At 37.9% G+C, this 72,089-nt stretch overlaps 1 long non-coding RNA gene across 1 annotated transcript; it reads left to right on the top strand.

Moving 5' to 3' along the window:
- The first annotated feature begins 37,062 nt into the window (after positions 1-37,062).
- LOC136290147 (uncharacterized) lies at positions 37,063-63,532 on the top strand. The gene is made up of 3 exons (XR_010721001.1): positions 37,063-37,251; positions 62,058-62,220; positions 62,609-63,532. It is a non-coding gene; the product is annotated as an uncharacterized lncRNA (long non-coding RNA).
- The last annotated feature ends 8,557 nt before the right edge of the window (positions 63,533-72,089 follow it).

The following is a 72,089-nucleotide window of genomic DNA, read 5'->3' as shown; positions in this document are numbered from 1 at the left end:
TTATTTCTTCCTGTTGCATTTTTTTGCACAGATACCCAGGGTCTGTGATCTACCACTGAACTACTAGCTCTGGTATGTCTGTCAAACAGCTCTGGAGTAATGGTTTATGGCTAGATAACAAGCTGTACAGCAGATTATTTAGGGTTAACAATACTGGCCTTTCATTCCTTGTACATTTAAGTTTGGTTGAGTGGCAACACAAATGAATTATCAGGTGCACTGATCTTAAGAGAGCAGACAAAAACAGGTGTAAAGAAAGACTGTAAGAGAGGAAATTACAAATGGGGATATGTAGATTAAAGAGAAGAATGATTAAAAGAGACCAGTAAATACAGTCTGTAAAATGTTAATAATTTGGATCAGTCTTAACTGTAAAGATAGGAAACTTTGTTTGTGTTGCCACGCAGAGCAGACCTGTTCTGAATTTTAAGGGAACAGCATCCAAACTTCTTCAAGGTTGACTGCTTTTGAAGTAAAACCTCAGCCACCTCAGACTCAAGCAATTGGATGCGGCTGAATGTAGGCTTCAAAAATCCTTGAGTCAGTGGACTCAAGGACCATAATTAGTATGCCTAGGTCGGTCAATAGAAGAGTAAAAAGTCATTGTCCATAGACCCAGCAGGGATAACTATTGTGGTTACTCTGGTCCCCACAGTCCCTGAGATCTAAGAGACAGGCTACCCATCCAGTTTTCTTTGGAATAGTTTGGGTAACAGGTCTCTGTTGTCCTGACATTGGTTGACATGCCTAAATATTAAATCTTCCAAATCAGCACTAGCATCCTCTCTTTCTCTGAGACAGCCTCCCTAAGGTCTGTAGGCAGTACCTCTGATAAAACCACAGAAAGACAATCTCCTTGGTCACCTGGTGACAACTAAACTTTTCACTTGCTGCGGTCATGCTTTCTGCTTCCAGAAAGCAGTGCCACCCAACAGGCTCCACTTCCCCCTTCAGCAGCACCCTTCTGTCCCTCAAAAACCCTTCACTGCTGTCACTGACTGTAAGATATACGACATCACTGAACAAAACACCACACGCAACACAGCAGTCTATGTGATCTCTAATCTCTTCTGCCTTTTCTCTGTCTAAAACTGGGACAGAAGAGTTGCAAGGACTCCTGTGTCAATATTGCAAGAAGGGTCTTGTTCGTAACGCAGAACAGTTCATGGAATAGCACTGACTTTCTAAAAAACCAGTTATTTTAAGACACTTTCTGACCATTTCCACAAGTCATTGGTCAAAATCTGTGGAAGGTTTTGTCCAGAACAAAAAGACCCATGCCTTTTTTCATGAATGGAGAGAACTGTCTTATCTTGAGAAGATTATTTGTAACACAAGTTTGGAACATTTTTCACAGCTGCTTTATTGAATAATGTTAAAAGGTGTTTAGAGGCAAACAGCTATTCTGGACCTGCATCACCCATTACCTGTGAATATGTAGAAAACTGTGCCACTGGGTTACTAGAATGGCAAATCTGTATTCATTAGAGCAGTGCAACAGAATTTCCATGTGAAAAATAATGACTAAGAGTTAAATCCTTCTAGAGTGGACTGTTGATAGCAGGAGGTTGGGCTCTGTCACTGAGCTGGTAATTTTCCCCAAACATGTGATAAGGGTTGATATCTCATCTCTGACCCTTTAGTTCAGTTTTTTGAAGATCTCAGCTAATTATAAGTTCTTTCTGCATCAGTAGATCTCATAATGTCTCATGCAGTTATAGTTTACCAGTTGTAAACTATGGAAAAGTTGCTCCACAGACTTATTCATTGTAGCCAGATAAAAGGGAGGATGGCCATAGCTGATCAATTGGAAGGTGAGAGAGGTTAATTATTTTTGCGTGTTTGCTCAATACCAATCTTTTCAGGCCTCTGGAAGGAGAGGCTGTAGAAAATTGACACAGAAAACAATTTCCCTGGTGAATTAGTTTATTTATATTCTGTGCATATGCTCTCTAATGAAGAGAGAGGGGCGAGGCTCGGGGGCACAGCTTTGTCTTTGTTGGAACAGTGTGAAGCCTTGTTGTCCATAGGAGCTCTTTACTCAGGCTGGGGAGCACCACTGGGTAGACCTGTGAGACCAGGCAAAGCACCACAACTTTTGCTAAGACACTGATGTCACCTGACAGAGAAATCCTTGGCAGAAGATGTAAGTCAAGCCAGCCTGGGGCATCACTCCTGTGTAAAGTGACACACCCATGTCTGTTCCCACTGCCCACGGCTCTACAGTTTACAAATGCAGTTGTGTGGCTCCTGGGATGAACCTGTTCATGGCTCAGTGGTAGGGCACGGGAGAGAGAAGCTCAAGACAAGTCCGTCTGTGTAGACACCCCCCACTTACCCTCCATGGGCTCAGCTTCCTCTGAGAATTTCCCTTTTTTGGTGTTTTTCTATCACCAGCATAGACTTGTGATAGAGCTGCTAGAAGAGCAGGTAAATTCAGTGCTGCGTTTTCTTTACGGAGAGTTACACAGTGATCATGGGAGCTCAATATTCTTATTTAATTAGCAGCTTTTGGCTTCCTGTTTTATATGTATAGTCTCTGTTCTGCCTTTTTGTTATCATGGCAGATTATCAATCATATTTTGGGAAAAAGTGTTAAAGCAAATTTTACAAAGTTGCATTTTACTAGCTTGCATTTTTTACATAGAAGTGTGTTTTCTTCTAGATTGCCTTCATATTCAAATCCCTCTGAAAGATATATTTCCAATAAATACACTATCTGAAAGGTAACACAGATGCCTGATGTCAGATGGGAGCTTTTGCCTGCTCCAATAAATCCTTCACTATCCAGCTGGTAATGTTAGGGATACTCGTAAGGGAGAAATGTAGAACACAGCCACATTAAGAAAATTCAGGTTTTCTACAATAGTAACTTCTAGTTTGAATTTTAGGGCTTAAATGTAGCATTATTATTGTAACACATCATGCACTTCATTTCCTGAAATTCTGTCATTTAATGAATTAAACAAAAAAGGAGTGGATTTTAAACAATTTCTATTAAAAAGAATTAGGCTAGAATTTTTCAGTTTAGAGAAATGTTAATTAGTTGCTCTGTTAATTTTAGAGTGGATGAAACAGTACTGATCAGCCCTATAGACAGTACATGGAGCCAAAATAGATATGAGGAAAGCCTGTCATCATTGTACATACATACTTGTCGCTAGACTGACATGAAAGAACCACACTCACCTGTTGAGCTTGTGAGAACGAAGAAGAGGAAAGTTTATTTGGGATTTTGACTTACATAGTCTTTGGAATTTGATCAGTGATTGGGGGATGAGGTTGACACCCCACTGGTCAACCTAGGAGTACATCAATTTGTCCTTCCCCCAGGAAGGAATGCACAGTTTTCAAAGCATCACTTTTTGTTTATGTTACAATGCGTGAGAACTCCAGTACAAAAATGTAAAACATCAGAAGGCTGAAAAATCAGGGCAACACATACTTACAGTAAGGGGAGGCAGGGGATGCTTGCAGACCTTCCCTGATCTCTATGGAGACCTGATTGAGAGCTGCCAGGCTGCTGGTTGTCTCTTGGCATGACAATGTACAGCACAAGGCTTTTTTGAACCAGCCAGGTTGGAAACCTGACACTCCAGAAGTAAGGCACTCAGCATTGTTTGGGCTAATGTGCTTGAGCAGAGGTTTGTGTAAATATGGACCGGGTACTGCATGTGGGACCCAAGCTAAAACTGGGATAACACTGACCTCTGTTCTGTGGGAACACCAGTTTGTCTGGAGATAGACTCAGTGTTTATGCCTGACACTAGTTTGAACAAAGCAGTGTAACCTCTGGTAGGGTGCCAAAGAGATAGGGGGGTGTATATCTTTCCTTTGTAACTATTTTTCTTGCATTCAGATGTTACTACAGGATGTTTCAGATTTAACAAAATGGTATTTGTCACAGGGAAGGTATTTTTTCAAATAAATAAAAATAATTATAAGAAGAAAGTTCTAATTGACTCTAACCATAAACCGTTGCATTAGAAATGAATGAAACTGTTCTGAACAAACTTATTAACAGACTTCTGTTGCCACATTGCCTTGCTTTGTTATGTATTCTTCCATTAGTCACAATTTGATCCTCCTAATCATTAGTCTTAATTAATGAGATGTGGCTGTTTCAGAATGGCAGTGAGAGGTTTTAAATATTTATAATTGGTGAACTACTACAGGATATTTTCAGCAATGCTGAAACTCTGTTTTTACAGAGACACATCATCAGAATATCCAGAATCCAGCATTTATCATAACGATAGGCTATAGTGTCTCTTTTTTATGCCAAAGCACAAAGACACATACTGTGCAGGCTTTTTACCACAGATGATGTGTATGGGAGTGGAATTTTTTCTGACTTTTAAGTCATTAAGAAGAGCAGTTTTATAACTTGATCACAGATGATAGGTGGGTTTTGAGACAGAGAAAGAAAGAAGATAAGCATGACATCTTTCTCCATTTCTCTTTTGGGCAGTTGGATATCAGATATTACTAATGTATAATAAGCAAAATTTTATGCCTCCTTTCTCTTCTTTTTGGTATGCTCCATTGTGGTTTTTCAGTTGGGTTTTCATTATCTCAAGCGATGAAAAGCAGGTAAGATAAAAATGAAGACCTTGGTGTTAATATTTCTGATGCTGTAAGCAATTTGGTTCCAATAGTAAAGGCAATGCCAAGTTCTTTGCTAATGTAGGACTCTAATCAGAACCAAGTTCTTCAGATTTTCAGTCCTTTTTTCAGAAGGCATATGAGTGGAAGTTCTCAGATTACATGTTCAACTTCAGTAATTTGCAGGTAATTCCCGAGAGCATTGTAATGTCTTACACAAAAATTGATGGAAGACAATTGATGGGGACACAAGGAAGGCTTTAACAAAGGTCAGGAAAGTGCACATGGGAAGACAGTGAGCGCCAGGCAAGACCAGTATCTGAGATTTCAGGAAGTTTCCCTCCAGAAAGTGACTTTTTTTAAGGTGACAGAGTAATTTACTTGAGAACTGAGACATTTTAGGATTTGCTAATATTGGGAGTGATTCATTTCACAATATTTTTTTCTATTCAGACTGCTTCTTACATTGATGCAGTTAAATGTTTTGATTCTTGTTAAATAACCCTACTCAGTATTAACTATCCCTTTTATTTCAAGCTACAAAAGCATAACATGGAACATGTGCCTACAGGACAATTTCCTAAGGTGGAGAACAAGACTATATTATGTACCCTTCAAAATTCAGTAGTGAAGTGATTTATGATACAAATTATATTATTTGTAGTATTCTAATAGCATGAGTCTTAGTGTTACCTTCTAGTGAGGAATGTTTTTCTTTCTTTACATGTAAAATCTTCTGCATAGATCAATTTTGTCTGATTTGGCAGACAAATAATATAATTTGTTAATTTTGTATAATCTGTTCCTTCTTTACACCTGCTGTATGTAAACTATTAACCCTAGCACTGTACAAGGGCGGATTTTTTGCATTTAATTATTACTCAGTTGCAGCCTGGAAACAGTATTAATCAAGAGAAAGTATGATATCACTCCTTCCAAATGTATGCATTTTTTGTGCTGTATTGTTGAAATTAGGATCATACTGGGATAGTGCTTCACTATTAAAGTCTTGTGTTGCATCATCTCTATTTCATAGGGTTATGAAGGAACTCACTGAAGCCAGGCAATCTTAAAGAAAACATGGTATAGATGTGCTTCATTGTGGTATAGAAAGAATTTTAGCTCTCTTATTAGCCCTCTGTCCTCATTTTCTGGTTTTCCTTTGCAGTGCTGACAGCTGACTAAACCTTCGCTGTCCCTCAGGGTGAGCCTTTTCTTTAGCTTCTCTTCTATGGATATGCGTAAGTGGATGGCATGGCCCTCTGTTGCTGGGGCTGCTTCTATGCCTGCATCCCAGTGAAAGTGGGCAAGGGACCACGTGCAGTGCAAGAGATGGGTTCTTGGGAAGGGTTGCAGGATTGTAACACTTCTGTATAAAAGAAGGTTGATGTAGTGGTTTAAAACCTAGCTTGAAAATTAAACACACTCAAGTTTCTCCCTTTCCCCGTCCCCTTCTGATAATGGAGGAACACTAGGAGACATTATGAATTGGAATAACAATTTACTGAAAATCTCAATAACCACAACAGTATTAGTAACAAAAAACGTACAAAAGATACACAGTGTTTTACCTACAAAAGAATGTTCACCACCAAGCAAATAAAAGCACCTCCCAAAGATAGTGCCCTGTGTGGTTTCCCAGATGAAGGCAATATGGCAACTGGCCCTGCACCAGGCCCATATGGTATTCCAGAAAACAGAAGCAATATGGCTAATGAGATCTTCCACAGCTTAATGCTCCCACCACCCTGTCTGAGAAAGCAAACCAACCCTCTCAGAAACTAGATCATCTGCACTGTGCCATGCTGCTGCCTCAAACCGCTCTGAGCAGCTGTTCCTGGCACTGGTGTCACTCCACTGGGGCTTGTGCTCTGCATGGCTTGGCCCTGCACTGCTGCCACTCTCTCCCTTTTTCTTTTGCTTGGGGCAGTGTCTCAGGTTCATTATCATGCAAATGCTATGTTATAGATCATATTAAAGCAAAACTAGCTTGGAGGTAAAATTAAGTGCAATGAGTGCTGTGAAAACGTCTGTATGTTTCAGAAATACATTTCTCATTTCAGTTGTCTTATGTCATGACTTCAAATACATTATAATGTACCAACTTTTGGAAGATGGGTAAATATTGCAAGAATCCATACCTCTTAGTCATGACAAGTTAGTTGCATGAGATGTATGTGAACTACAGGGCAGATTAATATGTTGATATTTTTGAGGAAATCCAAGTAATAACCAGACATAGGTGTAGCAGCAGGGATGAGGCTTTATTCTTTCCATTAGGATCAGCTGACACAAAGCGTATTTTTCCATTCATGTCTGTGCTGTACAGCTGCATAGCTTCCCCCTTCCCTGTCTCCCCCCCGTTTGGATCAGGACTCTTTCCATCCCTGTTTTTATGCTGCAGGCTGCCATGGCCTGTGCTGAGATTAAGTACATGCTGGCATCAAGTGTGAGAAATAAATGAGGATAGTGTCAGACATATTTAATTTAAGACATTAGTATTATCCATTGCTGTAATCAATCTGCTGGGTTGTTTTGTGTTATGCTGCAGCTTGTTTGCTGCTTTTATTGAGTGGCCCAGCATAACACTGGATTTGGTGCAAGTGCAGAGCCCTGCTGCATTTCTCTCACTGCACCACTAACATAAAATGATGGATGGCTTGGAGGACATTTTAAACAGCAAGGAAAAGGCGACAGCTGTTGAAGTTTAGGAGATATAAATAGGACAAGGGGGTCAAAATATAATATTCTTCCGTGAGATGGGGGAGGAGAAGAGGTACTATAAATTGAAAGTCGTCAGGGAATATTAAACACTGTGCAATTATATACGGTATATTTAAGCTGGTAGGCTGCTGTTAATGAAGAGACTATAGTGGTGGGGATGGGAAAATTTTAAAGCTATTATTATTATCTATCAAAAATGATAAAAATTAAGGAAGCAAGTATTTAATATGCTATCAGACATCAGTGACAATTGCTAGGTTCAGAAAAACTCTTGCTGATTCACAAATTAGGCCACTGAGAATTTTGGTGTCAGTGATTTGCATGAGCTTGAAGCAGATAAATTCACCAAAGTGATTTTTTGTTGTTGATTCCTACAGCTGAATCAGACAGAGAAATACACTGAAACAGGCAACTGAATGAAATTAGATCACCAAGTTATGTACAAATAGAACTATTTTGGATCCAGTAGATTTAGAATAAACTAGTCTATCAGTTACAAAACAAGCAATTTTGGTGCCTTTTTACAGTTTTGGGGCTAGGAAGTGACAATATCCTTCCACAGATTTTCATACTATAATTACAGGATATTCATACATCTGAAACATCACAGACATGCATTGCAAAGCTACTGGCTACTTTGAAGCTTAAGTGAGAGAAGAGGAATAAAAAATCCAAAACCTATCACAGTTTGTTCACACAAAACAATCAACACAGGTCTTCTTTTCTGAAAACTCTTGCTCCTAAATTATTGACATTAACCATGACCTTTCACTTGACACTCCGCTCTTCCTGGGAGCCAGGGGTTTCAGGAAGGCTCAGCTAAGTTTGATCACCTCCCACCTGGGAAAGGCTCCCTGAACTACCTCTGAAAATTTTTGCTCAGATTTAGCCCAGCGCCCCTATCTGGCTTGATTTATTCTGTCAGTGCTTAGATCAGTTTCAGATTTAAGCTGCACTTAGGAAGTTTACTAAAGAAGGTTCTAGGTGACCCATAGTTGTGGGCAAGCGCTCTCAAGAGCCAAAAGGAAGGATGTTAAATTCCACAGCTTCTTTGTTAGAGACTGGCTGGATCTCAAAGAGTCAGAAAGCATGCATTTGCAATGTTAAAAGAGGAAGGGTTTATATATTCATGGCAGATAGAAGTCCTTTTTCTAACACAGGGGACTTAGATGATTAAAGTACACAGCTCTGTGACTTCTTTTCCCAGGGCCAATAGCAAATGCCACAATAAGACTTTGTGTCACTCACAAAACACCTTTTCGGTCTGAGGTTCTTGTTCTTGTCTCTACTAATGGTCGGTATTTTTCCTCAGAGGTAGTCCCAGGAAAGCTTTCAGGGGCATAAGAGGCCTTTCTTCCTTACCAAAGGCATCAGGCCCAGCACCATTTAACCAAAGCACAGCTGTGCTTCAGTAGCCTTGTATTTTATGCTGCAGTTTGTTTCTTTTGCCTGTAATGGCTCTAAGCTGTGTGCTTGCTGCACCAGCTGCAGCTGGATGAAAGAAGTAAAAAAAGCTTAAGCTGAACCTGCTTCTTCCCAGACTTGCTTTGGGGAAGGTGTCTGTGTAGTTCCAGGACACGTGCACTCAGCAGGCGTGCATCAGAGCCCTCGTAGTCTTACCCCATTTTATTGTTGTGCAGCTACCTTGATTTCAATACTTAAATGGGTTTTATCCTGTCTCAGCCCTAGAACTTGTGTCCACCATTGAGCCCTGATGTATATGCCAGGGACCTGTGGAAGACATTGTTCTGCTGTAATGTAATTTGTGGTTTGTGAACTCATTAAGCATGCATGTGCCCCACATCAGACTGATGCTACCAAGGCACTGCCCTGCTTTGCTTATTCATCAGTGAGTTTGAGAGTTCAGAAGTCATTAAATTGACTAGAGCATTTGTAGCTCAGACTTAAACTGTAGAGGAGCAGGAATTTGTTCTTTAATGCTGAGCAAATGATTTAAAATACTTGTGCCTCATTCCACCCACCTGTGAGAATACGGACAAGGCTATTTCTCAGACCCCAAGATTTTAAGAATACATGTTCCTCACATTAGAAACTATATCAGTAGGAGCCAATAAGTATGTTAAATAGATACTGAAGAGATTGGACTAAAAAAGTGCTGGTGGACCCAAGATTCACACTGGCAGCTTAACATTCTTCTATCATAAATATCATCTTCTTTCCCTACAGGAGACAGTCCCAAGATTTACTTCTTCTCAATGGTTGACATATAAATTATATAAAGGAGTGCTTTTTGAATAAGCCAAATTACCAAATCAGCTGTACTGATCTGAGTAATGCTGACCTGAAGGGGTACATTTCTCCTATGGATTTAATGTTGAGTTATCAAACTGCATTTGCAGGGTACAGTATAACTTGGACGCATATATCTTGTTTTCTGTAGCTGCGTCATCTGTTTCACATGTATTTGTGAAAAGGGGTGGTCGCTTCATGTAAATGTATGTTCCTTCACTAGCAGTAAAAACTTCAATGGCTGAGACTGGGTGATGGAGAAGAATATATAAAGCAAAGAAGAGTCAATGAAAGGAAAAGAAAAATTCTTAAGAGTGCAAATGCAGTCATTGCAGAGTTTCTTTCATATAAAATTTCAGGTAACAATAAATGGAGGAATGCAATATATTAACGTGAATGAGTCATAAAAAGCAATCTCAGTGAGAGAAATACACTAAAAAACCTTTATAAATGTAATCAGTTACTTACCCTTTCACAAGAAAAAGAGAAACTAAGACACATGCATGAAAAGCACTGAGTTTCACCCATGATTCCAAGACAAAAGAAGGAAAAAGGAATTATTTGATTTGCTTGGTTTTTATCAAACCCCTGTTTATTTTTCTTTTTTTTTTTTTTTTTTTTTTGGTGCTTGTTTTATAGTTTAGTTGAAATACTGGGCAGCTAGAAAAAGGAAGCAGCATGTAGTACTTGAAAAATGCTTGGTAACATGCATTCCTTTGTTCTAATGCTTTGTTCTAATGCTTTCTGTCACAAAGGACTGCAAACACCTTTTATGTTTTATTACATTTTCCAAAAATTTTCAAAAAATTGCTGGAACAGCTCATTGTCCCATTGCAAGTGAGGTCAAGATCTGGATGTTTCAATAGCTCAGTTGGGAGAGCATTAGACTGAACAAAAAAGGACATGCTACATGCTTCTTTCAGCACAATAGATGCAAAACTGAGTTCTTAGCTAAATGAGTTTATTAGTGTCAATTTGGTTTTTATAACTTAGAATTTTATAATGTTATTGCATTTATATTTTTGTTAGCATTTGCTGGTTAGGCTTATGGCCTTGGTGTGCTAAGTAGCTATTTAAATATTCAAATGATCTTTTGAAAGTTACTTGGACTGCTTGCAAACTTTAGATTAAGAGAAAGAAACACTTGGGCTGGTTGTAGCCCTGTCCCAGCACAGTCATTTCTCGACATGGAAAGAATAACTAGATTACTGTTTGCAGTTTCTTTTCACAGCACTTAAGATTAAATACTGCAAAATGTCTAAGTTTTCAGTTATAAAGCTAGAGTTGCTGTTAGGTTAAAACGTTGCATGTTAATTGAAAAAGGCATACAGAAAAGTTGCTGTTTATACATTTCTATGCTGTTTTATTTTTTCCTCATGCTTTTTATGGCACATGATATTCTGAACTATTCAGTGGACATCTATACAAAGGACTTCCATTATATTAGATGTTCATACACTTGGAGCTATTTTAAAATGCTTTATGGGTTTTATTACTTCTGTTTTAACCATTATTGCTTTTTCCTGAGTATTTACTCTGCTGTCTCTCACTGGTGCCCAAGGAGACCTGTAACCAACTATTTAATATCTGTTGCGCTCTAACAAGAAAGTTGTCAGAAGTTAAATTCATGATAACTGCAGCCTGAAATTTGTCTTGTCACTATCATATGAGGGAAGACTAATGCAGATGTCTTCACTAGATTTATAGACTGTGTTAATCTCTCTCACTAGTGTTTCAAGATTTCCAGGAGTATAATACTTCCCTGATAACCAGAGAGAGGTTACTGCCTGTCACAGTTTGTAGTTAAACACACTCCATTATTGCCTGTCACACATCAAATACATTCAGTTTAATACTATAAACCAGGGAATTTAACACAGATAGATCCTGAACTCAGCTCTTCAGGCAATGAAATATAGTGTCATCTCAGCAGTGTTATGATTAAGTGTGAATTCTTGTTAAAGCCATGACTTTACCAAACATGTGTCTTTTAAATTGTCAGTATATTTTGTGGCCAGATTGTAGCTCAGTGTGCTGGTTTTACCACTGGTAGGGAAATTAAACTCCAACTAAGCCCTGTGTTAAATTCCTTCTGCCCCTTTTTGTAAGGAAGGGACAATAAATGAGATTATGAGTTGAAATAACAATTTACTAAAACCACAATAACAGCAGCAGAATCATTAAGTGTTATTCCACACTCCAAGTGATGATTTTGCTTGAAGATAAAATTTCCCTAAATCATGAAAGGTAATGCTGTGTTGGATACACAGTAAAGACTAACCAACAATTTCCATTATAATGCTTCACACTAAAAATATTTTTCAGGGAAGCAATTTAGGCAGATGGACAATTAAATGTACAAAAAAGGCCAGATTCCTATTTTGAAAAAAAAAAAAAACACGAAAAACTATTTTATATAACTCACAGTTTAAAAGAAAAAAAAAGGACATTCAACTGGTAACTAATTGAGATGGAAGCTGCAGTGTGATGTCATCTGCTTGCAAAGTTTCTGGCCCCTACAACTGCTTGCACACTTCTGAAAATATTGTGAAATATTTATGACTTAATGTCTAGATTCAGTAGTGTCTAGTTAGTCACTTGCAGAAAAGATCATCCATTGTTCAAAGAGATAACAAAGAAAGTTCATTTCATTCCTTCCTGGGACAAATCTTCCCGGTAAAAAGTCCCTTCCATTCAGTTCTCTGCATGTGAATGGGTCATGTTACAAGAGAGATGGAAGGTACCGAAATGAAAAACTTTATGGGATTTATAACATCAAACAGTATGTCCCCATCACTGTATTGCCCTTGGGACTAACATTACATCTTCTGGAAAACCTGATAATAATATTTTGGATTTCAGTTAGAAAATCCATTTACCTGCCTCAGACTTTGTGTGCTTCTATCACTCAAGTATCAGAGAGCCTCCCAGGGATTTAAGAGTAGTAATGGCAATGATCAACTGACTTTCCCCGCCTCAAGAAAAAAGTGCTGAGTTAACTGATGTTATGGTTTAACCCAAGCCAGCTACTAAGTACCATACAGCCACTAGCTTACCCCACTGCACATCCCCTCTGCCCCAGTGGGATGGGGTGGAGAATCAGAAAGAAAGTAAGGCCTGTGGGTTGAGATGAGAACAGTTTAATATTTGAAATAATTTTTTATATTTATAATAACAAAAATGATGATGATGATGATGTACTGAAAAGGGAGAGAAAAAAAGGTAGAAATAAAGAAAAAGTAATGAACAGTACAATTACTCACCATCTGCTGATGGATGCCCGGGCTGTCCCCGAGCCGAAATCTGAGCCCTAGTTTATATACTGGGCATGATGCTTTGTGGTGTGGAATATCCCTTCCTCCTGGCCATACTCCCTCCCAGCTTCTTGTGCAGCTCCTCACTGGCAGAGCACAAGACACTGAAAAGTCCCTGACTTAGAGTAGCTACTACTTAGCAACTACTAAAACATCTGTGTATTATCAACGTTATCCTCATACTTAATCCAAAACACAGCACTGTACCAGATACAAATTAACCCTATCCTAGCTGAAACCCACACATCTGATGAGTTTTTTTATTTTAATTACAGTGATGCTGAAGTAGATGCATCCTTGGACCTTTAAAGGTCATGTAGTCCCATCACACCTGCAATGAGCAGGGACACCTTCAACTAGATCAGTTGGTCAGAGCCCTGTCCAACCTGACCTTGGATGTTTTCAAGGATGGGATATCCACCACCTCCCTGGGCAACCTGTGCCAGTGTTTTACCACCCTCATTGTAAGGAATTTCTTTCTTACATTTGGTCTGATGTATACATGTAGATAAATTCAGTATACATCAGCTGTTTTGGAGTTCACACTCTTTTATTCCAGTATCATTAGAGCTATGTTCAAATTTTCAGAGTCTTCTTTTAAAGTTGATTATTGAGCTTAAACTGGCTTCGCATTCAAATCTGAGTATTATCACTTTCTGTGACTGTAAAGCATATTTGTTTTTGACTGTGAGTGGAGACAGATTCTCATTATTGTCTAGTGTCAGTCAGTAAACCAGATGGGAATCATGAAAATTTGTGAAGCTAACAGGAATTCTCTGTCCCCATACTGATTGCTCAAATCTCGAGAGCATCTTATGAACAAATGTATATTTTCTGCTGCAGGTCTCTACCATGTAATGTTTAGCATGGTGTATAACAACTATGATTACAATCTGTATTCTAGAAGCAAAAACAGAGACTGAAATAATTGTGTGAGGCCAATACCAGGTGTATCTCTGAGGAACTGAATAGATCATGTAAATAATTCTGCAATAACACATTTTTCCCATCTATGTTCCAGTCCAATGTGCACCAAAATTTATTCTGCTTTTAGACTTGTGGTTTTTTTACTAGTGGCATGTACACAAAAGTGTACATGCCACTAGTCCCTGCAGAAAAGGCTTTAAAGACCACTGCATGTTGCAGCACAGTAGCGATATATGATCTACTGGAAAGCAGCCAAGAGGAACTTGGAGGAAATGGAAATAAGTGTGCTTTACAGTAGTTCAGTGAAAGTTGTCTTCTTTGTAGGAAGATAAACCTATTCAATTATCTTGGTAGCTGTAAGAGTTTAACATGGGCCCCGGTGGTGAGATTTTGTTCCCAAGTTTGGTGCAATAGAGAAGTTCCTTTTTTTAAAAATGTTGTGCCTTTCTCCCCCTTCACCTACACTAAAGGCTGGAGCTTTTCTCCAGTTGAAACATTAACAATTTACATAGCAATAAATGTGAAAAAAACCCTGAGATTTAAATCTCAGTTGGTGCTGATTCTGTAATAAAAGCACAGAAACATTTCTAAAAGGCAATTTCTTCATTATTTGATTTCCTCTTGTGTAACTGCATTGCAGTGATGACTTTACCAATTCTTATATTCATTGTAAACTTTATCCACATATTCAATGAAAAAACATTTTCTTCTGTTGTATTTTTCTTTGTAATTGTTTTTACCTTCTTGTTATTATACATAACATTTAGTAGTAAACTATGTCCTCTTCAAATTGATGTAGATGATTGCAATGTTTCTTGTGCTTTTCCCCATACTAACACCCCTGTGTCATTTACTGTCTTTTGGATTGGCCACTTTTTATTGTTGCCTCCTCCTCTGAATTGTCTGTAGTAACTAGACTCTGACAGGGACTGCAAGTTCATGAATTGTTTTTTCAGAAGCCATGTGTGACCTACAAGATTCAGTGCTATCTGAGGATTTACATCTCTGTTGAGAACTGAATCAAGAATTTTGACTTCAGACCACTAATAACCAATTTGTTTTGATAAAGAATAGCTTGGGTGTAGTGGGTACCAGCAGAATTGCATTATACAGAAAATTTGCAATTAGACATCAATGAGACAAGTGTTGCTGCCAGAACAAATGAAGGAGAGTGGGAGGAGACATGCTCAGAGTTCCTTCTAGAAAGTACACAAAAGTACAGTGTGACCTGTTTCCATAGCTCACCACACTAAACTTGTGACAAATTGGTTTGATTAATACATTGCTTATCACATTTGATGTGGTATGCCAAGTTTTTTCACAGTTAGGTTCTCAATTTTTGATGTTGGTATAGCCAAGAATATTGTCTTACAGAGTCCATTTATTTCTTCACAGAGTCTACCACTCTAGTTATTTATAGCAAAGAAGCCTGAAAGTGAGGCACATATTATACATCAAGTGTAATCAAAGCCAAACACACACCTAAGCAATTTGACTTATTATTGTTTGATGTATTTGATCAGTCTTGTTTGGATTCTGTTCCCACTGTAAAAAGTAAAATCTCAGTGATGTCACTGTTGTGTTCATGATGGAAACTTGATGGTCCATGTAACATGGAAAAGTATACTTATAGCTCAAAACCCGCTCATTTTCCTATTTTTCAGAACATACAAATGTAAGATATATATAGTAACTGAAACATTTTTAGCCTTCTTTCCCAAAGGAAAAAAAAAAAAAAGCATATACAACTGTCTTTTCTGTATGTTCTTCTCTTCCTTCCAAGTATTTTTTCAAATTTTTGACCAAGGCTCACATTTCCAAGAAGAACTGAGATTCTGAGCATATCAAAGTTCTTAAAAATATCATTATGACTGGTTTTTAAATAGAGGAGAGAGATCTCCATTACTGAGAGAAAGGCTGACAACTTTTGTCTGGCGGCCCATGGGCAGCTTAAGGCTGATGTCAATCCACATGAGCCAATGAGCATGTGGAGAAGGTCATGAAGTCTGTGGAAGGAGGCATGGGAAAGGCTGGGGACACACAGAACCATGGGAGACTATGGATTGATGTACTCATTGCTGAGGCAGTGTTTTTTTATAGATGGTTTTTTTTCCAGTAGCCTCTTAAAATTTGGCCATATTTCTGGTTAAATGACATCTAAGGGCTACAAACTATGATGGTTGTTACCAGCTGAATTGCCTTCTGATCAAATGTATAACCTATGAGTCCTCAATGATGGCACTCTGGAGCCCAGCTGGAACATCAGGTGATCTCTTGAGCTGTGATGGGGCACACAGGATGAGGTCAGCCAGTGCCTGCCATGGCTGGAAATAGAGAGACAGCAGCTGTAGGGTAGCTGATGCAGATTAGTTTCTTGTCTGAGGATATGGTGTAGAGATACCAATTCACTGTGAGGTTAATCTTTAAATCTGGTCTCTCTGGTGTGAAGAGAATTCATAGGAAAAGGCACACTGTACAAAAGATTGGTCCTCAGTCAAGTTTGACAAACTGGCTGTAGCTTGTGCCCTGTAAGCATGGTCCACAGCTAGTTGGTTTGATAAGACTTATACAGGAGTGACAAAAATTCTCCTAAAATTCAGCTGGTGAAAAACAGAGTAATCCAATGAACAGTTGAGTCTGGGAAAAGTTCATGTTTAGATTTATTATTTTCATAAAAGAAATAACCCCAGGAAAGAAAAGAGAAAAAGAGTTGAGAACAGCTCTCTTCCAAACTGTTAAAATTTAGAAACAGGAAAAACAAACAGATAACAAGGAGAAAAATTACCCAGTTTTGTCATACTTTCATATCTCGCTTAGGAAAATTAATTAATCTTATTGAGAAGTGCCTAATTGAGCAGAACACCTTTTAAAACAAAACCTACACTTTTTTATGCCTTGGTTTGAAGATACGCCTCACAGATAAATCCCCATTCAGTTAATATCAATCACTCTGCAATGACAACTTGATGAGTGGGCACCCATCTACACAGAGCTGCAACTCAGGATGCAAGGAACAAATAATGAAAAATCTAAGTGCTGGATTTTGGCTCAACACAAATGTAGTTTGGAGTTTGCAATGGCAATGCTGAAAAAGCCTTGAAAATATCTGTGGTAATGGCTCTAAATCAAGAGCTATAGTAAATGTCAGGACCAACTTCATTAGTTTGAGGGAATGAGTACAGAAATAGTAAGAAGAAAGGCAAACTCTCTGGGAGCAGATTAGAACTGTGGGCACAATCTTAGTTCTAGTTTTTCTTCCCAAGTCTGGAGGGGAACTCTGCAGCGGCTTCTTATGTGTAACTGTAAAATATTCAACAGTGAGAGAAAACTCAGGCCACCACCTTCACTATTCCATGGATTGTCATAATCAGATTAATCTGTAAATTACATCAGTGCTCCACACAGAGCCCCAAAAAAGCTACAAACTTTTATCACTGTAAAGGAGTAATGGATTTTATGATGCAGGCTTTGTGAGGTATTCCTTGGAAGTTTCATGCTCTTGCACATTTCTGTTCTTATGGGGTAATGTGACCTATTTTATTTGGCAATGTAGGGACTGCCTAGTGTTTTAGCTCCAGGAAGGAAATAGCTTTGACACAGATTATCTGTGTCATTTTTCTTCTTGTTAGCAACATGCCTTCTGAAAATGAAATTATTTCCAAGCAAAGTTAGGAATAGACTTCCATTTGTTGAATAATATGGTAATACCCTTTGGAAACCTTGAAAAGGGAATTCAAGTTATTGGCATAATTGTTTTATTACTCAGTAGTTAATATATTAAAGCTAGTGGAAATAGGTTATTTTTTACTATTGCTAACTAAATATCACATTTTCTTCCCAGAGTCAATTCAATATTATTAAATTATTATTTTGAATGATCCAGCACTATATATATATATATATATATATATACAAACACACACACACAACCAAAAATCCTTTCCTAGAAATAGTTTTCAAATAAAAGGAATTCTAAGACTATCCTGTGTCCTTGCAGTATAAGTGAAGGGGTATCTTCTGAAACTTAGATATAGGTGTATGGGTACCTAGAAACAATATATCTAAAGGTATTGGTTTGTTGGCGTGTTCTTTTAGCAAAAAGAATGAACATAGTATTTTGAAAGAATGAACACAGTATTTTGGAAAATGTTCATGTTTGTCTTGTAGTCAAAGAATCACTAATTTAATGAAGCTCAAGGAATTTTTTTTTTCTATTTGTAATGCCATCTCTGTTATCTTTTGTATGTTGAATATGGAAAGAAATTTAGGATTCTTGCTTCACAGGTAGTGACAAAAATACTCCTGAAGGCTGATGTTAAGAGATTTCCAGTAATGAATGGCAAGTACACACAAAACCCCCTATGTGTGGTATCTGCCAGTTCAGATGGCAAAAGAGAGGTTTGGGGATTTTGCTTCTTGTGTATAAACTTCAGAGTAGTGATTAATTTTGTGCTTCAAAGGCATATTAAAATTAGCAGAGATTTTTATTTCTGCTTATATACATTGGAAAGCCAAATATCACAGTTAAACTTTCTCTGAGGTAAAAAATGAAATAAAGACTTTTCCCAAGTGAATATTAGTAGTCCCTGTTTAAATATCATAGTGCTTTGGGTGTTAAGGATGAGAATAAGCATTTTGTGGAGAGATTGCTGAAAGTCATGAAAAGTGTGAACATGAAAACTTCCCCATTTTTAAACTTTGAAGTTGTAGAATCCTGGCCTTGAAAAAAACAGAAATTAACTATAAGTGATTTGTAAATCACAGCATACAAATTGCCCGAATGAAGAACTGAGTTATGCAAATCTATAAACACCAATGTCCAATAAATAATTAAGCAGAGTTTTCACCTGTGTTCTTAGCAGTTTCTTGATTACATCATATCAGATTCATTTTCAGGGATATAACTAGAACAAAACAAGCCTATGGTGTCTCTGATTTAGTTGTTTTTCCTGGTATTAGATCTGTTTCCTCCCTGGTGCCTGATTGCTGTTAGAATAAGAAGTCATGATACATAATGAGGTATTGGAAAATAGCTCCTCTGAGCTTTGTTAAAGATACTAATATTTACTGAAATATGCTTTATGTTTTATAAGTTATGTAAAAGTATCTTAGAAAGTACCTAGCCTCTGTACCACTGCATACTGAATAAGTTTACCTTGTAGAAGTACCCATAGAATCTGATAATAAATGCATTATTGCTCTAAGCATAATTTAAAAGGAAGATCCAAAACCAGCCTCCATCTTCACCTGGGGTGATAGCTTTACTATTCAGTCCCTTTTTTCTTCAACCTCACACTGTTCATGCCACTGTTAATGTATAGGCTTTATGTCTTCTGAAAAACTAACAGCAATGCTTTAAACAGTTTAAATTTAGGAACACTTACCATATACCATAAAAGAAATCATTTGCCTTGTTATTTGAAATGAGCTATTGTACATTAGTTGAACAGCATTGTTGCTGGAGCCCTAAAAAACTTTAAAATATATCTTTCCTTGATTTTATGCCTAGCACTTAAAATATAAAATGGCACTGAAAATATACTTTTCTATAAATCAACAGAAATAGGAATGATTTTAAGGAGAGTTTATATTCTCAGGGATCCACATCCTGTCATTTCAATTGCTTCCCTGGGAAATGTATTTCCAGAAAGATGGTTTACATGCTTGACAACAAATATTTTTTTAAGAATGTGGACTAATTAGACAGTTCTTTGTCATAGATATTCAACTACTGTTCCTTACAGAGTAAAATGCTTACAGGCATATTGCCCTATTTATAGTCTGGTGATTAAATAAAAGCTTTTAAAACAAATTACAAGGGTTGGTATTGTTTAGAATACACTTTAATAATCAAGAATTAATGTTACTTTAATTTCTTAGTGAAAACATAAAATGTGTTCCCAGGCTGGGCAGTGATGGTTCTATTCATATGTATCAAATGACTGTATGCTACAGTGATCTGTGGGTGAAATCTGTCTCCCATCTTGAATACATTCCTTGTTCTTATGGAAGAATCAATGAAATCTGTAAATATCTTTGGCAATTAAAAACCCCATTAGACTGGTTTTTTTGCCATCTTTCTTTATTTTCCAGTCTATCCAGGCAGAGTTGTTATTAAATAGCATGTTTTTAAAGTTCTTTATCAATTGAACTAAATCAGAATCTGATTTGAACATGCAAATGCAAGTCATGGGGAAAAAATGTTCAGTTTGAGCCTGGATCTGAGCATATCAATTCAGTTCTTGCTTCCAGCTTGAAAAACAGCCCACTACCTGAAGTCATGCCCAATTGATCTAAGGCAAGAGAATGAAGCTTCTTCCTTTCCATCCTGTCCCTTCCCCTCCCCTTCTGCTGGATAAAGGTCTTTTTGATCCTTCATGTGCTTGCTCTTACCAACTGGCAAGAAAGATGGATTCAGATATAAGCAAAGTATGTGCTTCAATGGCTGGCTGCTGTCTTCCAGCTCTCGATCTCCACTTATGTTCTTTCTGAAGTTTAGCTGCAGGAGGAGGATGCCACACCAATTTTCTGGAGTGTCCATGATCAGAATGGATGAAATCAGGATGAGATTTTGCAGTGAGGTGCACATTAAAAAAAAAGTCCTGTCATCTTCTCTGAGGTTGCTCAAAGTGAAGATATGCAAAACTCTTTCAGGAATGAGAGTGGAGGAGTAATGCTATAGAAAGGAAGGATGATTTTGGAAAAATAGTATTTTATAGTTTCAGGACATTTGAATTATTTTAGACTTTACAAAGAAGTCTTCAAAATATGCAAGAAGAAAATATTACAGAATTACAGAATAAAAACTGTATGGTATTAATTCCAAATTTATCACCTACATCACTGTAAATCTCCTGACAGACCAAAAAGGAAATGGATATTACAAAAAATAGAAAAATACATTCTCGAATATCCAGTACTGTCTCTATAACAGCAGACAAAAATTCATTTTAGTCTAAATTAGGAATTCTGCCATCCCTAAAAAAAGCCTACTATCCCATCATTCATGAATAGAGGAAACAGTGGCCCTTCCCTTCCCTTCCCTTCCCTTCCCTTCCCTTCCCTTCCCTTCCCTTCCCTTCCCTTCCCTTCCCTTCCCTTCCCTTCCCTTCCCTTCCCTTCCCTTCCCTTCCCTTCCCTTCCCTTCCCTTCCCTTCCCTTCCCTTCCCTTCCCTTCCCTTCCCTTCCCTTCCCTTCCCTTCCCTTCCCTTCCCTTCCCTTCCCTTCCCTTCCCTTCCCTTCCCTTCCCTTCCCTTCCCTTCCCTTCCCTTCCCTTCCCTTCCCTTCCCTTCCCTTCCCTTCCCTTCCCTTCCCTTCCCTTCCCTTCCCTTCCCTTCCCTTCCCTTCCCTTCTTTCCCTTTTTTTTTCTTTCATTTTGTAATTTTTTTCCTTTTTAAAAAATTAATTTTATGATCCTTTTTTCCAAGCTTGAGAGGTGAATAAAAAATGAAATATGAATCAAGCAGAGTGTGGGACTATAACATTATTAATTTATATTAATGTTTCTTAAAGTATTTGACACTTAACACTATCTTACTTTTTTGACAGTCTACATACATTCTTGAGTATATAGAATAAGTGGCCAGATATTTGGGTTCTTGTAACATGCAATCATGCAACGGGAACTCAGAAAAGTTAATTGTTTTTCATTCACAGAATGTTCTTCATTTTAGCTCTTAATTTAGAAAATGATAAATGTATTATAATTTATATATAATGATATATATATATCATTATATATAAATCGTTATAATCGTTATAATCGTTATACATTTTACTTAGAGGAATGTAAAATGTAAAATGTATCATTTGAATCTCCACGTGTTAATTCAGTATACCCGTGGATGAGGTTCTGACATCACAGAATAAAAGCTATGCTGAACTTGAGGGCTTGTGGAACTGTTGGGGGTTAGGTTTGTTCCTTCTTTCTCTGAAGAATTTTTTCCCCATAAGTTACCAAGGAGACCAAGTGTTGGATACTTGAGCATACTTAACCGAAACAAAGAGGTGGACAAAGATGGAAGGGGGAGATAATGCAGGTAAAAGACAGAGCTTGAGGCAGCTGCAGGCGGTTCTTTTTTTTTGGAGTTCGGGGAGAGAGAGAACAGCTGTTGCTGGCTGGAAGAGTTTCACTGTGGCCAAAGAGATGCAGTCCTGGGAAATCTACTATCACTGGTTCGGCCTGAATCCTGTGTTTTCTCTGCCACTCGCGGGAGCTAGGCCGACCCTGCCTAATCTTCGGCTTCTTCGGCGCTGCTCCTCTTGCTAGAGTGTGACCCTGCACCCCCTGCGCTGCCGGGACATCCTGCCCCTGCCTGCCGGGACACTCTGCCATCCCAGCTACCAGCCCAGGACTTTTCCACCGTTTCAGCTTGGTGCTCTGAGGATCCTGCAGGGACACCGAAACCAAACTGCCCTGGGTTTTGTGAAACAAAGCCCTCAAGGTTCTTGGTACTGTTTTTGTTTGTTATTAATGTTGTAGTTGTTTGGTGTTTTTTTTTTTTTTTTGTATTTGTTTGCTTTGTATTGCATACTAGTAAAGAACTGCTATTCCTATTTCCCAAATCTTTGCCTAAGAGCCTCTGATTGTAAATTTATAATTGAAAAAGAAAAAAAAGGGGTGGGGGGGTTTACACTCTCCATTCCAAAGGAAACTCCAGTTGTTTGTTTGTTTTTTTTTTTTTTTTTAATTACCTGGCAGATACCTGTCTTCCCAAACCAAGACAGGAACATAGATATTTTCAAAGTTCAACCCGGCTTGTGTAGTGAGTGTCTGCCAGTACTTCACTAGTGGAGCTTTTAAGCAGCACTGCAGTTTTCTGCTTGTTTACTATTACCCCAGAGATCCCTTGCTTCTGTGCCTTCTACTCTTCAGCATGTTTTCTCTCTTTAATATGACCTGTAAAGTTTTCCTTTTTCTACTTTGCTTTTACCATTTTCTGTGATTTTTTTTTGTACTTTCCTTATAGAGTGGTCCTTGTTTCTCCCTAATTTCTATGTCTTGCCACATATGCCAGGAGTAGTTCAGTCAAATACTCATAGGGATCTATTTTCCTTTGAAATGTCCTTGGAAATCTTCCCCTGCAAATCCAGGAAAGCTCACTTGTGTTCTGTGTTTTAGCTGCCAGTTCCATGGAGATGTCTAAAGTACTACAGAGTATCTCTAATAGCGCTAAATGGCTCTCTTTCAGGAACTGAATTGTACTTACCAGTTCTTTCTCATCCTGCTGTGATTTCACCACTGTATTCTCCTCCTCTCCTAATCCTTCCCATTTTTTTCCATTTCCCACAGTCCCACCTTAAATTGCCTCATCCTATTCCTCAAAGAACTCCTCCTAGTGTGTCCCTCAGGACCTCATCTCAGAATTCTGCCAACAAGTCTTTGTGCTAAGAACCATCATCTCCAACTTCTTCCTTTCTCAAGCAGTCCCTCAGTAATCAACACGGCTGTGTGCTCCCATCAAACTTGTGTCTCCATGCAACTGGAGACAAATACGGGGCAGAGAAAGAAGATTAAGATTTTGTTCAAAGTACAGAGGAAGCTGAGATTTTGAAAGAAAATTAGTGTAGGGAAAGACATGAGGAGGATGCTAAGTGAAAAAGTAATCTTTAGTTACACAGACATGCCGACTTTATAATTCTCTTTTGAAGTCTGGCTGGAAGAAAGAGGATACTTCAAGGAAATTCAGACCAGCAGCCTGAAATAGCAGAGCTGCTGGGGAATAGGAAGCAGACAACCAGTTGTTTGCTTTAGGAAGGAATGGAGGAGAATTAAAGGCAATCTAGTTTAATACTGAGAACAGCAAACTAAAACCACATTGTACCCCTCTCCTCCAGGGATTAACTGCCCTTGGCTGGTAACAAAAAAGAAGCCTGTAAACGTTTTAGACCTAAATGTACGTAGCACTTCTCTACACTTCAGGAGCCCTGAGCAATCAATGAAATCTGCTAAATGCAGCTGTTGTCCATATTTAGCATACATAAGGGGGTAATTCATACAAGTAGAGTTATGGTTTTCACAGTGCTTAATGAATGAATGAAGTGCTAGTAATGGGCTTTTTCAGTCTAAAACACTCCAAAAACATATTTTGCAGTATGCAACTCTGCTGTTAACAAGAACCAGATCATGTTCATGAGGAAACATTTTCCAACATTTCTATCCTACAATGATGGTTTTATGAATTTCCTTTCTGGTCAGTACAGCATTTCTGCATAATCAAGGGAGATTTTGAGGGGGAAATTTTAGCACAGACGTTTGGGGGAAATAAATTTTATTCTCACACAAATTTAATTGCAAAACTGGGCACACCCTGTCTTGCAATTGAAAAAATGCAAACCAGAAAGAGATTCCTTGGCTGTCTTAGTGTGTCTGTGAAAAGTATGCAAAAGGAACACTTATGCACTTTCATGTTGCATCTGGTCTTATGCAGTTTTTCAACAACTTTTGTTAGCGACTTTTAATAAGATTTGCCTGCAACATGAGAACAGAGTTGTTAGGTCATGGCTGGGCCTTGTAATGACTCTCCACAAGACTCACTTGTACTATGTCACAAACTCATAGCTCAGAGCAGCTATTCCAATGCATTATTGCTACCAAAGCTAAAGATAATGCTGTGAGTAGCTGTACTGAGTATGGTGTAAAAATTACTGATGTTTGGAAGCAAAAGACACCTTGATCAGTTGGCCACAGTGTTCCACATGTGAGTCCAACTTGCCTGCACAGCTGAATGTTCTTTTTATTTGCAGTGACCAACTTTGCAGCCTGTGTATTAATTTTTAGAACTTTATTCCCAGGGTAAATTTTTGAACTGCTATGTTCATTATGTGTTTTATAGTATGAAATACATGAGTCAACTAATATCAGAGTTCTTCATCTGTACCAGCCTGTTATAAATCCTGCAATGTATAGCTTTGTCATAATTAATAAAAATATAATTATTTCTTGGAATATATCATCATTATATAATAAAAAGAAATTTTTACTTGACTATAAAAGAGAAATGAAGATACTAGGTATAATTCTGCCGATTTTAATACAACACATTATTCTGCTTGGCAACATGCTTCCAGCAGATAATTTTCATTGCATATACATAAATAATGCTCTTCTAACTCATTCTTATAATCTTTTATCCCCTGCTTATACTCATAATAAAAGGAACAAGAAGTTAGCCTTTAAAAACTGTTTCAGTAACTTTAAATCTTAATGCACATCAAAACTCACAAAAAATTCCCACTAACTTCAACACTATGTGCCTTCATTCAGGTGGCCTTATACTTCAGGTAATTACTTTTCTTAGCAGAGCTTATTAGGGAGAATAAGGATGTATATGTTCTGGTCTGGGCTGGTTTCTGTGGAAATGGCTGTGGTGTTGATGCTTTGTACTAGCACTGTGGTTTGCACTGGTATGTGACTGCCCAAGTGCAGCACTGCCATTGGCTTTGCACTAGTCATGGAATAATTATATGCAGAAATTTTAAAACAGAAACGTAAAATAAGAAAATTGTCTGATAATAATGGAAAGTTTCCATTTACAATTTGGTAGAAAGAAAATATGAAATACCAACCGAAACATTTTGCTGTCTAAATTATGTCTCTAAAGATTTTGTGTGCTGATGTCCCTCCTGATTCTTCTGGCAGGCAGCTTATTTAAAAGCATTTGAGACTTTTAAATTCCTAGTTTATGGCAGCACTTCAGACAGCAACTATAAGTAATTATGCTCACATACATGGATAAAGGCAATCAGCAGTCCTATTAGTGTCAGACAGTGATGCACATTTGAAAGTAAATGGTGCTTTAGTTCATCTCATTTATGTCACTGACAAACTAAGAAGTTAATGGTTCCTGGGAAGTATTATGAGATCTACTAATTGAGAGCTCTACCAAGCTTTAGATAATATTATTACTGTTGTTAGCATTAACTATAGTGGTAAAAACCATAACAGCGGCCAGTCAGGAGGAATGGCAGTATGTGACTAAGCAGGGAGTCATTGTTGGATCCCTCTCCACAACACCTGTGCTCATGCCTAGTAAGAAACAACATAATTTATTGCAAATGTCTTGTGGTTTGCTGGTCTTCTAACACTGAAAGCATCAGATTTCAGTTATAGAGATGACACTCAAACCTCTGTTTTACCTCCCCCAACATCTCCAATGGATCTGAGGTCTTTCAAAGAATAACCAGAAGAAGGCAGTTGACATGAGGAATGTACTACTACTGCTAACTAACTGAGGTACTCACAAAATAAGACTGAGCCTGCTGACCTAAAGGAGGCAGAATTGTTTCTCAGGCTCTTAACAACACATTGAAAAGAAAGAAGACGAAGTTGCTAAAAAGCATTTTGTTATTTGGGGAGTGACAGGATTTTTCTCCGTCTTGGCAGGGAAAGTATTTCCGAAAGGAAGAGTGAGCTCTCAGTTTTGGATTGTGGTAGAAACTCTAGGTGAAACTCTTAATCAACCGGACCTGGATCTCTTATGCTCTTACTAGCTCTGTGTCCCCAGACTTTTATCTATACCTTCACTTCCTGGCTGAGGGCAGGCAGAAGGCTGTGTGGATCTCATAATTTCTCACGGAATTAGAAATTTTGCTAGGGATTCATTACAGGTGTGGAAGTGTGTTTGCATGTTTATCTGTCTGCATGTGGAACTCAGAAAAATGGTTTAGTGGTGGACTTGGCAGTGTTAGGTTAACAGTTGGATTCAATGATCTTAGAAGTCTTTTCCTACCCAAAAGATTTTATGATTCTATGATCTGTTTATCTTTGTTGTATTCCTGACTTTTTGTTATGTTGCATGAGCACATCCATGGCAATGATGAGGAAGATAGCCCTTCTGGTCTGGGAGCTGTAGCCCTAATTTGTGCCTGAGATGTTTGGTTTTCTGAAATTCCTTTCCCAGGGAATTTTCTGTAAACAAGAGACATGTTTACATTCTTTCCCTAGGAGGGACTTCTCTTGATGTCCCTCTAGTCTGACCAATGTGATTGAAGAAGTTTGTCTTCTTGTCACCAATCAAATTGGTCTGTGTAGAATTGTATAAAAGGGAAGACACCTCCCGAGAATTAAAGAATCACTTTTTCAGCCTTCTGAAGCTGAAGTCTTTGTGTCATTGTAGTGTACAATAGTGACAGGGAGCCAGACATCTTTTGGTACACAGTGTCTATACTCACTTTCCAGGTGAGTTTCCATTAGGCAGAAGAACAACAGGAGGGGTGTTGCATTAATACCAGTGCACTGAGATGGAGGCCTGCTGAGTGTGCCTGGCATTTTTCTGCTGTGCAGCATGGAAAGGAATAGAACAGCTGACACCAGGAATGGTGCACTATGATTAACTTGAAAATGTTGGATCCTTTTCACCGACTCATGTTAGTGATTTTGGCCCATTTGTATTCTTAAATACCAGTGAGTTGCACAGTTCCTAGCTTCTGTTGGTTGATCTCACTGAGGTTACTGAAGGCAACTTCAGTATGTGTTTCTTGCACACCTTTCCAACTGCAGCCTCCTCTTGCCCTTCTCCTTTAGAGATTCCCTGTCATCATACCATCCTCTTCCTCAGTTGAAGAGATTCTGAGGGGGAATCTCTTTGGCCCCTCCGCCCCAGCTGCAAACACCAGGGACATGGTGTTTGTGTTTGACTCTCTGTGGCCCCATTTCTCTTTTGACCGTGTTGTTCCCCATTCCTTCTTGTCCTCCTCCCCTTATATCCCACTCTGCCCACTCCCTCCTGTCTTCCCACTGTGCATTCCCTGTCAGCCCTGCACCTTCCACTGTGGAATTACACTATCTCTCCTGTCAGAAGGAGAGGATGCTCCTGAGATGCTAGCCCTAGTGTTGTTCACCATTTTACTGTCTGCCATGAATACAGAAGGCTGTACCATGGTTTGGAAAGACATTCAGAGAAATGGCTGGAGGCTGTGACAGCTGCAGTCCTTTCTATGCAGCATGCTGTGTTGGTCATGGACCATGCTGGTGGCAGAGGGTTGTGGGGTGAGATGCACAATATGAGTAGCCTATTTACTCCGTGGCACATGTCATGAAAGGCTGAGTGGACACGACCCCCACACTGCAAAGGCTCAAGCCCTTTTCTGGGTGCATGCCAATGTTTCCAAGGACAGGTGTAGCTGTGCAGGTTTTGCTGGTACAGAGAGACAAATAGATTTTGTGAGTACCCAGTTTCTCCTCTCATGTTTTCTTGTTTTTTTACTGGCACCACAATGAAAGAAATTTAGCTGGTCATTCCCTGCATTTTTAACACTGATCAGACATAACTTTCAAAAGTTATTGTTTAATGAATAAACAAGAATACACATTAGAATGGAGCACCTTGCCTCACCCAATTGGTAATAAATCAGTGTACACTCCAGATAACATTGCTGACTGACGCAGTGTTTGACATCTCAGAACACTGTTTTTGCCAGAATAATTATGATTTTTTTTCTTGTCATGTGTAGTACAATGCCAGTATGACTCATTGCACAGTTTTTCTTTAAACATCTTTGAACAGAGTGTTTAGAAAGTGTCAAATGGCCATATTTTCCCCAGAAGTGATAGTGCATATAAATTGTAAAATGATTTTATCATTTCTGCTAGAGGCGGGGAATATGATCTCCTTTGCTGCTTGAGCAATTTTGCCAGCATTAATTAAGGAGATTTTAATTAGATTTGTAGGAATTTCTTCAAGCTACAAGAAAAACATAATTTCTTGATTAAATTTTGCATAATTAAGTTATATTTTGCAAATCTTTGTAACCCGCACCCCTTCACTTGTAAGCTAAAAGCATGGAGGAATTACAAAAATAAGCTGAATTGGCTGTATAAATGATCTTACTAATTTTGAATATCCAGGAGCCTGAAAGTACTAGATCAAATGTAAAGTCAAATCCTAAATGTATTCTGTTGTGTGCCCCAAGTCATTATAATGCTTTGGAGAATAAATTAATCAATTGTGAAGAGCTAGTCAAGAGAAATTAAATGGCAAAAGGATTACTACTGTAACAGGTAGTAATTCAGGACACAGATTGTTAACAGTGCAAAGCAGAATTAACTTTATTATCCTTGCATATAATGATTCAATCAAAAGTAATTTTAGTGACATCTTGAGAAGTACAAATACTTGTAAGAACTCAGATTTTCTTGGGCATCAAACGGAAGTTAAAACTACATCAAGACCCCTTTATGTTTTTGAATGATTTCCACAATCTTATGGGCAAATCTGGTTTCAGGAAGCAGTATAAGATGGGAGAAGCTGAACGGGTGTCGTACTAGGTAGCATAACCCTTTTTCCTGCATCACTCCATATGACCTTGGTTTTGTGAGTGTACAGCCTATATACCTGTCTTACCTCAAGGAAGACTGATGTTGTATCTATCTTTGGAACATTATAGTGGATCTATCATTGTGGTAGTTTGAAGCTGCATGTCTGGAAGCCTTGCGTAGTTCATTTTCATATTGCATCTGGCAGATCCTTGTGTAAAATTCACTTTGACTGCACTGTTTGTGGAAGGACTCAGCAGAGGTTGTTCTCTGAAGCTGGTCATTCTGAGTGCTGCTCTGAAGTAGGATGGGGTGCTTGGCTGCTAACAGGAAGAAAAACCTTCCCTCTCAAGTAGTACAAGGACCAGAACCGCATTTTTATTTGAAAGAATAACTTTCTTTAAATAATCACTTACATAACCTGTTTACACTGCAACCCCCTCTGTAGCCTTCCCCCTGGCCCAGGCTGGCACTGGTGCTGTTCAAGGATCCTTGGCCCTACTTTGCATGGGCCAGATGTATAACCCTGGCTCACGTTGCTGTCAAAATTGCCTTATAGGAAGAACCAGCTAAGAGGTCTACAGAAAGATAAGGAATGTGAAATTGCAATCGGATGTGGGGTTGTTGAGGAAGATTCAGAAGAAAATAAAAGCCATTTTGAAAAGATATGAAATTTTGGAGGCGAAAAATACTCGGGAGTTTTATGCTTTTTTTGGTCAACAGATAATACCTTTTTAGTTTAAACAAGGTATAGGCTTGGAAAATCTCTCTGCATGTGGCTAAAGGTATTGGTTGGCCTGAATGGGAGTGCCAACACCTAGGAGCTGTCCTTAGGAGCTGTGACTTTTGCTGATAGTCTGGGTACCTCAAGACACCCCTCCCATGGATCACTTCCAAAGTGTTTCCATTGGTAGGCACTCAGTTACTATTCATCTTGGGACTTGGCACTGAAGTCAAGTAGTATTGTTACTTCTCATTTGAACACTGAAATTTTTAGGGAACAAATGGATGATGAGTAGCTGGATTACTAAGAGCAAGTACTATATAGAGGAGAGTGAGAATTCTTTGTTCTGAGCAAGTTTGTTTTCTTAGCTTTGGTGACCATTTGCTAGGGAAAGATCTATCACATCATTTCTGAAAACATTTGCCCAGTCTGAACTCATGCGGGCTAATGTTTGCATGAGACTAAGAATGCAGTCTCTGGAGTTTACATAGAAGTTTGCAAATAACTTTCTGATTGGATCATTCTCAGTCTCTTCAATTCCTTGCAGAATGGATAGCAGTGGTCCTTATGAATGCTATCAGGGTATCTGAATGGCAACTGATATGGTCGCTGTCAGTGGTTCCAGAAGTTTTGAGTCATATCTATCTCTGATTTTTTCTAAGCATGAAAAATTCCTGTGGAAAGAATCCATAAACATGAGATGAAAAAATCATGTTATATTTATTTCTGATCCTTACTGCTTGTGTGTTTTATGTGGAAACACTTAGATTTCTTTGCTGAATTCTGAGCTTGTGACTGAGTTTATGGCAGTAGTGGTGATAAAGAAGGGATTAAACTTCTTAGGGAATATCATATGTGACTTAAAATTAATTAGCCCACTTATTAATCAAAGGGAAGCTTTAAAATTAAAGACTTTTACATAGCAACCTAACAGTCAGCTAGGTCATCATCTCTGCACTGAAATGCCACCTTTAGTGAAGCAATATATCCATGTAATGTTATGAAATAGTTATAATGATGTCAGCATTTCTTTACTTGGAAGGTGCCCGTAAAGCAAAGAGAGTTTGTATGTACCCAAATTGGCTACACTTACCACCTTCACTGACAGATTTGTTTCTGAATGCATCTATTCTACCAAGCTGTGGGTGTTGAAGTATAGTATTTTCCCAGATGTGCAACAGATGTTTTAAAACATCAACTAGAGTTTTATAAATTATACAGATCAATTCTAAATCCTGTCAGAAGAACTATTACTGCAGTGCTAAAAAGGACTAATATGTCCAGGAGTAAATAATTAATAGAACAGTTGATATGCAGTGAAAATTACACTGGTTAAGGGTACATGAGAGACGATACCAAACTAAACTTTTCCTATAGAATTTGTGCTGAGAGCCTTTGACATTGCGTTGAGAGCCTTCAAAGGCTGTCAGGTGTGACTTGGTTCTGGTTTAGCTCTTAATTTTCGATTATATCTACTTGTCTTCAAACAATTCACCTCTGTCAAATAGACATAAAAGGTACATTATTAAACTGAACATATTGGGAACCAGCTTAGTCAGTGTCTGGCACAGGATTTTTTCCCCTTTCAGAAATATGACTATTTTGTTAGGATTCCAGCTACAAGGCAGGGTTTGTACAGTCTTTCTAACTTGAGTACTTACACAAATATGGCTCTGCCGAAAGGAGTATTAAAGCCTAACTAGTGTAAAGCATTGATGCAAATCTGTTTCTATCCTCTTCGCTCCAGTTTTATCTCAAACTCATTCATGCTGCGGGAAATCACTACAGGAAGAGATTATGCTAGCGACGAAAAGAACTAATTACCATGGTTTTTCTTCTTTTATATTTCTGTCACATCAACGTATGTGAGAGTCTCACTGAAAAGCTTTCTGTTCTGTGGAATGTTAGATAGAGGGCAGATGTAGTGCTGTCTTTACTACTGAGGCTGTCTTTTATTGATTAGTTTTGGAACAATGTGTTCCATCATGGTTAAAAAGAAGACAAGACTGCTCATTGAAAACATAAATTGTTGTTCTTCTTCTCAGGAGGCAGCCATAATAGGTCTTGTTTGTTCAACCAAGTATTTAACTTGTGCAGAAGTTATTATTTGGCTGGTACAATTTTCATGTAATACTTGTTAGAACCTCTGCTCATTTAAAATTGTGAATAATTAAAATAGGTTTAGATATTGAACAAAGCTGCCTGCTTGGCAGGTGTATGGTGCTCAATACAACTTCAGTCTATATCCTACCTGTAAAAAGGAAATAATTTTTGGGATACATCCAAGCATATTCTAAAGCTTGTGATGAGTTTTACCTGTAACACTTTTACTTGAGATAGTTCTAACACAGCAATTAAGAGTTGCTTTTTGAGAAATAGGGTTTGGACGTTTTTTGGCTAGTGAAAATGATTGATGATTTAATGAGAGATGTAAAGAGCAATTTTTAGCAAAATGCCTGTCCTATGGAATAAAAGAGAAAGTTAATCTGGCCTGCTGTTTGGTCTACCTTCATTCACCGTAATTTTAACAGTTAAAAAGAGTTATTCAGATCAGCTTAAATAACAAAGATATGGACTGGACAGTCCCTTCCCCCCCTCCGCCCCTTTTTCTGTCACTCAAATGTTATTCAAAATGGACATATTTCTGAGGTGAAAGATTTTCCCTTGAAGTGTTTAGTGATACTATATGTGGAGAAGGCCACCATATAAAAACATAGCATCATGCATATCAGTGAATGGCCTGTCAGACAAACTGCTCTTAGTTTTATGACAGATTGCATTACACATTACACTTTTTTTTTTCATTATTTGGTAAAAAAATGAAAGTATTCTCTATTTTTATAAATTCAAGTGTAGCCTGCAAATATCTCTGTGTACAAATATCTGTAAAATAGGCATTGGTGGTGACACAAATCCATCTCATAGAGTTCCAAATTCATCTGTTGTTTCTCAGCACTTAGAGCAGCTGCAGCAATAGCTTGTTTATCCTTGTGCAGAGTGAGCCCATTTCCTAAGACTTAATTTCTTCCCTCCCAAAATAAATGAGCTACGTGATGTTGTGAATGGCTAGTCATGTCAAAAGACCTGTCAGTCTCTCTGATCTTTGTTGGTGACCTCATGCAACAACGTAACCTTGTGATAACTTGATTCCACACTGTACATTTTATCGGTAAAACCAAACGGAATTTTGTAGCTTGAATCTACCACATCTGTCCTCCCTTAAAAGTGCTCAATTAAATTACCAGCTGTTTTCCAGTTAATGAGAGATGAGAAGAGAGGTAAAGGTGGTCTCTGTTTTTCTTTGTTGTTCATAGACAGTGGATGAGCACATCTTCAATACAGGAGAATGATATTCTCTTTCCTGTGATCCTTTGCTTGGAAATTGTACAACCATTGCAATGGGAGAGGCAGAGATTTTCAAGCAAACCAGTAGTTCACTACGTAATTAAAAAAATGTCATACTATGCAGACCCAAGGGGAAGAAGGTATTGTTGGCAAAATAATTTTAGTTCTAGTATTCTTTAACTTTTCCATGCCTGATTTTATTTCCCTCACCCCAGTCTGTTAAAAGGTTTTCTTTCCCCCATACTTTAAAAATTGTTTAAGTGTGAAATTTCTATATTTCTATGTTTATAATGGCGAATTATTGGAAAGTGATCAACGTTTCCAGCCTTTATTATTTATTTAGTCTCATAGGATTCTTCCTGGAACTGATGGAATGGTCTCCTGAATCTAAAGTTAATATCTCTGAGTACTGTCATTATTTCCATGTAATTTCATTAAAATATTTTTAACATTTCTGTGTCTTTGTCAGTCTCTTTTACTTAAACATATGGATATAAAATTCAGCAAGTCAGGTTTTAAGTAAAAATAAGCTTGATTTTTGAGTACAGAGGCAGTTATGAAACCTCAAAGTATTTTTCCTAAGATTGAATTTAAGTGTTGTGGTATATCTCTGTGGTTATCACGGAAAAAATACTGATACATGCTTTTAAAATAAAATTTCTTGCAATTTTAGAATAATCTTTAAGACTATTTGGTTAAATCATTTCAGCATGTTTGTAATTCTGGGCATAATTGTTCCTTTTGCTATAAGTGCAGTACCAGCCATGTTCTTTTGAGATTAAGAAACTTGTTGTTGCAGACAACACAGACAGATGACTTTTCATTGTGTACTATTTTCACTGTGCTACTTAAGTTTCATCATAATTTGATATCATGGTTCAACCATGTCAATTTTTGTTAAAAAAACCAGGAACAACAATTCATCTTCAACCCTTACCATATGGTGGTGATATTGATATGCAAGAAGGCATTAGTCAAATTAGCATTTTCTGCAAACCATGCTCATCTGTGTAACTGATTCCATAATTGCATGTGTTCTTTCTTCTCTGTGTGAAACTTATCATCCTTGCTAATTGAAAAGGGCCAGGCTCCTTTTGGCAAATCCATAAACTCTGAGTAATATAGTTTTGGGAAGAAGTTTTTAGGTTTTTCTTTGTTTTTTTGCTGCCAGTTGCTTTTTGGAGAGTGAAGTGAGTCCAGTAGTACAATACTAATATTATATGTTACTGTACAATGATCAGGAACTTTTTGTTACTCTTGGTACAGGGAAGGCTTTTTGCTATTTTAATGCATTTCTTCTAGGATGGGGCTATTGCTAAAACCCAGGAGTTTCTTCTTCTTTCAGGTTTATTGTTGAAACACTTTTACATTTTTATGTTTAAAATGGAATAAACCCACTTACATATTTTGCCATTCTGCATTTCTTGGGTTTTTTTCTTTTTTGTTTGATTTGTTTGTTTTGTCTTGCTTTTAAAACTAGCATCTTTTGAGCTATCTTCTGATGTGTGTGGTTACATGACAGATGCATGACTTTTACACAGTTAACTTGCTACTCCATTCATCAAAATGATTTGATTACTTTCCATGGCAAATCCTGTCCTTCTTTTGAAAATTTCTACTTTTGCTCCTACAATCCCAAAATCATCATCAGGAACATGGTCTGAAGCACACAGCCAGCAACTGAAACCTCCCTAAGTTAGTTCTGCTATTAGTAATCAGCTCTTTGTCATTACTAAACAATGGTTTGGATTTCTGATTTTGAACTTTTTATTTTATTTATTTTTTTTCTGTGAAGAAAGAAGATAAAAAAGTGTCAAAAACCTGGATATTTTAACATATATTTTGTGCTTACCTAGAAGGCAAGACTGATGGCCACCACCTGCAGAGAATCTAGGGTTGGTACTGTAAGTTGGAGACACATGAAGACACCATTCCCTCTGCTTTTGGAGTTGGTGGTTTTAGGCTCATGTAGGAACAAGCTTCACGGACTAATGCTGGTTCCTCCATGAGTGGTCCCATGGAAGATGAAGACATTCTCTTTTGCTCTGATCTCTTGATCCTAAGATGTAGTGGGTGCAAACTGCTATATGTCCAGGTAGTCAGTGTATTTTGCTTTCTCTCCTGAGCTAGCCATAAGTTAGGAAATACAGGCAAACAAGAAGGTGAGCAGAAGAGGATTCACAAACCTACAGGAGCATACAGTATAACTTGAAAAGATACCTCTCTAGAAACAAAGTCTGCAGCCCAAAGAGTGGGGAGTCTCTCAGTCTTGTTTTGCCATTTGAGGAATATTAACTCTCCTTGCCTCCAAATGCCAGAATTTTGCATTGCCCTTTAGTCTCCTGCCCAATAGTCTCAGAAACTTACAGGCTCCTTAAATGTAAGTTTGATGCTGAACTCCATTTCACAGATAAGTTTTCCTCCTCTGGGATTGTGGTGACTTTTAAAATTTTGTAAATGCTTGTTTTTCTGCAACCTTGCTGTGGTAGTCTGGAGTCTGTAGCTGGCTGAGTGTGCGTAAGTAAAGGCCGCTTGGATATACCTTATTCCTCTTAGTAACAAATTCCTCAGTTTCCCTCTCATTTATATAGTCCTAATATCCTGTCATCCTTCCTTAAATGAATGGTTCCATTTAAAGGCAGAACACAACGTAAAATATAGCAGTCCATTACAGCCTTACCACTTTGCTACAGACTTATCTAAGCAGTTTAGTTTCTATTATAACTCCACTCAAGGGCTTCACGTGCTCCATTTCTCCTCTGTTATCTCACTCATCCTTCTGAGAACATAAGGCAAAAATGAGAATTCACTTGCCTGCTGTCTACCTCCTTCCAGGCTGTACCTCTAGGTGTACCCTTAATGTCTCAAAGAAATCCAGTGGTCAATTGCATTTATTAATGTATCAGATTTGTTTCCTGCGCAACACGGGGCATTGAATTCATTGCAGCAGTTTCACAAATAGATGTGCAAGGCAGGTTATGGATCAGGCTGTGCCTCAGTGCCTGCCCCACCCTGGGCAGGGCAGTGTGGGAGCAGTTTTGCTGAGTTGGCTGAAGGTCTGTTATCAAATGATGATGCTACTTTGGGGTGATAAGTTGCCTGGCCCCTCCCTACCTCTGCTTCTCCTGACTGCAGGGCACTGTGCTGCTGCTCTCTGCCTGCAGTTTTGAGATGGAATGCAGGAGAGTTCTTCTGTCTCCAGGAGAAGGGACTTCTGATGTTTATTTGACAGCCCAGTGCTGCCCCATATATCCAGCATTCTTTACCACCCATGTGTCCCTTGTTGTGAACGCCCTTCTCCACGTGAAGCTGACTTTGTTTGCTTCCCAGCCCTCTCCCAAGAAACTCCATTGTAGACCACAGGAGAGCAGCAGTGCACAGCCACCTGATTCCCGAACTGGCATTCACTTAAATTCTATGTAACTGAAGGATGTCATTTTCAGGCAGAACAGAACAGTCAGAGATCCTGGGACAGTCAACATGAATTCTGGCCTTAAACCTCGGGGAAAGTCAGATACAATATGATGCAGGGCATTCTTTAATTCTCAGACTGGCGCTAGTTTTTGTTATCTGTAGTAAACTGTGGCATACAATCAGAGCTGAAAGCATATTTGTCTTAACAGAAAAAGAAATATGTACTCCTCCCTCTGTTGATTAAATATCCCGTGTGCTAAAAACCTTTCCATGGCAGCTCCCCACTATTATTGTCATTACAGTTCAGGTACTCTGGGACAATTAAAGTGAAATCAGGAGATGTCTGCAAATCATGCAGTTCTATACACAAATGCTTCTATATCAACTCAGCTGCTTCTGACATTCAGTCAAACAACTGACAGCTGCAATGTGTATCAAAGCTCACTCCCCATTTCAAATAAAAGAAGCTTCTGGTATGGATGGCTACAGCCCAGGGTTCTGAAACTGAGAAGACAGTACTTTCAGGTCCAGTTGTAGATGACAGGAATGTTAACTGATATAGCCAGAAATTGACAAAAAAATTTAACCAATAATATTCTTTTGGGCAAGAAAATCCTGTTCATCTTTCTTAGTTCTGTGTATCTAGAGCACCTCATGCACAGAATTTTCCTCTCCATCAAGAAAGATAATAGGTAAGAATTTGGTGATGGGTGTGGGTGGAGCTGAGAAGGTGACGGCTTGGCATTTATGCATTGAACAAAAAAAAAAAAAAAAAAAAAAAAAAAAAAAAAAAAAGAAAGAGAAGCGTTTTGAAACCTGCTAATTTTCAGTATGCTTTGGGGGCTGTGGTGGTAGAACTGACTGCTCTGGAGCTCTGCTGCTGCAGTGAGGCTGCATCAGCCTGAGGACAGTGAGGGCATGCAACACCAGGGGACGTTTGTCCTGTACCCCAACAATAACAACAGTCCAGGGAACAACAGTCTTGTGTCTTATGGTGCAAAAAGCCTGTGGTGTGACATTCTGCATGTGTATCCTATATAGGCAGGCTGCTGTTGCTGAGTTTTGACACGGGGCCTGAGATTTTTTTCTGTGTGTCAAACACACCACAAGTTTTCATCCAGACTGCAAGTGAGCCATACATCCTTGGACTGGAGATTGCATTGCTGGCTGGAGGGGTTCAGGCTTGGTTGTGAACAACTGTGGGGGAATAACAGTAAGTCAATGGTAACACTGTCACTCTCAGGGAGCCCAGGAGAGTCCTCTATCCCACAGATAAATCACCTCTCAACTCACCACAGATTAATGGATCCCCAGACTGTGAGATCTATCACCATATGCTGTAGCCTATCCATAATGAATGAAAGGTGTAGATTAAAGTAGTGACTGGTGGTGTTATTTGTAAATAAGAAACATTGTCCTGTTCTGAGAATAGATTAAAAAAGGTGTCATTCACCCAACACTGCATTAAAGATTGCCTCACATAGAAAAATTGCCTGTGCTGATCTCACTCATACAGTACTTGCTGATCTGATGGTGGATATTGTTATATATGCTAAATGTAGGCAATATGGATGCTTACAAGAATCTGTGCTCTCAAATACAACAGCACCTCCATACTCAGCAAATTTGTTCTCCTCTCTCTGTTCATAAACATACCTGTGAGTGTTACAAATATTTTTACTAGTTTTTCAGTCTTGCTAGCGCTTCAGAAACAATATAAATAAGTGGTGTCAGCTGAATTTTATTCACCTGAGAGCATTGTTGTTAAGATTGTGCATTGCTTTCCATTACAGGGACAAACAGGACAGGGTTGCTGCAGTGCTGTAATGGGTCACAAAGCACAGGGCAGATTCCCTCCAGCTAACCTGCATGTGGCAGCTATGTGCATCAAGGACATGCTGTACTCTAAATTTTCACACTTTTCCTGTCCTGGCTTTGGCCCATGCCAGCTGTGCCTCTCCAAACAATGCACGGGCACAGTTTGTAGCTACGCCTATAGGGGAGGATGCCTTCTGTTTATGGCTGAGCTGTTTTGTCAATCAGCAAAGGAAAAGCTGCTGATGCTGCTTGGTTGGGTACAGCTAGGCAGCCTCGGGTTTTCCCCAGACATGGGGATAAGTTACCTGACCTCTCCCCAGCTCAGAAATGTTCCTGTGATTAGCCACTCTTTGCCCTGCCTGCTGCAGCTCTGAGAGGTCAGATTCAGGGTCATGTAAGAGTTTTGTTTGGGAGATCAGATTTAGGATCACCTCTGACTTTTGCCCTCTTGCAGATCAATGCCAGTAGCAATTGTTAACCAAACAGGTTCATGCCTCATAAGTCCATTATTAGAAAAGTGTAGGGGAAACTTCTAAATACCCATGTAAATTTTCTTACATGAAACTTTGCTAAAGATGCTCTGTTAGAGCCCCTACGTTAGAGCCTGCACTCAACTTTAAATATCTTAATTTTCCTTTGGAAAAGATCATAGGATCATAGGGTAATCAGCCCTGCACATGACAAGAACACTTCTATTTTTCAGTGCAAATAAATTTCTGGCCAATTAATAGACAGTCGATTTTGTCTCCGTACTATTTATTGCCTTTTAATTTGGATAATTTCCCACTCTCTCAAATACTGCTCTTAATGTGTTTATAAAAGCTTATCATATTCTTCTTCTAGGATAAGCAGATAAAAGTAATTTAACTTGTATCATAAGATATAATAAGGGTTCTCAAAGATTCTCCATTCTCATAATCATTGTGATAGTGCTTCTTTGAGTCTGTTCCCATTTGAATTCCTCTTTCTTAAGTGTAAGTGAAGGGATATCTTACCTTTATAGAGGATTTTCTCTTTTCCTTACATCACTGTGAAATGAAATGCTTCTTTTCTCTCAATAACTGTTGTGCTCTTTATTTTTTCCCTCTTTTTTAATGCTAATTTGACTTCTGCTTCTGTGTCCCTAATGATATACCCTATTCTGCTCCCTCTCTTTTTAATGTGAGGCATAAGCAAAGCATTTTATTTTGGGAAAATACTGCTGTAAAAAGTAAGAAGAAAAGAGAAAAAAAAAATCAAAGTACTACTTATTTTGTGTCATACCTGCAGTGACAGAATTGGGACAAAACTGAACAATTTCAAGCTTTTTTCACATTTTCAAAGTAATCTGAAGCATTTTGTTTTGTCATAGAACATCTAATGAATATCGTCATGGTAACTATTTGAAGAGACTACATTGGGTGTTGTTCAGTTTTAGTGGTATCACTTCAATGCAGGGATAATAAAAATAGTGAGAAGTCTACCCTCATTGCAAAACTTGGATCACTTTGATTCATGGTGGAATCTGGAAATAGATTATTTTCTTGCTGATCTACACACGCTTCCACTGAGAAGAGCAATGGCTCAATGTGGGTGTTGTCCTCAGCTGCCAGGGGACCTACATGGTCTCCCATTTTTGACTCTCTGAGTGTTTATTACCAAACCATCCTGAAACTCTGCAGAAGCTCTAGTGTAATAACAGGATTAAGATTTTGTGTTCTATCATAGAAGAAGGCATCCTGGTGGCAACATACCCCTCATCTAATGTCAGAAACACAGGAAGAGGCAGAACAAGAAAGTTCAGAATCATTCCTAATTTCTGACTGAGCTCAGTTTACAGGCAAATTGGCCCTAGTGAGAGGTGGCATGGCAGGAAGTGTGGTCAGAAATAACAAAAGCAGCAGATGGAGTGTGGAAAGAGGCAGTGGTGTAAGTCCATGTATTTTGACAGGTATGCATTTATATGTTTTGAAAGGGCTGACTTTGATAAAAGCCTTGGAGAGATTAAGTACAGAGTGGGAAGGTATAAAGGTCATTGGCTTGCATCAGATGAGATATGCTTAAATGTCATACTCAAATTTTTGCAAAAAATGAAAAGAGGAATTTAAAGCTCCACCGATTTTTCTGATCAGTGATTTTGTATGATGGGCAAATATAAGAAGGTGTGAAGGACATTGGCTACATCCTTCAAAATTCAGGTGCACATGATGTCATAAACTCCCAGAAATTTGATGTAAATTGATTACTTGAACAGATTTCCAGGGCTGTATCTTCATACAAATTAAAGTTTCATATCAGATTTGCACAAATATGGAAAATGTTGTCATCAGGCTTGTATCTTCATCACAGAACTGTTTTGCAGTTTATGTTTCATGATATCAGAGATTTCTTTGATGGTTCGACAGCTAATACTAAAGCAATGTCAATTTGTTTTCCTTTTCTTGAGAATAAGACTATACTTGCTATAATCTAAAAATGTTAAAAATGTTTTGAGCTCAGATTCATTGCTTGTTTTATCCCTGGCAGGTGTAACTTCCTTTATTTATTATCTGCTTGAGGCTCAGATGATGTCAGCTGGGGATTATTATATATATGAATGACAATAACAGATTGGGTTTTATGTGTGTGTTTGTCTGACAGGCTAGGTAAAATTAAAAGAAAAAAGTGGGGCTTTGGTAATTGTTGGTAATAAAGAAGAGTTAGAGTCTAGTTCAGCATGATACTGAAGTAGGTGCTTAATTTCAAGCATGTAAGAAGCTCCATAAAACTTGATTACATGAATAAGTGTTTGAAAGATCAGTCCCTGAAAGGCTTTTAATGTTCTGGGCACAGTGTGGAAGAGCACAAGCTTCTGATAACCTGTCCTATTTGGACTGAAAATTGATCAATGAATGTTTTACAGTCATGCCCACATGTTGTGAAAAGGAGGCTGAAAGTGGCCTTAGAAAATAAAATTAATGTCATAAATGTAGGGGAGAAGGAAATGTTGGTCTTTGCAGAAGTGCTTAATTTGGACCTCATAGCTCACTGAAAGAAGGGGAAAGAACAAATACATCTTTGCTGTCAAAAAAATTTTGTTTGTCTCCTCATGAAATTTAAATGCCTTCTTGGAACACAATGAAACAAGTTCTCAAAATTTAACTGCCTGCAGATCCTATGAAGTGAAGAACTGGGACACTGAATTTTAGCTCATTCAGTGATTTTTTTATAACTTTTTGACATAGACTTAGCTGGAGACCTAAAATAAGAACATACTGCAGTTTAGATAGTCTTAACAACTAGTCAAGAGATGAATGCTTGGAGAACCTGTAAATTTCTGAGAGCAATTGTAAATATTCTAGATGTACAGACGGAATAGAAAACATTATGATCCCACAACTAGTAAGATGTAATCTCTGCAGAAGTTAGGTTGGAAAGCAAAGAATAGGTAAGAAAATGAAAACTAAGGTGAGAAAAAAAGAGCTACATATCTTCCATGAATACTATCTGAAAAAATGTTGGGAACAAGTCACAGTATGTCAGAGGTTTCTCCGTAACGTCGTGTAACAGAGGAAGTGTTACAGGATGACACCTCTGAGACATCTTCCATGTAAATTAATGTAATCATTTAATCAATATCTCAGTACAAAATTCTACTTTCTCTTTCATAGGATGAGATGTAATTCAATTAATTTTATCCACCAATGTACAGAATTACATGGGGAAATCTGTGTTTCCCATGTAATATTAAGTCTATGCAGTGCTGTCTGTGTTACATCAAGTATATTAACTAATGGGAGAATTCCTAAAAGAAAACACCACAATGATTCTTTCCATGGTAACATTACATAGTGCAGATAAATTACTCTAATCTCTTATGTGTGCTACTTTAAAGCATCTAAAGTGGTATACCTGTTCCTGTTCCGTGTTAATTTAATACTACTCCTCGTTAATTTAATACTTAGATACTTTTGAGCATCTGATTTTCTTATCAATCCCAAATATCAATTTTTCTGAAGAACTAGGGCAGCAAGGTCTCAGCAGCTAGAATATTTTTATTTCCATTTTTTCTTCTGCTGTTGCTTAAGAAATTCCATAGGAGAACTGAGAAATCTTATTTTCTATCTTATCTGAATCAAAATATGTTTTTGCATGTGTGTATGGGTTGGAAAAAATAGGAACTGGGACAACAGAAAGAATTACAGTCATTTCTTTCATTTGAACGGTGGGTTTGAATCACTTAGTTTGGACTTTTTTCTGTTGATGGGCCAAGGACAGGCTGCTCATCTAGGCAGTGATCAAATCCCATAACGACAATTGGGAAATGTCTTGCTGACCACTAAAAGCTGAAATTTCCCCTCCATTTTGAATAGAGAATGATATATTTGAAAAGAACAGATTGAAATGCAAGTATCAAGTGTCTTGTTAAAAGATCAGTGGCTATAGGATAAATCACTGAAATATGTGTATAAACCTTGGGGTTTCAAATTAGAAACATATGATATCAGTCAGGCAATGACTACACTGAATGCACCTGGAAGGTGGCATAAATATGGCACAGAATATGTTTAATCCAGTCCTTGGGTTTGGCCTGGAGACCATGATGGCACTTTCTTTTGCCTGTCTGTGTAAGACATGGGGCTTACTATGGCTCTTACATTTATTCCTGACTGAAGTCCTCCTCCCTTGCCCAAGTTCCATGCTCAGATACTAGTCAGGCAATGACCCTCAGCTCTTTCAGGAACCCTGGTTAGAGATTCTGTAGCTGAGTCTTAAGGGTTCAGTGTAATACAGGAAGAGCTAAGGATTAAACTGTATAAATGGCATACAAATACAGCCATAATGAATAACAGTGCTAGGTGAATGTAGGCTGGAGAGAAATAAAGCATGTAATATGAATTGTATGATTAATTAGTATTCCAGACAGAGTCTGCAAACAGATTTTATAAAATGGGAGCACTACATAATTAATAGATACATGTATCACACTGAAGAGTTGATTCATTGCTAGAAATAGGGACATTACATCAACCTCTTGTATACCCTAGGATGTGCTTATCGGAATTTTCCAGGTTTAAATGAGGGGAAAAGGATGCTACAGTCTGCAGAAATATATTCCTGTGTCGCTACCTCTGGAAATGAAGGAGAAGCCAGGAAAAAATCTTATATTTTTCATACGAAGTACACATGCAGTGTGGGGTGTCTGATTAGGTAGGAGTGTATGTGCACATATGCACACATTTAAACACATGGATAGGCTTTCTGTGGATTTGCAGAGCAAAGCACAGAGCTTTTGGCTTCCCTATCAAAGCCTGCTGGCTCCATGCCATAGGTGCAGTGTCTTATTCTTCCATGGTGCATTGTCACTCTGCCATTTAGAGTGGGGCTACTTTCATGCCTCTGCCTACGCACACAAGCACACAAAATAATACTCATTTTTGATGGGTTATTTCACAGAGTTTGATTGACCTACTGTTCACCTCCTTATTCATATGCTGGAGGATGGAAGCACATACTGGTTACATATAGTGGTACAAATATTGAATTATCATTTATCATTTCATGGTAATATAATTGCTAGAGGATTAAAAAGTAGCAGGATACTTATTATACGAAGAAGCACTCCCCCCTTCTACCAACCTGCCCCCCCCGCCCCCCAAAATGCTCAACTTTGACCTCTCTTGAATGATGGATTTCTTAATCCTAGTTATCACTGCATTTCTTAACTGACTTAATGTTGGCACCTACAAGCCCTAGAAACATCTGCCCTGCCATAACTAGGTTACAGCCTAAGATGAAGCAAAAGCACTGTCTGATTTTTGGTTTAGATTATTGAAGAGCACTTTGAGTATTCGATGCATGATATCTAACACCAAGTATATGAGGATTAAGACATATAATTTTCCTGGAAATAGTTTTAGGAAGTATAAAAACCATAATAGGGTTCATTTCTCATGTGTGAGGGTATAAACTTCTGCTAAGTTCATATTCATTCATGATTTCTGAATTTGACTATTGACATCTATCTTTCTGGGGCATGATTCTGCTGTCCTTGAAATCAATGTCAAGACTCCTGTCCACTTTAATAGGAGAAAATTGAGTCTAAGCACTGCTTTTTCCTACTAGCATGAATTGTAAGCTGTAAAAAATGTATCTTCAACTCTACTTTACCATAATGATAATCCTTTTTACTTTGAACATGTGTGCTAATTGTGCTGCTTCTATTACTGATTTTAAATTCTGATTTCTGAGCATTGGATAAATGTTAATGGACTTACTATAAGAAATCTTTAAAGTTCAAAATAAATTACAAATAATCCACTGAACAACTTTGGATAATGACTGAGAATGATTTTGCCGTGAACATGCCTCTATCCTGTAACATTATTGGGTGACTGATTTGTTGCACTCTGAGGTCGATATATGGGATCAGGTAAAATAAAATCTTAGTTAAAAGAATATTTTTGAATGTTCTTATTTGCACTTATTGTAGATGTAGAAAATTTTAATAATTGAAATAAAATTTAGTCAGAGACTGCTTTCAGTCTCAGTGTTTTCTCTCAGTTCTCTCAGCCTGAGGAGGACCCAGTGGCTTATAGCAGTTTTATACAATAGCTTTGTAGGTCTTACAAAGTAAAGAGAGATTTTTTGGGGGGGAGGTGGTAGTCTGAATGTTCTTACCTGTCTTCTTTTTTAAAGGAAGAAAAAAACCACCAGAAATTCCTAGGGGGAGACAGGTTGCAGAACAGAGATAGTGTGTATTTAAAGGTGAGAGCAGATTCAGAGAACTATTAAAGTTAACATCATAGATCAAACTCATGAAAACATGGTAGTAATGATCAATCATGGTCTTACTGCAGAAACAACGAAGGCCACAGCAAAAATCTGTAGAAGTTAAGAGATGAAATGGTATATTAGGCTTTCTAAAGTTGGGATTTATGCCAATTTAGGATTGATTCACCTTTGTTATATTCTGTGCAGCCTACTTTTGTGTTTCTAGCAATAGGAATGATAGCATTTCTTACCAGCAGGCAATTTCTAACAAGCAACTTAGAGTTATTAAAGGCTCAGCAAGTCTCTAGTAATAGCAGGATTCATCTCTATATATACTGAGGAGTACTACTGGGCTTGCTCAAAATGCCTATCTTGAATAGATGTAACTCGTGTCAATATGATTGTCGCATGTAAGCCCTGATGTGATGTTAGGCAATGAATGATTCTTAGACTTCAACAAGTTTAACAGTATTTTGAAACGCAATGTTAGTTTTTTAGGCTTGTAGCAGAACCTTGGATTGCTTTTAACTGGTTTATATTCTGCTTTATCTGTAGCAAGTGGGTAACTACTATCTTGAAGCAGATTCTGATATTTGGACTGAAGTTGCAGAAGGGTGTATTTATTTACATGCCACTTGCCAAAGAGCCAGGAGTGACTGATGTCATCAAATAACCCCCAGATGTTACAAGCTTCCCAGGATCATTCTCCTTGATTTCTTTATAATGTCTCATAGTCAGAGAGGAGTTGTTGTTATGGATTAATAACATCCAACTAAAAACTTATTTTCTTGCTGAAGGCTTCTATGCCCACACTGTATCTTCCTCACATGTGAATGTTGACCATGGCAAGATGATAATGTCAGGAATTTCAGATTCAGTGAACATGTGAAAGGGTCCTGTGCAGTAGATAACTCTAGTGATATGGGGAGCCATGAGTCCTTTTGTCTGGTTCGTGAGTATAGCTAGGTGACATTTACATCAAAGCAGGCACTTCACTCGTGTTGCATGGTTGGATAGATCAAAATAAGTCCAAATCATTCCCAAATTAGGTGAAATAATTCAACGGAAAAAGATGTCCAAGAACCATAAAAATATACATGGGTTTTGTTTGGCATCAATTAAACTGAATGTCTTGACTTTTTCTTTGATATACAGTTAGATGAAATGCAGTTAAACTGAATTTCAAACTCGTGTGTTTTAGAAATTAATTGAAATTAATTAATTAATTTTCTATGTAGTACCAGAATATTAATCTATAGAATACAGAATATTAAAATATAAATAAAATTAATGATATAAATTATTATTAATTCATTTCTTATATTTTATTTAAATTATATATAATATATTTATTTTTACTTTATATTCTTAAATTATATAATATAATAATACAAATTTATATTATATGAATAATTAATAATCATATTATGTTATTAATTTATATTTACTTTATTATGTTAAAAATTAAGAGCATAAATAAAATTAAAAAATAATTAATAAAACAATTGCTGTCCATACATGGTATGAATTATTTCAACCTGTGTATCTTATAAATTGAATAAAACACAATGAATTTTTATAAAACTTGCAAATATTTCAAGTATATGCAAGTGCAGAAACTTACCTTATTCATCAATTCTAATTGTAATTAAAAGAATGCTTCAAAAAATTTTGCAGCTGACAAAGCATTTGGCAAAGCAAAAGCCCCAGTACTTTGTGGAGAGCTCTTGGTGAACTGGTCAGTAAACAGACATAGAAAAGATGCAGTTTTTACTTGCTTTCAGAGAACTTAATGAATAATAATGACATGGCTTCAACAGTATTAGTATTAAATCTCTGCCTTGAATGGGCCAATAATTCACACCAAGCTTTGTGGTCAAGAGCAAATTGTTTTCACTTTTCTCCATCCTCCCGTGTTCTTACTTCAGTAAATTAGATCTTATCAGGATCAGTAAGAGACAGTCACTTGAAATGCAATCTTATAAAGTTATTTGTTGCTCTTCTCCGAGAGGGAGCACAATTGTAGGAAGGCCTTCAGGTGCAGCTGAAGCCAGCAAGGCTGAAATGAAAACATACGTTTCCTTTCTGATGAAAAAATCCTCAAAACACTTTTTCGAACATTGTTTTTGAACAGTGCCTGCCAATAGAGCTTGAAAGCATTAATTCCATCATAGCCAAATCTGTAATTCAGATGCATAAATTATGTAGGGTAATCTCTGAAGGTACTCAAGTTTAAAGGTATTTTAAACCCTTAAAACTTGATGTTGTCTTATTTTTGTTAGATGTAAGTTAGTATCATGTAAAAGGTGTTAATTAAAATTAAGAACTCTGAATTTCCTTTCCTTTTGAAAAATAATCCTGGTGTTAAAATACTCACTTCTGTTGATTTTTTAAAATCATAATAAATGTGTATACTAGTGGGCACAGAGAAGGCTTCTTCAAAGAGGAGCCAATGAGCTATGGTCTGGATGAGCAGACAGGAGGTGGGCTGAAAACTGCTGGGCCCAGAGGATGGTGACCAGTGGTACAACATCCAGATGGTGATTAGCAGCGCTTGGTCCACATCTTCACTGATGATCTGGGTGATGGGACAGAACATACCCTCACCACGTATACAGATAGCACAGGGAGGAGTGACTTATGTACCTGAGGGTTGTGCTGTGGTCCAGAGTGTTCTTACCAGGCTGGAGAATTGGGCTAATGGGAACCTCATAAAGTTCAACCCTGCACTGGGTAAGACACAACCCCAGGCATCAGTAGGTAGGGCCTGACCAGTAGGAAAGCAACTTGATCCCAAGAGGCCCCTTCCAACCTCAGCCCTTCTCTATGTTTCTGTAGTGGCACTTCTTTAAACTCATGATTTGGAAAAAAAATAGAGGAGCCTGAGAAAATTCATGATACATGTTTTTATTCCTCCTTTAAAAAAAAGTGAATCCATGTCCAGTTTTGCAAATTTTTCTTAAACATTTATAATATCCTGATTCACAAAATATAATAAAAGACAATAATATTGTTCATGCCTTCTTGAATTATTTATTGGTGGGAGAAAAGTTTATATTTTGCTAGCTACTTGTGTACATATTACTTACTCTCAATAAATACAGACTTCAAATTAATTCCAGAAGGAGCAAAACCCTATAATTGTGGCATTCTTCCAGTGTGACAAGCTGTGGGAGTAACACACATGTAAAATTGGAAAACTAGGTAGAAAAATGTTATAACAGAGTAATTTATATTTATTGTTGATTTTGGTCCTGAACATATGTGGAACATTGGTTCCCAATATTGTGTTTTTACAAGTAGGGAAAAACTGCTATATATCTAGAAGTGTGTGCACTTAAACAGACAAAAGAAATTAAGACAATGCAGAGGTTTATTCTTTTCACTACTTGGACTGAATTCCAAAACATGAATGTATACACCTTTTTTTTTTTTTTCTGTCCACTGTTTTATCACCAATTTAGTGAATGCACACATTTAATAGAGTAAATTATACCAAAATTTCATAGCAGGGAAATGATTCAGGTGAAAAGAGATGGAAGGAAAAAGAAGGCACATAGAGATGAACAGGGTATGGTGGCTGCAGACAAACTCCAAAGCAATGGAGACAGTGAGTTTCCTGTTCTTTGGTCAGGCAGAAAAGGGAGCGCAAGAGTCGTGACAGCAGAATGAGGCTCCAGGGTGGTTTTCAAAGTATTCTGGGCAACAAGAGATGATACCTTGTTTTCAGAGTTCAGGTTCCAAGGTTTTGAGTCTCTGAACTCAGCCATCAGTGTTTTGAGTTGCGCTGTCAGATCAGGGAGGTTGTTGATAGACCTCAGAGCAGTTGATCTGTGCCTGTAGGAATTTGTGGTAGTCTGAATTTGGAGAAATACACTTTAAGTGAGCTGTAGTTTTAAAGTGAGCTACAGTTGAAGCCTTCTACTGTTCAGGTTGGAGCGAATGTAAAAGAACAGGTGAATTCTGAAAACCCTACACAGGAAAAAATAATGAAGCTTTCTGTGAACTTGGAGGTTATGAATATCGACACTGGTTGCCACTGCTGTTTATGAATCTATTTTAGCTGTGGGTTCGACTGAATCCTGACTCAGGAAATTACTTTAGTTGCGCAAGTGAAGGCATTCTGGTTTACCTCATTACCATTAATTCTACTTTTGTACAGCTAGGCTTTTGGATGATCAATTAAGCTGAAAAATATGACTTGAAGAAAGGTGTGTGTAACAAAGCATTCTTGAATTTTGGTAACTGTATAGACTTGACCCTCTCAGTTTCCTCTTTGTGTCTTTTCTTTGACGCTTAAGTGGGGAGATGATGAAATGAAACCTGATGAAATATTTCTGTACACAAGTCCTTGGACAAATTAGTTATGCCAAGTCTTCATATTTGTATTGCCCAAAAGCACATCTGTTCCTTATCCATGCATCTGCAATAAAGAGACAAGACTTGTGTAACTGCATTTTTTGCAGAGATCTCAGAGAAAGTGATTCCTTTTAAGACTACAGTAACTTGTTTTTATTCTCTCGAGTATGAAGCCCATAGACTACTGAACTGCAGCCATTGTTTTCATTCATTGTGTCAAGTGCAAGTTACAGAAAGGAAAACATTTTCCTTTGCTTTCTTTGTTTCCCCCTACCAAATAAAAGCATGTTTTCTTTTCTGAGAAGATTACTGAAATGCATAAATGAATATAATTTACAAACAAAAGAATATTAAGAATAGCAAAAACATAGTTAAGAAAAACTCCATAAATACGATCTTCATCTCTTGATGGTATTTCTAGACCTCCTCTCCATAAGACATAGAATACTCCCTGGAAATTTACTGTGTAATGACTACAGTGACATTTACTGAATATTTGGACTAAATGATTTAGAAAATTATAATGTAGTTTTCTCCTTGAGGCTGGATTATTCAGTGTGTCTGTCAGGCTCTTTATTAGTTCACCATCGTTCCATACTGTGCATTGCAGAGTACCTGGTTTTGGTGAGGATATTTTTTTTTGTTTTGTTACTGTTGTTAGCTTATGTGTGTTAGTGGTATTAATAAATAATCCTGTATAGGGTTCTAAGTCTGCCTCATAGGACTTTTTTAATTTTGGTTGAGTTGACATGGTGTCTGTCTTTAAATGCACAGTAACCTTTGGTGATTTTTGTTTATTTCTTTTTTAAAAAAATTTTACTGCCGACTGGTACGTTTTCAGTGGGGTTAATTAGCTCTTGCCCTAGTTGAGATGCTTCCATTTTGTTACAGTTCACTTTTCCTTTCATTTTATAAATATTCTGATATTACATTCCTTAGCCTGAATATCTCTTCAAACATATCTGCGTTTTAACAGTTAGCCTTCATCTTGTTTTTCTCAATTGTTTTAATTTAAAATGTTTTATATTTTACACACGAGCAATTAAGCATGTAAGACAATGCTTAGAATGTATAGAATTTTGTATGAATTCACAGGTTTTACTTGTCCTAGTTACATAGTTCATGAATTTGGAAAGCTTACTTCCTTTGGGAAGAATTTTTCCTTCATAAGTTGTCATCACTGTCCCTGGTATAAACTGTATTTGACTGTATAATTTCTATCATTTTACTCATTATTTTGCTAAAGTTGCATTGAAAGTGAAAGGATTCTGTAGCAAACACTCTTCCCTTGTGTATGATACATCTGAGTGCATGGTGAAGATAAGGAGAAAACAACTGTTCTGTGTCAGGATGATTTAATGATGGATATAAAGACGACATTGCACAAAATGGCAGAACAAGGATTCATTGCTAAGGATTAGTATAAAGCAAAATACTACACCTAACACAGAAAAGAAGGATTTGAGTGAATACAAACTGTTTTTGACTAAACAGCACGATGCTAAGCCATTCACAAGGGGCGTTGTTCTGGGATATGCTAATGCAAGTTTTGTACTGACGGCATGGCAACTAATCATTCTGCTAAGCTGGCAGGCAGTAGTAAGGTTTCAGCTGGAGTTTGATCACCATACTGGGTATTTCATGCTAAAGCAGATGCTGAAAAATTGCAGAGAGCAGGTTAAGAGAGTAATAAAAATAATCAGAAGTTTAAAGTATAAAATTTAGGATGAAAGGTGGAACATTTGAGTTGTTTTCTTCTGGAAGAGAAATAGTAGAGATTAAAAGCAGTTGTAAAAGGAAACTAGAGAGTGACCTCCAGAAGTTGACAGTGTGCAAGAATTTAACTTCCTTACTTTTCTCTAAGGGACAGTTGAGACTGGGGGCTGTTTCTAGTTATGAGAATTACTCAGGAACAAGTTACAAAGGCATGGGATGGGATTCCCATTAATGAAATTTTTTGAGAACAAATCAGACTGACATCTCTTAAGAATGGTCTAAATGTACTTTTTCTCATCTTGGAATGAAGGATTAGAACTGATGATTTAAGATTTTATGCCTAAGGAATCTAAGCTGTTATTGATAATGTCTGACTTTGGTATTTCTATAAGTAACTAAAAATTCAAGAAGATAAAGTGATGAGGCAGATCATCTTGCTATATGTTGGAATACACAGATTAGGAGTTGAAGATTAAATCAGTCATCTTTGGCTTCCAGATATTATGGAGAAAGAAATAGCTGCACAACAGGATTAATTTGATCTGCCCTAGAGCCTTTAGAGTGGACTGTTCTCTGATCTGCCTCTTTCCTCTGGCTCTGAAGAGACTCCCCAGCAGAGTAGGTTATATTTTGGAGTTTAACTTTTACATGCCCAAATAAGGTGAGAGGTCTCTGAGCCCAGCACTTCAGATTCTGAGGTTCCTGGCATGTAGCTTTCTTTCATATACAAGTATGTGGTTTACAAAAATGGTTTAGGGCAAATCTTTACAGGAGGATACAGCTGTGCTCCAGGTGCTGCGGCCAGTGGCCTGAAGTACCAATGGAGGCCAGTTTCTAGTTTTGGAGGCTGATATCTGGGCCAATAGAGTTTAAAACCTTCACTACTGACCTGAATCATAGGACAGAGTGGACTCTTGGGGAGTTTGCAGAGGGACTGGTTGATACCCCAAATGGCTGTGCTGCCATTCAGAAAAATGTTGACAGCCTGGACAAATGGACAAATGAGAATTTGATTAAGTACAAAATGGGGATATTGCAAGTCCTGTACCTAAGGACAAATACAGTATTCCATATTGGTATACTCTACCAGGCTGATCACTTGGAAAGAAACTTTGCACAAAAAGAAATATGGGTCCTGGTGGCCAAAAAAATTGAACTTGAGCCCGGCATGCACCTTTGAGGCAGGGAAAGATAGCAGCCTCTCCAGGGCTATATTGAGACACTCCAACCACTCTTAATCACTCTCAAGCACTCTCAATCACCTACCCAACAGTCCTGATTTACTGGAGAAGTTCCACCTGACTGGAAATTATCAAATGTAATGGCCACTTACAAGAAGGACCAGAAGGATGATCCAGGGAACTACAGGCCTGCCAGTCTGACCTCAGTTCCAGGCAAAGTCATGGAAGAGATCATCCTAAGTGCCATTATATGGCACATGCTGGACAGCTAGGGGATTAAGCCCAGATGGCATGGATTTACAAAAGCTTGATCAACCTGGTCTTCTTCTGTGACAAAGTGACCTGATTAGTAGATGAGGGAAAGGCTGTGGATGTAGTCTATCTAGACTTCAGTAAAGTGTTTACTTTATAAAGCACACCATCCTCCTAGAAAAGCTTTCTGCATACAACTTGGATGGGTGGACTCTTTGATGGGAAAAAAACTGTCTGGATGGCCAGGCCCAGAGAATTGTGGCAAATGGAGTTAAATCCAGTTGGCAGCAGTTGCTTGTGGTGCTCCCCAGGGTTTAGTTTTAGGGCTGGTCCTGTCTAACACCTTTATTGATGATCTGGATGTGAGGATTGAGTGTATCCTTGTAAATTAGCAGATGACACTAAGTTGGGTAGGAGTGTTGATCTGCTCAAAAGTAGGGAGGTCCTGCAGAGGGAACTGGACAGACTCCATCAATGGGCTGAGGACAAATGCAAGAGGGTCAATAAGGTGACAGGTCCTTCCACTCATGTTGCAGCAACTGGATGCAGAACTACAGGCCCAGGGAGGAGTGACTTGAAAGCTTTTTGGCAGAAAGGGTCTTGGGGGTGCTGGTTTACAGACAGCTGCATGTGAGTCAGCGTATGCCTAGGTGGCCAAGGAGGCCAATGGTATCTTGGCCTGTAGCAAGGATAGTGTGGCCAGCAGGACCAGGGCAGTGATGACCCCCCTGTAGTCAGCATTGGTGAAGTTGCACCTCAAATACTGTATTCAGTTCTGGGCCTCTTACTTTACAAGGATACTGAATTACAACAAGGCTTGTGTAAGGTCCACAATGTGTTTTATGAGGAGTGGCTGAGGGAGCTGGGTTTGTTTGGTCTTGAGAAGAGGAGGCTCAGGGAGGAGCTCATTGCTCTTTACAACCACCTGAAAGGAGGCTGTTGTGAGGTAGAGGTTGGTCTCTCCTGCCACGCCTGCAGTAATAAGGCTTGAGGAAATGGCCTCAAGGTAGCAGATTAAGATTAAATATTAGAATTTTTTTCCATTGTTAAACTGTTGTATTACCTTGGGCTCTTTATCTCAATAAATAAAGCTAGACAGCAGCAATTGAAATTTTCCAAGGATAAAAAACTGTTCTTAAATTGGAAGTGATAACAATTCTATCATATAGTGTAAATGTAAATACTAATAGTTAAGATAGGGCGGGAGTATTTTCTAACAGAAAGTACCCCAGGTTAATGCTGCTCTAACACTCATTATTTGAATTAATGAACGAATGCCCTGAGATACAGCTGGGTCATATGTGCACTCTTGCTTCTGCTGCTGTTAAAGTGAACATAGTGAATATTAAAGTGCAGTTTGGGAGATAACAATTCCTAGTAGCTAATATTTCTGCCTTATGGAGTAATCAATAAATGTAGATACATGTACTAATTTCTGAATTTTTCTAGGCCTATCTCCCCTCATCCACACAATTTTCACCTACAGTATTCCTTTGTATCAAATAATTCTATTAAAACCGGCCTGTGAAATTGCTTCATTTGTGATATATACACACCTGGAGGCACATATATTTTCTATAATTGGGAGACTGTAAAAAGGTAATTTTTTCTCTTTCATAGAGTTTACTTAGTCTTGTTTTAAGGTTTTTATGTGGATACAGGAGTGTGGCAAGCTAACTACATTGTAGGCACATTTTTTCACATATTCTGTGTGAATGTCCTCTAAACAATAGTTTTTTTAAAAGTGGGAAAAAAAAGAATTCCAGGGGCTCAACTGGTGCTCCAAGGCCTTTTACTCCTGCAGCCAGCTCTTGTTGCCACATGTGCTGCTGGACATTTGGAGTGTCCCAGCAGGACTTGCTGTGTTGGTGACTGACAGAGGCAACATCTCTGCACTCCACTGGCACCATTCCATATAGGCTGTGAAACAGAATTTCAGTTTAGTGGTAAGCAGGAGTTCACTACTCAGTGGGCCTATTCTGACTTGCTCCTTAATAGTTCAAGAATTCTTCTGGAGTTATGTTTTGAAGCAAAGGAGCATTATAAAGTAATATATAAATATCAAAGTCCAAAGTCATGTGTGCAAGTTCTTTTGAGCCGCCTTTCCTAGTAACATACCAACTAGAGACAGACTATTACTTGTGCTCTGCTGCTGTTTATTGAATAGTTCAGTAATGCTTGACTAACTTCTGCCGAAAGTTTTCTGTCAGATGTAGTTTCTCTTAATTAATTTCTTTAGAAAGTATATGTATAACTCAGTTACAAACATCTTCATCATCTTAAGAGGTCCAGAGTGGTAGGCTGTCCCCAGAACTGAGAAAGAACTTTTGGTGGTGAGGGGCTGAGATTAAGAGCAATATGAATTTTCAGACCAAGTCAGTATATATTTTGCCAAAAGCTTCTCTCCAGGAGTCTCTTGAGGCTGTGGTTGTGAAACAGATGTTAAAACTGCTGTCCACAACTGTTTCAATTTTGCATTTTTTTTTGCTAGATGATGAAGCTACAGGTTCTGTGCAGTGTCTTTTAAGCTCTTATTTTAAAATGTGTTCATTATGTACAAAGATTTGGGTTTTTGAAATAATATTGAGGCAGTAGCATATTACTACATTTAAGAATTGAACGTCTCTGGTTTATCAGTATCAAATTCTTTCAGTTTTCAGTATGCATTAATTTTTTGAATATGGTTGTGACTGTGAAGGTTTGAGTTCTCTGGTTTCAGGTATACTACAGTTTATTGAATGTTATAAATACACATTATAGGATTGGCTTTCCGCAAGATGTGTGTTATATGAGTAATAATGTTGTGGTAAGGATGTAAGTTTTTCTTTTATTTCTGCTATTAGTAAAGAGAACTAAGCATAGTGGTATTAGCTGATATAGTATGCTTAAACTGTCTGTTTGGCCGGGATAACATCCAGTGAACATGTAAAGAAGACACTGCTACTTGCTTGAACTGTCTGTTTGGTCAGAGTAACATCCAGTGAACATGCAAAAAGGGACTCTGCTATTGATATACCAACTATCAGCATCTACCATCTGAAAAAAGCATGGACCAAGGCCCAAACTGGAGGCGATAATGAAGACACGGGCAAGAAACACGCATGTTCTAAAAAGGCAGACCCAAGGAGGGGCCATGCAGAACAGTTCCTGGAATATGGAAACTAGTTTATGGAAAAAAATGAATATCCAACAGACTGATGCAATAGAAAGGGTATTTAAAGTATGCCTTTGATATAGCAGTGTGTGGACTTGGCTAAGTGCCAAGTCACCCGGCTGGCCGCGCTTTGCTTTTTTTAACCTCTTTTGTCTTATTATTTTATTAAATCTATTTCTTAAGTTTTACATAGCAAATGAACTTCGTTTTTCACATTGAAGACTTGTTGATTTTATATTAATATAGAAAATGATGATTGTGTTCCTCAATGATTACAAATCTTCACAGTTTTCCTACTGTGATTTAGGCTTTCACCAACACTGGTAGCTTTGCTGGTTTAGCAGCCTAAGACATGCATAAAACACACTCATTTTACAAACTCACTACACCTTTGAACTTAACACTAGTGATAATAACTTAAATTGATTCTCTGGCTTCTAAATACACAGCCACTGAACTGTACTGATTAACAGGTAGATACCCCAGATGAATGTGCCACAAAGATTTTCTTATGAGTCCTTAAAATATAATATCATGCTTGTTTTAAAAATTCCCCTTAGAAATAGTTCTATATTGACAATCACATATCTTTATTATAATTATCAACTGGGAAATATAGTGCAAACTGCAAGATTTTAAAAGCCTATGGATCATTTAAAAGTAAAGATGAACTAAATTTTAAAAGTTACTGCAGGTGCAGGTTCTTTGTGGTAACATGAGATGTGCTGTCGGACAATTTGTAAACATTGGACTAACTGGGATATTTTATTGGTTTTAGTTCATTAGCCTAATGTGTTTGTTTCAGTGGGTGGTTACAATAAGAAGCTCCATCGATATTTTTTATTTCAACTGTAGAACTGTGACTGCAGGGCAATCATATTATGCAGTTGTATTCTGCAAGCTCATCAGCATCTGCTTAGAATGCTTCTCTTCAATGCATATTAAGAAACTAGTTCCTTACATCTAGATTATATTTTTCTTTCTATGCCATGCCTCCTTTTCTGCTGGACCTGTGTGCCTGAAAAATTATTTTCTTACTTCAAAAGCATCTCTTCCTTGCTCACCCTGGGATCATTTGCAGACCCTTTATGGACTAGAGTCCCTAACAAAACAGGCTCCTGAGACTATTCCTCATCTCAGCTCCTTTGTTTCCTTTCCTTGCCTGCATCATACTGCTCAAACCTGTCCTCACAAACCAGCCCTCACATCTTTTCCCATCCCAAAAGGTGGGCACTTCTTCTGGCACTTTTCTCTCATGGGACAGCAGAACTTGGGATCCTGCATGGAGGAAGCAAAGTAGTGAGCAGGAATTTTGGATGGACCACCAAAAAGTGTTTGTGCCCCTTAATGCAATAGAGCTGTAGCAGCCAAGTGTTAGTGGGTGTTGGGTTGTGCAGTCAGAAGGTTCTTTCCTTCTGATTGTATGGATAGGGAGCACAAGATGCCAGGCTTTAGGAAGCCAGTGCTGAGCTATGACAATAATTTATTTGGATTATGATATGTTTTCTGCCTGCATCTGAAGGAAACAAGAAAAGGATCTGGTAAGCTAGTAGGTTGCAAACTGAATGAATTATTCAGACAGTATTTTAGGTGTAGTCCTTACACCATAGGTAGACTACCGCACCTTTAATCTTAAAATATTGTAGCAGAAAAAATTAAATGAACCAAAATGTCACTAAAAACCCAAAGAGTTTTAATATTATAAAATGTCCTTGAGAATTTCCTCTGTGTGGGAAATATCTACGCATTCCTTGAACAGATTCAGGATGAAGTTTATATAATTTATTATACAATTTCTGGTGGACTTTGTTTCTCTGTGATGGGGAGCCTAGTTCTTGGTAATCTTTTGCGATGGAATCGACAGCCTGGGAATTGACAGGAAAACCTTTGCTGGCAGGATTTTGTTCTCTTGATCTAAAATGAAATTCTTGATGACAGCTAACAGCAAAGGCTCATCTGGTATTTTTTGCATGTTTTAGTGCATGGAGGAATGGATCAGACCACTTCTTCCCCCCTCTCCGATAGGTGACATCATAGCGGACCTCACACAAGTGAGTGCAAAAGCACACAATACTCCTTATTTCAGAGAGGAGAAGGCAATATTTTATTTCCTCTTTCAGCAGCAGTAGTGGTACAGTGTGTCTCCCAAGACCTTTGCTGTACCTGATTTAGGGGAACTTCTCCTGTTACATAAATAATCCCTTCCATAGATGAAACAGAGATATTTCCACCTCAAAATATATGCTGTTTTAACAGGAAAGAGAGTCTTCCTTCTCAGTTTGGTTCTTTCCACTACCACAGGAGAGTTCAGCTTCCTTTTTTTTTTTTTTTTTTTTTTTTAAAAAAGAAGGGTTCCTGTTTAGTGACATTTTCTCAGAGATTGGACTCTAATATGTTGGCCTGCAGCACCTTCAATCTGTTGACTGTTTGTTGTCTTATAATTAGACTATAGTCTACTGTGGATGGGTCCATCATTTCCATGGTTTGTATAGTGCCTTCTGTGATGGAGATCTGGTCCATGATTAGATCTACTAGATCGCACAATAGCAATATTAGTAATAAGATGCTTTTACTCCCACTGGATGAAGTTCTGTTTAATTAAATGTGGCACTGTGAAATATCCTGATAACTCCCAGAGCAGTTGCAGAGTGGTGGTGACAGCTTTGGCACCTGTAATTTCTATTTTTGAAAGCTTGTGGCTTTCTGATGCCTGCAGCCAGGGCAGCGTCAAATGAGACTTAACATGGCAGCTAATTAAATGCCATACTTCAGTGTGGACTCATTACCTCTTAACTCAGGTATTGAATAATAATTGCTAAATGTGGACAGATACAAAGAGAACCACAATGTAATTTTCATATTGTTACTGTTCCTGCAGTGAGTATTTGCTGGGAGCAATTTTAGTATCTCTGAAAGGCCGCCAGATGTCAGTATGACCTTCTGCAATTTACTATGGTTTAATTAACTGACTTTTATCAAACAGAATCACGAGTTTTTAATCTATTTTTTAAAGAGAAGTTCTATTTTCTGTGACTGAAAGAAATAAAGTCAATTATTAAATACCTTGTCAAAGCTGCAGTGAGTCTTTCAGTTATTACAAAGAAAGGGCAAAAATAAATGCTGGAGAAATTCTATGCATTTTGTGGTGGACTTTTGCAGAAAACTCAGACTGGTTGGTAGAATGATAAGCATAAATATTTTTCTGTCACAAAACAGAAAGCTGAATGCAATTTTCTGAACAGAGAGTGGTTCGTGTTCCTTCATCTACCCAACTTAGTTATGCTATATCACAGTAGTGCTGGGGTAGGGGAAGGTGGCCTCTTCTTTTTAGCCCCTTCTGAAACCACTGCTGGGCAGAACCAAATCAAAATACTGACAGGACTTTAAAAAGACTTGATTTTATTAAAATATACATCTTTTTGCCTTACTAATTCTCCTATTATTATACTGCAAGCCAGATATCTGTTCTCCTTTGACTATAGCTCGGTAATCGGACCCTGGAGACCTTCATAGGTCTGTGTTGGAGTGTTTATCTGACCACTACCTGTTGGAAGATATGAGACTTGGGCATGTATCCCTTTCAACCTTGTGCATGCTACTTCTCAAGTCACGGAAACCTTATTTCTCAGAACTGGTAGTAATGGCAGTGCAATCCTAAGGTCCTCTGATGTGGTGGATTTGAGGAGCAGGAACACAGGGGATGCCTTGACACATTTAGGAGCCCAGTCAGGAACCCAGCCTCTTTGGGAACAAAAAGTTTGGAAAAATTTATACAGCTTTTTTTCTCCACATGAAACCAAAAGCATAAATTGTCTCATACATTTGTTTTCATTTCAGAGGCCTTGGTTGTATTTTGAAGTCAAAGAAAACAACAAAGGTGCCTCATGACAAAATGATGAGAGTTCACAAATCTGCTAAAGCTCTAATATCTAAGTCGATGCAACACAATTATATTTCCTTGCTCTTCTGTTGTTTCTGTTAGGGTGTTAAAGTAGCCTACTTTCCAATGCTAACTTGGCCATTGCATGCTTCCATCTCGAATTCCTTACCTGGTGTCCTAAGCATCTTGCATAGAGGAGACAAAAAGTGCTAAAATCCTTTTTGTGTTACTGGAAAAAGGTGTTTTTACAGTGAGAAGTTTTAATTTTAACCAACTAATTGACTTTTGCAATCTAGAGCAATGGATTAACAATTTATTGAAACTAATACAAGTGAAGATTTGTTGTTCTATGAAATAGGCGTATACAGTTCTTTAATAATGTTGAACTGCAGTAGTAACATACGAGAGTTAATGAGGATGTACTGTTTCAAAGTTAAGGAGAGAGTTTTGCAAAATGCTAAAGTGTAATTGCTAATGCAATAACAACCACCTCTTTGACAATATAAAAACTCAGTAAGCCAAATTCCTCTCTTTTTTTTTTTTTCAAAGATTTTAAATTATTTTTCTCAGGTGACTATAATATCCTTGTTTTCCCTGCCTTCCCTGTACATATACTGAGTGCACACAGTTTGCTGTACATTCAGTTACCTTAAAATGGATTTCAAGATGCTCAAAGTCATTGATTAATGTTTGTACACCTTAGAAAGCATAGCATGCACAGCACAGGTTAAAGTTTTGTGCCAGGTGAAAAGCCAGCTATCTGTATGATGGACATTCTGTTTTCAAAAGATATCAACATTTTTCAAAGTTTCTAAAGTGAAATATACTCCCAAATGTCAAAGGTTTTCATGAAGAAAAAAGAAAAAAAAATCACTTCAATATTTTAAAGTTCATACTAAACATTTTATTTTAATAAAGTAAAAATGTTTGTCCTAATCTCTGAATTTCTAAGTATTTTGTTATGCTACAACATAGGGCAAAAAAATCAGAATGAAGATATTTCAAAATGAATTATTGAAAATTTTACATTGTATTCTCTTTGTTGAGCATATCTAATTTTCTGAAATAGCATATTCCAGGGGAGCTGAATTTCATCTAAAGTTTCACCAATCCATTTTCCTCTCGAAAGTTACTGTTAAAAAATCTTCCAATATAAGCGTTGCTTTAATCCATTCCAAAACTACCTCAACTTCAAAATTGCCAGATTTATTCTGAAGAGAAAGATGAAAGGTTTTCAAATTAGTTTTAAGTAAAAAATAGTGCTCAGATTTTAGTTTCCAGTTTTGGCTTCTGTGTTAACTCCTTTGTCTCCTTTTAGGTCAAGATGAGCTTTTCGTCTTCCTAGACTGAAAGGACCCTTAACAATTCTACTTAAAGTGTTCTTACTATTCCCTAAATTAGGGGAATGTGAGATACTGAAGATAGTAATGACCTTTGTTTTGGACAATTTTAACTTACTTCTGTGAGGGAAGTTCCTTACCTTTCAGCATGAAAAGAAACAGAGAGGGAAACCTGAAAACTCATTATTAATGACATTACCAGATGAGAGTGTGTGTTTGGGAAACAGCACTTTCTGTCCAAAACTACCTGTAAACATCTGCAGTGACTTAAATGCTAATTGGGTGCAGGAGGTGAGCGTGATGTTCCAAGAGCTGGTGTCCTGTGACATCAGTAACATATTCCTCCTTGAGGATTCCGAAATGCTCATATCCTGTGTCCATCTGAATGACATCATAAGTTAAGCAGCTGTAAGCACTTTCAGGTTTCTCTCAGCTGTTTGCTTATAATTCTGGATTCTGTTTATCCTGAGCAGTGAAAAAACACAGTCACCATCACAAAGTGGCTGCATGAAAGATCAAAAAGAAGCAAACGGGTGGGGGTGACTGTGGAGAGCAGGGCAGAAGTGGAAGGAGACACTTTTTAGTTCAGTGCATACTGCAGGCAGGCAAGGGTAGTGGCACAAGTGTGCATCTGGGTGGGGAGTCATCAGTGGCCCACAGAGCAAGAGCTCAGTGGGATCTTTTGTTGATTCTGAATTCCTGCTGGTGTCCAAGGCAGCTGCTCCCCCTTTCCCTCTGTCCCTTCCAGTATGATGCACAGCATGAAAGAAGACAGCACAGTAGAGAGTTTCATTCTTCTGCTTTTCAAGCAGTGAATATAAGTAAAGCATGTCATTTATGAAATTCCCTTCATTACCAGACTTCTCAATTTCTTCCAAAGGACATATTTTCTTAATTCCCTACTGACTCTATCACCTGCTTGCAGTTGTAGACTTTGATCTAACTGTAGTTGCAGACTTTGATAATGACTAGAAAGTTCCAAGGGATGTAAATTTATATTATTTCTTGCTTAAAATATGGAAACAACTCGATTTGTAAGCAGAAATCACATTTTCTATCTGAAAAGGGAGCTGGAAGGAAAGCTGCACAAAACCGCTCACACAGAGATTGAAGGATGCAGCTGGTTTCTGTGATTCTCACCCAGAAAGTGAAGTAATGAAATAAAAAATGAACCTGTCATGGAATTATCATGGAACTTGCAGCCGTACTCTGTGGTATTGGTATGAAAGGTATATTCTTCTCCTTCCATCCATTCTTGTTTGTTGATTGAGATTTGTAGCTATTTGAAAAAGGATAATTTCTCATCTTCAGTACCAGTATTCTGTAATCTTGTCATTTTTGGCTCTTAGCCTGTAATAAGTATGACAAGGAATAATGATAATACATAGATTAAAATAATTTTAATATCCTAACAGAGTTTTAAAATTATTTTAAAATTATATATAAAGTAAAATTTTAAACTTTTAACTTGTCACTTAAGAAGGTTGACACTAAATCTGATAAATCTGAGTGAGTGCTCTAAAAAGACTTTCAAAACTAAGGGTTAAAGTAGTTGTAATATACCACAGGATAAATGGAATTTAAGATTTGTTCTCAAGTTCACTGTTATGTTTCTAGGTATATTGTCTGCACTGCACCAAATGGAGTTTCAAGAGCAAATACATATTGAAAAAATCTTTTTACAGTTGAGTGTATATGAAGAAAATGCAGTCTAAGCACAAATCTGGAAATCTGAGCCTCCTTTCCACTATGCATCCAAAGTGTTTCTATCAGGTGCTCAGCAGCCTTTCCGTGGCTCTCCTGAGATGTTATTTACAAGTCCAAAATCAACAACAGAGATTCATATGCAACTTTGAAAAGAGTATGGAAATTTATTTCAGGTGACACAGTAAAAGACTTCAGAAGAATATCCTTAAAATGGGTGACTCATTCTTTAGTGCATATTCCTACTGCTCAGATAGAAAAATGCTAATATTGAGTGGAACTAATCTCTGGAATATTCAGAAATTAAATGTTAGTCAGCTAATATAACTGAAGTGATCAATCTAAGTCAAAATATAGATGTAGGGTGGTTCTAAAAAGCTGCAAGAATGGGATCTGTTCTTTATTTTTTTGTATACACAGAAAAGAAAGATAGAATTGCGTTTCTAGCAGGTCTCAAAATGCATTTGTAGTTTCAATTTTAAGAACAATGAAACATGCTAAACAATTTCACAGCAATTCTGCCTGGCCAGATTGCACAATGCTCAAGAGTTTTAGTGTTCTGATTTCCCATCAGTCACATTTATTCAATCATGGAATAAACACCAGGCCCCTGGACATTGCTGAGATTATTCATGAGAGACTGCTGTGCTTAAGAAAAATTGCTGAATGATGAAAGCAATTGCTTTAAAAGTCTTTGCTTGGTCCTAACTTCATTCATTTTTTGAATGTGTACTTTTGTTTCGCTGGAGAAAAAAAAGGCAAGCAGCATAACTAGGATCTCCAGAATAATATAGGCTGTTCTGGCAGGCTCTGCTGCTTCTCTCATTGTAGGGCTGCATGATGTGTTTAATAAAGTTTTGATTTCATCAGAATTAGTAAGTTTTGTCTGTTTTTCTTGCAGTCATATTGACTTGTAGGTAACTTACCTGTTTAAGACACTGTAGGAAGAAGTTGAGAGACATTTAGAGAGTCTCCTCCTCAAAGATTTTGCCACTGACTGAAACTCTAGATTGAAAATGAAGATTTTTTGTTGTTTTCTGAAACTGTATATTGGGAAAGCAACTGAAAAGCAAAGTGTGACAGTATAGGATTTCCCAGAAACCTGAAATCCATCTGTCTATTGTCTGCCCTATGTTAGGACAGGAACTGGATAATCTCTGAGAAAATTGTCCTCTCTATGGTGGCTTTTAAATGCTTTTGATGCTGTTTCCTGATGTTTGTAGGGAGCAACTCCAAATTCTGCTTGGAAAAGCAAGAAGCCAAGATCGGAACCATAGCCACAACCTAGCATGTTCTTATATTGTTTGGTGATGAACTCCTGCACTCTCAGTTTTCCTGTATCTTTTATGAAGGAGATATTTTTCATAATATAATCCACTTGTTCTTTGGAACAGGACTGCACAAAACTAATGCAACAATTTCAGTTCTTTCCCTTTTCCTGATGATTCTCTAAGTTCACAATCTTCTTGGGCTGTCTATTCACCATGTTCATTAAGAGACCTCCTAGGTAGGTGCAATTTTTCCAAAGCTGCTGTAACACCTTGCAAACTGCAAGCAGGGAAAACTACTCATCATGTCCACTTACCAACTGTATGCTTTCTCCTTTGGCATGAAGTTGTGACAGAGATTGTTCATAGCACAACGTTGATATTGACTTTCAACATTTTATCAGTTCTGGGCTACTGCTATTGTGCCAAGTATTAGATCTGCAACAGTGCTCTATGGGATAAATATGTAAATGGGAACCAAGTGAACTTTTCAGAAGTGCCTTGATATTTAATTGAACTGATTTTACAGGCAGTACAGCACTTCAGGGAAGAATGGTGTGTTATATGTGGGGCTTCTCTCTGTTAAAATTCTTCATGGCTTTGCTTGCCTTGGCTTTCACAGTCTGCTCTTCCCAACCTTCTCTTCAATTCACATCTTCATTTGAATCTTCCTTTGATCTTTCTGCTCTCTCCCTGCTATCTTGTAACTTGAAAAAAAAATGCAATAGAGAAATTCCTGCCATCTGATACATGAATTACTCCTACTTAAATCACCTCTTAAAATCTTCTTTTTCTAGTTAGTCCATAGTTGATTTGGTCTACAAAGCACTTTTTAACTCAGGTTTGAAGGATAATGTATACAAGTAAATTTTCTCTACATTTGTATTTATTTCTTGTGTAGTTTGTTGCACAGTTGAACAATAGTCCTGGGTTTTAGAGAGGTCTTGTACATTAGGTAGATTAACAGCAAGGTATCAGGGTGGTTACACATCTGAAATGTAAGAATACTGCTGGTAGGATACAAATTCAGTGCATGATTAGAAGACAGCTCTGAAGCTGAGACAGAAAAATATATTAAAAGTGGTGTTTTCTACTTTCTTTACTTTCTTTACTTTGTGAGCACTTAGTCCCTTGGGATTTTTTTACTGGATTTAACAAGAATTAACTTTTCTTCACTGTCTCAAATCAATAATAATTTAATTGGCATATTCTGTCATAAAACCTTATAGCCCAAACTAGTCCAACTAACATTTTTGCTTTTAAATGACATTATCCCATTTAACTCCAGAGTGGTTATTTGTCAAAAGTTCTAAGTAGAAGCTCACAAGAAATAAGAAGAAAAAGTAGTGTTTTAAGGCAGTGGAAAATAGAACCTACAGGTACAATGGTCATTTAGAAAACAAACAGTACAGGAGACATGCACCTCAATGCAGGGAAATGACTCTACTATTTCTCTATTAAGTATGAGATTTTTCTAGATTGTATATGACTGATCTTCCCTCAAGTACATTTGCTAGAGGACTGATTCTTATGACTGTAAGATGTTGATTTTCTCAATGTCTGTTTTTAGATGTTGAAACAACAGAACATAGTTAGCATTATTGATCAGATTATTTTATGGTATTAACCCTTGAATGGGCAGAGGCTGGATGCCTTCTTGGGCTACAGCAGACCTAAGGGCTGGATTTTTTTGCAACTGAAATCCCTTTCATAATGTAAAATTGAGATTAGAGAATTTTAATTATATAAAGAGCAAATAAACTACTGTAGAGGGCACAATGCTAACAGCTATTCAACACAGACTATCCACCAAGATGATAGTAGAAAACAGACCAGTATTTGAGGTTCCTCTTTTCTGATTTAGTGAAGGAGCTTCAATCTCTGTCTGGTGTCTTCCTCCTGCTTTCTTTTTCTTCAATGAAATTTCATCAAGAAGCTAGACTCTTATAGATTCTACAATGTTCTTGAAAAAAAATAGCCCTGAATTGCTTGGAGTTTGGCAACAAAACGTAAGGGGGGTTGACATAACTGAAAATTTTCATATGCACTCCCTGTCCTCCTTTCTGTGTAGCCATCCTCTCCTCTCTTGGTTACTTTCTCCAGTCATGGGCTGGCTGTAACACTTGACATTGTCCCCCCCAGTGAGAACTGGAAGACTTATCTTCTTGGCATAGATTTCTCACAATTCAAAACATTTAAAAATGAATAACCTCACCTATCTCTGCTCTATTACAGAAAGGATGAAGAATCTCAGAGTTAACTCTAAACATGTCAAGGGGTGGGACGCTACCTCTCCACTGTGTGCATCTCTTGTGGCAGGGGGAATAGGCTAAGTATAACAACAACCTTTTCCACTGGGCTTTGGAATAGCTCCTAAATAGTTTGTACAGTCAGTGGGAGATTTGGATATGTCAGGGTGGCCAAGTCTCGGAGAGATCCCAAAGCAAAGGCATTCTGCTTAGAAAGAGGTTTACACAGCAGCATATGGCCTACTAATTAAAATCAGTATTTTCCAAAGCTTAGAAAATGAGGCTTGGGTGCCAAAGTGGCAAATGCTTTTCTAATCTCATCTCAAAATTTTACAGGTCATATATAAATGAATACTTTGTTAATCATCAGTTTTGCTAAGAGATATTTTTTAAATTTTGCCTTTTTTGTTTTAAACATATTTTCTACGGAAGTGCCTACATATGCTGAAAACTTTGGGGGGCAATATTATAGTTATGAAAAAAAACCAAAGCACTTCTACCAAAAGAGAAATTAATTTTGGAAATGAAAAAACCTTAAAATTAGGAAACCCCTACTCATTATATTCTTGGAAATGTAAAATCAGTTTCTTCCAATTTTTTTCCTCCCAGAATAATGAATAATTTCTACCCACTTCACTGTAGCAAAGACACACAACTGCAGTAAATACATCGGCTGCAGACTTATGGATAAATAAACTTTTCTCAGATTTTGTGCTTTTTAAGGAGTACAATGCACAGGTTTGTAAAATAAACACATGACTAAGTTTTTGATTCAGACTGGGTGAATTCCAGACTTCTTGCCACTCTGAGCTGTCATAGAGACAGAAGTTGTAGTGCAGACTCAGCACTGACTGTGACTGTCCCAGGTGGTGCTGTTTTTCAGGGAACTATTTTCACCTGCAGAACCTGCTGTCTTTACCTTTTCAAAGTAAATTGACGGATGCCCTTAATGTGCTTCTCAAATACTGGCTGCAATTCATCTCAAGGGCTTTTGGCAACTGTGAGTATCCCCAGCCAACAAATTCTCCTTTCCTATGTACTGCTAGTTCTGTAATTGTATGCAACAGGATCAAAATTTTGAAAGTCAATGTGCAGTAGTGTAATTCTTCTTATAAGTAGCATGAAAATCAGGAAGATGATGTGGTAAGTGCAATGTTATTGAGATTTCTCCTTAGCCCTTCTTTTGGCTTTTTTCTCTGGCCTTCTAATACTGGCATCTTACCTAGTGCAGAGGCAGGTTGCCATCTGAACAGATGGGTATGAGTGTAGGTGGCTAGGAGGACATGTTTGCTCATCAAATGTGTTTGTCGAAAGCGGTATTACCAGCCAGATATATTGGATCAGCTGTTCAGCCTGGGCTTTTAAATCTATGTTTAAAACTGCTACTCTGATAAAAAAAAGCATTAAATCATAAAATAATTAAATGTTTACAACCCTTTGAAATGTGACTTTTTGATTTGGGAGAGTCAGCATTTTTATTTCTTAAATGCCTGAGTTGCAACGGAAACATTATAGCCAAGTTTCAGCGACAAAGTTACAAAAAAATCCTCTGAACCCACAGAACTGTACCTGTTGGGAGACATCTAGATGGTACTGAAAGAGCCTATTGTAACATTTCATGGGAGTACAGACCATTAGAGGTACAAAGTGCATCATTAAATCCTATTACATTTTTACTTTTGTACCTTAGATTCAATTACTTAGTACTGGTAGTAGAGTAATTTGTGGAACTATATATAGTGAAATCTAAAATCTGCCTTAATTAGTGAGGTATCAGAAAATGGGCATTAATCAGTGTTTTTGAACTGATTTTCCCCTTTCTGTTACAGAAAAATGTGTCAGAGAAGTAGAAGAGCTGTGTAGTTTTCTTAGACTGCACATACTTAATAATTAGCAGTAATGTTATGATTTTTTCATGTGAGATACTTCATCTGAATTTTTAGTATGCTGTGCTGCATTAGAAGATATTAAACAGGGCAGTTGGCTAAGTGACTTAAATCTATGTTGAGGAGTGTGGGTGCCTCATGGTTCCTGTCTCAGCTGTCTTTTCTTGTGCAGCTTTCCTAGCGCTTCAAGATAAACCAGTGGCTCACAGAGCTGGAAACCTACTAGAAGCACACAGCTAAAAAAGTGAGGTAGCAGCATTCATGCGTATCATATAGTATCTAGCATCCCCTCTTTCTTCTTCAGTTTGCCTAATTTTTCCTGCTATCTTTTCAAGGAACAGCTGAAATGCTGGAAGGATATGTAGACAGGATAACAGATAGCTCTCCTGAGCTAAACACTTTGGTTTTAGATTTAGATGCTATGATCAAGCTGTGAATGAAATACAGTGATTCTTACAGTTCTCTACATCTCTTATGTTGTTTAATGTAGCAATAATCACAGTGTGGCCCCCTGATGTGCTATATGCACAAAACAAAAATGACAGAGCTTGCAATAAGGGCCTTTTAACCCGAGGAAAGTTATTATGGAAATATACCCCACCCAACTGACTCAGTGATCTAATTTAGATATAAAATTTTAACTGAGTCTTAGAAAATGTCATTTTAATTTTTTTTACAGGTTATAAAGGTAATCTGAATGGTAAACTGAGGTCTAGCCAACACAGCATGCTGTGATATACAGTGCCATGAATCAGTTCCTGAAGATCAAATTAGTCCTATATTTTTAATGAAACTTCAAGCCCTTGTTCTCAGAAGTGTGCAGCCTCTTGACTTCCACTGTTTGGACAAGTCCTATATTCCCTTTTCAGTGTGACAGTTAGTCTTTTTGAAGTCTCTTTAAGTGTACATGGCTAGGCACATGCTGAAACAACTTTGATGGATCATGAAAATGATTTTCCTTGTGAGTCAATTACCTGAAGTGTAAAGCTGAATAAGAATCAAAATATATGAAACACCTGGGTACCTCTTGCAGCTCTGGGACATCATAATTCCCTAGCTCAGTATTTCAGAGGACCCTTCCTCTGAAACTGAAGGTGACTTAATGGACATAAATGAAACTTTTCTTTTGAAGCTGGTTCAAATATGGATATGGTTTGAGCAAACATAATAATTTATTTTCTGGAGACATGCATAAGTAGATTTATTACAGATATTGTCTACTTCTATAAAGGAAAAATGGAATATTTGTCATTATTCCTGACCTGCATTATTTTTCTTCTGTACTGGTGTATATGAATTTTGATTTTCTTCAATTGGAAGTGCTTGCAGATATTTCTAGAATTTCCTTTCCAAATGGAGCAAAGGGTGAATAGCAAATAGGCAGAAAAATTCTGTTCTCTAAAGCCAAGTGGCTTATAAGTTTTGTATCTGCTGGAAAAAGTCAAGGAGCTACACCAGAATGTGCTTTAACGCCTCTTTCTCCTTTGGCATATACATTGAAGTAAGTGTTGTTTTCTCCCTTTTAAGTTGCCTTCAACATTAAAAAAAAAACCCTACACCACTGAATCACTAGGGATTGTTTGTATCTCTGTTTCTTGCTTTAAATACAGTGCCTTGAAAATCCTGTGTGCTCTGCAGGCATTTATATTGCAGTTGATAAGACGATAATTCTGCGCTGTTGAAGATATATTTTAACAGTTGTGAACCACCTGCATGATCATATGCCATGCAGATCATGTTAGGAAAAGATGAGAGAAGAACTATTCCTGAAACCACCCTCTTCTATAAAATGTTTAATTGCCTGTGTCCCAAAGTTCCAATGTCCAGCTCTGGTTTGTCTCAGCTGCACAACCTTGCTCACACTGCTGAAGAAGCAGACTTGTGAGAAATTCTGTTGAAAGGTAAGAAGGATAAAATTATAGCCAGCAGTAGGAGAGTAGAGACCAGATTACCAAGTAGCTCACAGATTCAGGAGCATAAAAAGCGGTATAGAAAGACAAAACCCAAAAAAGAAAAAGTGGTGAAGGGGGAAAGGAGGCTAGCCAGGATCATTTGGTAATTGGTTCAAGTCATTGGTGTTGATGGAGTAGCTGAATAATGGCAGCTTGGAGCTGCAGAGGAGCCAAACCTGGGGTTTTGCAGAGTGACCGGACCTTGTTGGACTGGTGCTTGTCTGGTCAGAAGTGACCCTGAGGGCCCACTGGGCTGGGACCCAACTAATATCTGGCCTTATAGCTCACCCAGTCCCAGCTACCTTTTCTGTGACTTAACCGACAAGCCACTGCTTGCTACTTCAACACTGTGTATTCTCCTCTCTGAGTCTTTGTATCTGCTGCTGTGTGAGTTGGCACAGGCCGGCAACCACAAAACCATGGCTGAAATGCAAAGAGTAAATGTGTTTTATTACCTCACTAGTCTTGCTAGGTTCCCTAAGAAACACCTGAGTGGAGACTCAAAAGTGGGAATTCTGGTACCATCAGGCTTTTTCCCTCCTGGTGATTGTCAAGGCTGCTGTTTGCACCCATTTGTCAAGGGCCCATGCAGCCCATGCTGTGATCGCTCCTGTGCTCTTTTATCCTCTCTGAGCTTTGATACTCTCTCTCCCAAGACCAGGAGCTCAAGAAAGTCTGTGAGCCTCCAAGTCTATGTCAACACATGTGTTATTTCTACAGAGATCCTGCTCAAAACAGTCAGAGGATGAACAGCAAAAGGCACAATATTTGTGGTTTTCTACACCATTGTTGTCCAGGCCTTGGCATTCCCAGATGCAGGGTTACTTGAATCAATCTACCATCTTCTTGGCCATTCTTCTGCTTTTAACACTTTCCTTTCAACAGCCACTGAAGGTGCCCAAACATGCCAGCCCAGAAGGACTGGGAAAAAGAGCCTTCTTATTCAATGCACGGAAAGAAGAAATTAAAGAAGGTGCTGAGCTGGGGTCAGTATACCTGAGGAGTTCTGTCAGAATGTTCCTGATGGTAGTGCTGGTCTCTTGCTTTTATGCACTTCCTGCTCTTCCTGGTGTCTGTTGTGTGAGAAAGGACCAAGGTTGCTTAAGTGCCACTTTCTGAGAGACTATTCACAGGTCTGTGTCCTGATTAGGGAAAATGTGTCCTGCCTGCTGGTGAGAGGGCTCCAGCTCTGCTGAGAGACAGTGACTGAAGCACATGCCCTTTGTTCCAGTGCATCACTCCTGTGATGACTTTCAGGGCATGCCTTTCAGGCTGGGGGTACTGATGTCCTCAACTTCCTTTGGAGAGTCTGAACTTCTGGGGACCACTGGTAACACTTATGCACTTCAGGGGCATACCCCTGCTTTCTCCATCATTTTCACCCCTTGAAGAATGAATAATTTCTTTTTCTACTGCAAAGTGAAAACTTCTCGTTTTTAAGCACAGATTTTTCCACACAAATTTTGTCACTTTCAGTGGAAAAACCCTTTATCCACATTTTCTCTCAAAAGAGGTGACACATGAAGTAAAAAAAATACCACAGTATGTGCTGTGGACTCTGAGATGAAAAATTTGTGTAAAAAAGCTGCAAAACCCGTAAGTATAGTTTTGGTTTCACTGAACTTCTCAAAAACATTCAGCCTTAGTAGTGATGTAATCTGCAATTTAGAAAGATAACTAAAGTGATAAAGTAGAGGGAAGCTCATAACCTTGTATTGGTATTGCTTATGAAAAAATTATCAGTTACATTGACTTTGTACTGACTACTGACTTTATCTGTAGCCAGTGCATCCTTTTATTTCATGTATTTTCATTATCAATGCAGAGTGGAAGCTAAACTCCAGAATTCAGGGGGAAATGACTGCTCAAATGCTTTGGTGAATCATTCTAAGCCTCATTCAAAAAGGGATGCAGTTAAATGAATGTAGATATTCAAAGCCTGTTTAGAAATCCCTGACATACTGGTAAATGTAAATGACTGTCTCATTCTCTTTTGTGAATGAAATTATTCAGAATAGCTAAAGGGAAATGTCATTATG

Source organism: Chamaea fasciata, unplaced genomic scaffold (assembly GCF_029207755.1).
Source record: "Chamaea fasciata isolate MVZ Bird 193981 ecotype frontalis unplaced genomic scaffold, bChaFas1.0.hap1 SCAF_5, whole genome shotgun sequence".
Lineage (NCBI taxonomy): Eukaryota > Metazoa > Chordata > Aves > Passeriformes > Sylviidae > Chamaea > Chamaea fasciata.
The sequence above is the reverse complement of the archived record's forward strand: the minus strand, read 5'-3'. Positions and strand labels throughout refer to the sequence as shown.